The sequence below is a fragment of the Prosopis cineraria genome, unplaced genomic scaffold, assembly GCF_029017545.1.
Source record: "Prosopis cineraria cultivar Desert tree isolate PC_DT_omini unplaced genomic scaffold, ASM2901754v1 PC6, whole genome shotgun sequence".
NCBI lineage: Eukaryota > Viridiplantae > Streptophyta > Magnoliopsida > Fabales > Fabaceae > Prosopis > Prosopis cineraria.
Genome location: NW_026555337.1, coordinates 23,231,190 through 23,303,278, shown reverse-complemented (window position 1 = coordinate 23,303,278; position 72,089 = coordinate 23,231,190). Strand labels below are relative to the sequence as shown.

Below are 72,089 nucleotides of genomic sequence, written 5' to 3'. Positions count from 1 at the left end.
AAGACAAAAAAAAAATATTCTTATAATAATTGTTTCACAAAATAAAGAAAATATTTTGTATGAAAGAGAAAAATGGAAATAAAGAAATGAAAAAATAATAGTAGCAATTAGAAATAATTTATCAAATTGTTAATACATGCCTACAATTGAGATACCTTTCAAACTCCAAACGACGACCCAGGTGCAAGAAGGAAGAAAGAATAACCAAATTGCTAACATATTCCCTCACGTTATGAGAACCATAGTCAACTACCAAACTACAGTTTTGGCATCTGAAGGCATATTAGGGTTTGATTGCACTTTTAGAAACATTAATGAATGTAAATACCAATCTTTGAAGCACAACGTTGATATGTTGAAATTGATCCAATAGGGTCTTAATTTTATGTGTGTGTCTCTGTCTGTGCATACATACATACATACATACATACATAAGGGAGGGTCGAACATGAAAACGGGGTGCTAGATTGTCAAGCCTGATAAAAGCCTTTCTAAGAAAAAAGAAAAATTGATATTTAATAAAAAAATAATACCCAATTTTTATTTTACTTTCTGTTTCTTTCAAAAATATGTTTGATATGGGCTCCTAAGTTGTTTATTTTTATAAATATAACTTAATTTGTTGAGAAGGACTTTTGTTTAAATAAAAATTATGGAAGTCCAATTTGTTTTATGGTTTTGATGAACACCAATGTCCAATGCATAAAAGTGCAATCAAAATATATTTGATAAGATTGAATTTAGAGATTTTGCATAGTGGGTAGTACATACCTGTAAAGAAGTTGATTTCTAACTCTAACGTTTTGAGCTGCTTGCATTGTGTCCAACCAGATGGCATAGCTCCAAATAATTTGTTGGCTTGAAGAAGCAAAGCTTGTAAATTTGGAAGGCCATGACATATTTGAGGGAATGCCTCCCGACAAATTATTCCAACTTAAATCAATCTCTTGCAGCTTAGATATATTGAAGATAGTTGATGGTATTTGGCCAGAAAATTGACTGGAGGCTAAATATAGAATTTTCAGACTTTTAAGATTACCAATCTGTTCAGGAATACCTTCTACAATGTTATATATATAAAAGATCCATCAAATCCAGTGTCATCCATCAAAATATAACTCTTGAAGTTAGAAGCAAGAGGGAAGGAAATTGATAAGATGGCTTTTGATAACTTATTCTTCCTTAATTTCAGAATTAGGATGGTGTACAGGAAGTATAAAAGCCAATTCGCGACCTTTGTCTCTCTCATCAATGAGTTTGCCCCCAATATTGGCATTTGCTGATCATAATGAATTTAATATTTTAACTAAAAAAGCTGAAGTTGCAAAATAAAAAGAGAAAATGTTGTAATGCCTTTGGACCCCAATTATGAAGTTGGAAAATTTATATATTTTAAAAATTTTGGTTTGATGCAGTGCAGTATTGAGAAATGGCAATTAATGAGAGGTTTTAGGACCAAAAGAATTTTATTAGCACAATGATGATCAAAGTTTTAATATTCCAAGGAAAATGATTATATATCTAATAACTAATTTCATCGTCAATATATATGTGTGTGTGTGTGTGTGTGTGTCACTTGTATTTATAGATTTTGATTATTGGATTTTGGGATTTATAAATCCTACATTGTCAATGAAAACAGGCATTGAAATTCACATTTTTTTTTTGTGAAATCACATTTAATTTTAGATAAAAAGAATTTTTAAGATGGTATTATTTATTGAACAAACTAAAAACTACGAGGTTAACTAGTAAACATAAAGTCATTTTTATGTCTGGTGAATTTTTTGTTTTTATCTCAATTGAACAGCAATGATAATGATTAGACACTTATAGTAATTCAACATTAATATATATATATATATATATAAACATATTTCAAGTGTTACTCTAAATTTGAAATTCGAATGAGAGTCTAAATAATAATAATGTAAATGTAAAACAGAACTTTCAACAAATTCACCTATTTAAATTTACATGGCTACCAAAAATTGATTCAGAATCATAAATTTATCAAACAAGGTGAAGAATCAATTATGCCGCAGGCATAAACTCATTTCAATGAGCCCAAATTAAAATCGTAATGATGTTTGTGGAAAAGAAAAAGATTATATAAATCAAATAAAAAATTTCACTTCAGGCAAACCTTATAAAAAGATTACATATTCAATATCATTCCACAATTCTTATTTTTTAGATTTTTTTTTCAAAAATTGGATTTCCAAACAAGCAACAAAGAATGACTTCTGAGATTGAGGAAAGGGAAGTCAAAAGAAGATAAGATAACCAAAGCCATTAAGCAAAAATAGTTGAGATAGAGCAACAAAGACATAGGACAACCCATAATTTGATTCAATATCTCTTCAGGCATCTCTCTATGTAGAGAATTAAAAGGAAAATATTCATGGAACTAATGACTGAAAAATTTCCAAAAAGAAAAAAAAAAAGGCATGAATCGAGTTGGAAGGGAAAATCTTCATAAAATCATGAACAGTATTATATGATTACATCTGTTTTTTAGCCCAAAATATAGAGGTAAATAGAGTAAACAATTCTTGTGCATATGAGCCACAAATCTGAATGACTAAAGATATTTTCCCATCGTTTGGGACAAGTTAGAACCAATTATGACAATACTTGTATTTTATGTTTTTATACGGCAAGCTTTGCTTCAAATTTTTTCATGGTTAGCCTGTTTAAATGCCTGGACACCGAGTAGGACCATTTCATTTCAATTAATTATATATTGGATTTTGTATCATTTGCTTCATCTAAATGAGAGAGAAAACAGCTCTATTTTTCTTTCCTTTTTTTGAGAAGAAGTTTAAGACCTTTTGAAATAAATAGATCAGACAAAATATAAACAATATTGTTTAAGAAATTATGCTTTGCTTTTGGATGAGGAGATTAAATGGGAGGCAAGAAAATGACAGTGCAAAAATAGAAGAGAAATTATTTTCTCCAACTAGATTTATAACTCTAGGAAAAAACTACAAAAGAATAAAGAAAAGTGATTAATCTAATGATGCAGGTTCTATGCCTTTTTTCCTCTCATTTGGGACAATTTTTAATGTTTTCTCTCCAAAATCGCTCATTTTTTAGTGTTGATGATTTTTTAAATCTATCATATATATTTTTATAAAGATATAATCAGATTTTTATATATTTTCCCGAAAAAACTGTTTGGATTTAATTATTAGGAGCACCAGTAAATTTAAAGAGGGAAAACAAATATTTTGAAATAGAAATTCATTTTTAGCTGAAGTGCAATGATCAAAGATAGTGAACATATGAATATTAATAATGGCTTTCGTGTTGCTTTCAAGAGCATTAGAAGGGTTAAAGCAAGACGACAAAAATGATGGCTGGTGACATGAACGGGTTCATATTTTTAAATTTAAGCACAAATAAAAAGAACAACAAAGGAAAAACACATGTTTCAAACAATGGTGTTGATAAATTTATTTAAAAATTTAAAAATATTAATATTGGTATGGGAAAGTTCAATACATAAAACCCTTTAGCACCACATCCTTATTTACCAAGTAAATCATTCAAACAAAAATTCCAATATTGATTCCACTAAAAAAAATTCAAATGTATCATATTTAAATTGGACATTTTCATTATAGAGTTAAAACCTCTCAGATTAAGGGTCCATTTGTTTAAGATTAAAAAATAAGTGATTTTTAAATAGTTTAGAGATTTCACAAAAAGAAATTTATTTTGTAGAGATTTTATAAAAAGCAAGCATTATTTTTTGTTTGGTTATAATAATAAAAAAGTGATTATTAATTCATTATTTTTAAATTTTATGATATCTTACTAATTTTTATTTTACAGAAATAATTTATTATGCTATTTTTTAAAAATTTTATGATATTTTTGAGTATTTTGCCTCTTTAAAACACTCTTTTTCAACAACCATATTAAATTATTTTTCAGAAGTTACTCAAAGTAGTTTCTTAAAATAATTAAAAACTTACTTTTTTTAAAATTTGTTTAAACAAACATCATAAAAACACAGCAAATAAATTTTTTTATGAAATAAGCTAAAACAAACGGGCCCTAAAATCTAAACTTTTATACTGAGTTCTAAATTACTAATATAAAATTTATATAAAGCCCTATAATTCATAAAAGATTAAAATTACATGTCATCTTATACTTTATGTAGCATTCACGGTTCAACCTTTAATAATTAAAATTTATTTATATTTAATTTTTAAATTAATTATAAATAAAAATTATAATTTATAAATATTTTAAAAGTAATTTAAAAACTGATAAAAATAGTTTCAATCCTAAATGAATACAATGTATACTTAACTATTTAAATATGTTTTACTTTTAAACTATTTTTTAAAAATATTCTTTTTTATAATAAAAATTTTCTTTTTCAAAAATATTCTATGTGTACTTTAAAATATTAATTTTTTGAATTATATAGGAGTTATAAAGATAAATAGAAAATATGAGAAAAATGAAAGTTGAAAAGATGATTGAGTTTTGTGGATCAAGTGAAAACCATTAACTTTTCAGGCAAAAAAAAAAACAAAAAGAAAAAACAATCCCTGAATTCAAATATTTTAGGGAATTTATTGTTAGGTCTAGAGTACCTAATTTCTTTTAAATTTTAAATTATAAAATTTTCATTAAAATTCCAAGAATTTTGTATAAAATTAAAAATAAAACAAAAATTATTAAAATACTCATATTTCTTAATAAAATACCCTTCGTTTATTATAATTGGAGTTTAGTAAATTTAATCTAGCCTTAAATATTTTGCGACATATAATTGATTTCATTTTGATGGAAACATATTGGCATCTAAGCTCAAAATTTTCAAGTTGCAAAAGAAAAAAATAAGCATAAAAAGAAGAAACAAATGAAGATTGCAAATTATAATTTACGTAAAAAATTAATACCTTGTAAATTACAGGAACAAAGACTAATTTTAGTAGAATAATAGTTAGATTCAAAATACTGAATTAATACCAGTTAAGTCTCCAACAAATTTTTTTGAAAAATAAGTTGAAAATATCAATCCAAATTATTGCAAATCCAAAAGCTTCAATTACAAATAAGTATTTAAATATCAGATGTAACTTTTAGATTGTAATAAAAATTTTTGTTTGTAACTATTTGAATTGATATTTATAATTTATTTTGAAAAAAAATTATCGAGGACTTAACTGGTATTAATTTAGTATTTTAGGACTTAATTATCATTCTTTGTTAAATTTTGTAAGCAAGATAAGCTTCCAATGCTTCTTGTATAGTTCTTGGCATGTAGGCAAAGAGTTTATTGACACCCAAGCATATAATTTAAGATCCAAAAGATTGGCATTTTCATAGGGAATATCTCCTCAAATATCACAATAATAAAAAACACAACACGTATATGAGTGCTTGTTTTTAGAAAATCATAGAAATGTGTGCTAAAGTAAGATAATAACTGCTAGAACAAAGACTTATGGGAGCACCCATTTCAGAGTGCATGTATGTAAAAACACTCAAAAAAGAAAAGGTGGAATACACCAGAGTGCAAATGATTTAGAAAATAACTTTTGGAGATGATTGACGCCTTCTAGTGTATAGAAATTCATAGAAATATAAAAACCATTTCAAAAAAATATTTCTTGCATTATGGTTCCAAAGGCCCAAATGAAAAGGGCAAAAAATAATAAAAGAAAACAAAATAGTTGTTCCTGACAATGCAGAGAAAACCTAATCCGGTTACCTGGTATGATGTGTTGAAAGCAAAGTGACAAAGTTTCCAATATCGCAACAAAATTAAAATTCTCCTAAGACACTAAATTATTTGAAATGATTTGGAGAAAATATGAATTTTCTGGTTTCATGAAACACATACCTATTGAGGAATTGTATGACAAAGACATATGCTCAAGTTGGAATAAGCTAGAAATAGTTGGAGATATTTTTCTTGAAAGCTGAATAAAATAGTCAAGTATGAAGGAATAAATAAAATAAAAGTAGCCAATGAAAATGTGAAGAAATGGTTAAGTATGAAAGGAAATAAAGAATAGGCGTGAAAAGTGGGTAACATAAGAGTGGGCAAAAATAGAAAGAAGGGCTAAACATGGGCTAGCAAGTCCTCTTATGCGTTAGACAAAAACAAAATTTACATATTAGACACATGTCCTTACTGTCATCGCTTAAAAGAACAATAATTAATAGGTTACTTTTGGATAATCATTTAAACGTATAAGCAAAATTTCACACACATAATATGCATACTTTGAACCTGCAAGTAAAACATATGAGACAAAATGTCATGTTTAGGCTCTAAAATGGCGGCTTGTACAAGCCTTTGCAGCATATACTTAAGTTCCAAGTACATGGGAATTACCAAAGATGTCATGTATTCATTGAGGTTGATTAGATGTTCAAAAGTGTATGGCATTTTTAGTTTTTTAATGTATAATTAATGATTTTTCTTCAAAAATACCATTATAATAAGTAAACAACTCAACCTTTTACTTTTAAGTAAGACACTTTATTAAATAAGGACAAAAATAAAATGATGATAATATTAATTTGAAGACAAGTAACTAACTTATTAAGAAAGTACTTTGTAAAAAAAGAAAAAACTTACCAAGAAAGTGAGATATGGGGAGAATTATATTCAAGTCCCAAATAAAAACACAATTAATCAAAACCCTAACGGCACATGCATAATCAAGATATTAATTGCTTGAACAGTTTTACGTGGTTTTTTAACGTAATTATAAAATGAATTCTATGAAACATGTGACATGAAAATATTGTCCAGCTAGCTAAAAGAGGATTGCAAAGAACATTTGATTATTTTGTTTTGCTCAAATTAAAAAATTTATTACCACCAAAAATATCATTAAAAAATAACAATAAAAGAATCATCAAACATTAATTTTCTGAGGGGAAGTTAATTTGAATACTATAGCTTTGCAAAGTTGTTTTCGTCCAATGCATTAAATGTGCTGACTTTGATAAATCGAATCCCCCTATAGGAAGACATCGAGTTGAAAATGCAAATCTTCTTAGAATCAATAACAATATTGCATGCCCATCTCTGTTTTTAAGCCAAAAAAGTCTTAAAACATAGGTAACAAAATAATATTTCTAAACAATATCATGCAACTAATTGAGGGACGCACCAGTCATCACTTGACCAACAATAACACACAAAAATAACACAAAACTGATAAAAAGTTATGCAATATGATTGGTTGAAAGCATATATACCCTTCTAGCCCAAAAAGCAGGGGTAAACAAGGTAACACTTCTCCATTTGATGGACACCAAAGTGTTGCAAATGTCACAACACAATTCTTGTGCATGCAAACCACAAGTATGAATATGCAGTAGGGGGATCTAAAATATAATGATAAAAGATAATGAAGATATAAATGTAAATAATGGCTTCCATATTGCTTTCAAGAGCACTAAAACTCCAAAAGAAAGAAAGCAAGATATAAAGAAAACCATGGGCATTGAGATGAATGGGTTCATATTTTTAAATTTAGAAGATCATCCATTTCCTTAGATTCATTGCCTGGGATATGATTAAAAAAAACCCAATGTAAAAGGACAAAAAGGGAAAACAAATGTTTCTAATAAAGGTGCTGATAAATTTATTGAAACATATGGAAAATATTAACATCTAATTGCAAAATTTTCAGTTTTGTAATATTGCAAGTTGTTTGGGAATATCTCCTGCTACGTACATGACAACATAAAAAGCGTGTTATTAAGAGTGGTGACGCATAAAAAATCATATTGAAAAAGAAATTGAGAAACCATTTTTTGAAAGCATTTTATCTATAACTAGTCCTTAGATTTTTTGACACAACCGTGCATTGCATATCATACAGATACAGCTCACATGATAGGCATCTTACATGGAAAGAAAGTGAGGGATGTTTTGGTTGGAATGAATTGACTAAGGTTGTTGCATGCGATCCCTTTCTGTTTTATTCCATTATTCTGATTCCCTATGCACTATATCCATATTTCATATTAACGTTGCAATTTTCCCTTCAATTTATGTTTGTGGATTTGATTGGATCAAGATATAACTTTTAATGTCATGATGAAAGAAAAGCTCATATATGTATCTTTCAAGGCAATAAAATTGTAGATATGTTTGATGCAATAAAAATACTAGAAATGAATTTGAACTAAAAAAGGAGAGAAATTTTATTACCACAGTTTCATCCCACTAGTATTCTTATAATTTTTTTTTTCAAAAATAGGTTTCCAAACATGTAAAAACCTTCTTGAGACATGTTCTAAACATCATCAGTTAATTGAATGACAGTCAATGTATTATACTAGTGAGTTTAAAATTGCTATGATGAACCTTTTAATTAATATTGCAACTTAAAGGAGGAAAAAATCACTTTTTAATGAAGATTTGAGGTGTGAATGCATGATACCTCATTGCACAAGCGTGTTCTTCTTATGTTTTTCTCTTAGAAGGCTAGCTGTCTTCCTAAACAAGTTAAAAGCTACGTGTAATATAAAAAAAAAAATTGTGCAAGACTAAAACCTATATGTAATAGATTTTAGCATCATAATAAAACTATATAGTCAACTACCAACAGCAACTAATGATGACATAGCATACACAAGAAAAGCCATGGTTTTATAAATTGGACTAAACCATTAGATTCCACCAGTTGAATTAGGAATTGGCTCATAGTTTGGTCTGCTACAACCTTTGAAACTAGACACTAAGACAACCTTTTAAAACCGGAAAAGTGATGGTGGTGCAAATGAATTCTTACATGATAGATGGTGTGGTTAGCTATTATGCATTACTAAGAAAAAATCAATATCCCAAGTGTCTTTCTCTTTCTTGCACCTTTGCCCAACACCTCAAATACAAGCAAAATTTGGCAGTGTATTGCGGTCTATGCTTACCTGTATTTTTAGCCCACAAAACTTAGATAAATAGAGTAAATTAATAATTAATTATTTGCTTTGGGACTGATGACTCTGAAAATGTGGTAAAATTATAGGGATTAATGTTTTAATACTGATGTAAATATTTAACATTGTCACTCAAATGAATATTTTTCAACTCTAATATTACGAATAGCAAATGGTATTTTGACCAGAAAGCTATTAGCATTTAAGTTTATAGTTATCAAGTTTCAAAAGACAAAACAAGAACACAATGGAAATAAAAGATTGATGATACCAAATTACAATTTACTAATAGTATACCTTGTAAGTTATTGTAACCAAGATAAAATTTTTAAAGTGAAATCAAATTTCCAATGCATCTTGGTATATTGCCAAGCAATTAATAAAACCCAATTATATAAAGTCGTATTAAAAGTTAAAAAGAATCAAACTTATGATATACTAAACAAATGGTAGTAGAGCGAAACCTTTCTCGACATAAAGATAAAGATTTTTTAATTTTAAAGCTACAAGCAACATGTTAAGATGATACAATATATAACTCTATGAGATAGATTCCCCCACCCCCACATAGATTTAAGTTTGTGGAGTTAATTGAATTAAAATATAAGTTTTTAATGTCATAAGTTAAAAATATATTCATATATATATTTAAAGTCAACAAAGATTGTAATTATGTTTGAAGCAATAAAAAATTAGAAATGAATTTAACTAAAACAAGAGAAATTTTACCGACGTGGCTTTACCACACTATTATTCTTATAATTTTTTTTTCAAAAAATAGTTTTCCAAACATGTAAAAACTTTCTTGAGGCATGTTTTGATCAGAATCAGCAACAGTTAATCAAATGATATTCAAAGCATTATTCTTACACATAATTAATTTTTTCTTGGAAATATATGTAATGATTGCTAGGTAAAAAATGTTTTCTAGAAAGAAAATGAAAAATGTATCTATCTCATTCATGCAGATAATTTCTTGCAATAAGCATGGTACTTGAGGGAAAAGAAAAACTCATTTTAGTCTTGCTATTGCATGAAAAGATACCATAAAAAAAAAAAAAAAGAGTAGCACTTGTTAAAAAATGAAAGACGGGTAGTTATATCGACAATGCATAAAACCCAACAACAAATGTCTTTGGAAATGGAGACAGATAGCTACTTTTGAAAACCAAAAATAACTACTTTTAAAAAAACAAAAAAAAACTATGTTGTTTTGTATTTATATTATGATATTTTCTAAGCCTTTCGTTATAGCCAAAAAGCTTAATAAAGGTTAAAAAATTTAAAAGCAAATAGCACCTTGTGACACCACACATTTTTTTTTTTTTAGGAATGCATCTTGCTATATATCAACAAAACAAAATGTACTAACACAATTATATGATTGCTTATGCATAAATATCTTATCAAAGGAAAAGTGAAGAGCATTTATTATTTGTTCTTTTGGCCAAGAGCACTTATTATTTGTTGAAAGCATACCTTCCAAGTTTTTATAAGAAAGATCCAAAAATTCTAGCCTTGTCAAGTTTTCGACGCTCCTTAGAATATTTCCTGCAACATAGCAATTAAAAAAACATCCTGCAAGTGAGCTTCGAAGCATAAAAAATTATCAGGATTCTCTAACGTTATTTTGATGGTGTTGAATTATTTTTGTTTGTATTTCAAATGGGAAGTGATAAAAAAAGAAAATGAAGCCTTGAAATTTGGGTAATAAATTTTGCTTTATTTTCCAAATGCATAGAACATTTATGTAATTTATTCAAATGCACATAGTTTTTATAAATAAATAATTTACCTACTTAAACATATTCATTTTAAAAACTAATTTACCTAATTTTCTTAATATGTGTTAATTAGTCAACTAGTTCTTATATGTAAGAAAAGTATAGCATATTAGAGAGGTGAGCATTTCTAACAAATTTAATAGGCAACTCACTTACCCACATCTCAACTGAAATTAGAGTAATGATTTCTGGAAATGATATTGAACTTAGTAGTGAATAATAAATTTTAGACATTCCACGTTATTATACAGTATTCTCTATTTCATTTTTTTAAAACTAACTTTCTAGCGGAATATAGTACTTCTCTGTGTGTGAGTAGAGAAGGGAGGGGAGTAATCTTGACAAGTCTAAAGTACTCTTAACTTGTGTTGTGAACTAAAGCCAAATAATTATTCTTGCATAAAAACAAAAATTTAACACTCGCATTTATAATATCTTTTGTCGGCCAATATATAAATTTATTTTATAAGCCTTTAATATGGTCTTAACGTTAAATTCACTTTCATTAATAATAACGGGTGACACATCTAGAAAAGGTGATCCGTGGCCCAAAAAAAAAAAAACATAAGAATGATTCAAGGAGCAAGGGATTAAATTTTCTTTTTAAAGTGAACATGTTTAAGTGTCACTCGATTTTTCCATAAAATATTGTTACAAATAAGTCTGGAAGGACTATTATGAACATGGTGGGTAGAAAGTTGTCTCAAGCCATGCATTGAAATTCTTCGAACAATATTACAGTAACACGTCATGATATATTTGTTTGATAAGAGAAATATATCATAATATGCATTTATAATATCTTTGATGCTGAGTCTAGATAAATTAAAGATATATAAATTAAGTATATAATTTTCACGTTTGTAAGATGATTATTTTTTAGAGTTTCTCCTACAATGTTTCTACCTATATGGGAAGAAATTTGGCTTCTATAGGTTTGAGGTTGAGGGGACAATATTCCGGAGCAATCATCTATAATAATATTATAACTTTTAGCAAATCAATCAATATAATATATTTGTTTGACACAAAGTATTTAACTTTGACAAATTGATAGTCTTCAAGAATATTTATTGTGCATGGTTCATAAATTCCAGATGAAAGGAACAAAATCGTATAAAAGCAATGTAATTGTTTTCTGAAAAATGTGAAAGTAATGCATAAGGAGTTGTTAGAAGTATAGATAAATTTTCAATGTTAATTAAAATCAAAAATTTTTGACACTTCAACACAAAAATAGAAATCCTAAAAATTTGCCACATCGGCTTCCCAGATGAGAAGACGTGCTGTAGCTAGCAACACTATATATGTTTGAAAAAGACTAAAGACTTCTTTTTTCTTCATAAATAATTATTGAAACAAGAAATTTCAGGAATACAAAAAACTTATAATAAAAAAAGGTGAAAGTGAAAGTGAAAATTAAAAGTTGCTAGTTAAAGCATCATAATTTGAAGAAAAATGAACTTAGATGCTCCATGAGAGAAGACATCACATGCAACCACCAGTGTCATTAAATTTAACAATAACTAAAGACATGAATTCATAATGTAATAACTAGTAGATTTATCAAAATTGTTTGCGATGATATCCAATAAACCATGTGAAAAGGGGAAAAAATGTGGTTGTAACACTCTGCACTTTTTGCTGTTATATAGACAGAACGTGAACTAAATAATTAATCTCATACAAAATGATAATATAGAAACAAAGTTTTATGCACTACACTGATATATAATGATAGTGTTTATTGCTGTATTAAATTTTAAATTGGTAAAAGGAGTTATATATTTTCTATTTTTTTAATACTCATTTACCATAAATGGAACAAGTGAGATAACGGCAAATTTAATATTGTTACTCAATAAGTATATTTCAACTCTAATATATTAATTAATTGTATTTCGACTAAAAAGTCAATGTTATTCATGAGATTAGAAAACAAAATTTGATGGTAAATTGTACTTATTAGAAAAGGATGGCTCTTCATTAGCTTTTCTCTCTGCCCTTTTGAGGTGTGTTGGTATGCCTCGCCTGCCCATTCCTTCATATTCATGGCTTCTCTTTTTCATATATTATTGGTAAAATACCACTTTAAGTTTTTCTAACTTACAAGGCTGGACACTAATAGCTTGAGGTTACAAGCTAGATTGAATCTGCCACCTCCCACTAACAGAAAAGCTGACTTACCACTAGGCTACAAGGCCATTGGAACCGCTTTAAGTTTCTACTTTGTACAATCTTATTTTGTTTTTAGTTCCTCTAATTCATTCCTAAAATTTATATTTATTTTATTTAAAATTTATCTTTTATTTTTTTGGTTTCCCACAGGTACACTTCTATTGGAGGTTATCATGTTTGAGGCTCTATTGGGCACCTCTGTCACATTGGCGGTGACAGTTAGATGTAAAGTTTGTAGATACAATATAGATTTTGTAATTTTAAAGCTACAAGCAACATGTTAAGATGATACAATATATAACTATATGAGATAAGTTCCCCCACCCCTATCCCAATTTAAGTTTGTGGAGTTAATTGAATCAACATATAAGTTTTTAATGTCATGTAAGTTAAAAATATAATCATATATATATATATTTAAAGTTAACAAACATTGTCATTTTGTTTGAAGCAATAAAAAATTAGAAATGAATTTAACTAAAATATGAGAGAAAATTTTTTTGACATAGCTTTACCACACTATTATTCCTATAATTTTTTTTAAAAAAAGTGATTTTCCAAACATGTAAAAACTTTCTTGAGGCATGTTTTGATGGAGAATTATATCCAGCCCCCTTTCAACAGAATTAATCAAATATAAGGACCAACAACAAGTCCTATTCGAGGAAAAAAAAAGTCATCTTCCAAATTTAACAACAACCCATTCCGGATTGGTTTTTATCTGTGATTAATTTTCTTAGGAGGAGGCTGAATGTGATTTTCCTTGTTTGATTTGCATCAGCAACAGTTAATCGAATGATAGTCAAGGCATTATTCTTACACATATATTTTCTTCTTGGAAATAAATGTAATGATTTGGTAGGTAAAAAATATATTTCTAGAAAGAAATTGAAAAATGTATCTTTCTCATTCATGCAAATAATTTCTTGCAATGCGCATGGTACATGAAAAAAAAAACACTCATTTTAGTCCTGTTACTGCATGGTAAGATGTGATAAAAAAAAAAGAGTAGCACTTTAAAAAAAATGAAAAACAGGTAGTTATATTGACAATACATAAAAAAAAAAAACTAACAAAATTGTCTGTTGGAAATGGAGATAGACAATACTTTCAAAAAGTGAAAAAACTATGTTGTTTTGTATTGAAATTTATTAAAGATACTCCCTCCTTTTCAAATTATAAGACAACTTTGGAGGAATTTTGTGTTCCAAAATATAAAACAATTTGAGAAAAATAAAGTTTTATTAATGATACTTTTCTAATGTTACCTTATAAGTAGAGAGAGAATTAAAATGATATTGTAGCATAATGATTAAATGCATAGGGATATTTTCGAAAGTTTATAGTTTTGTTTTAAAAAGGTGTGTTTGTAAAGTGTTACTATTGTGTTTTATTCTTTCTCCGCTGTGTGAGTTATTCTCTCTCTGCTGTGGCAATTCCTCTCTCTCTATTTCATGAGGGCTTGGTGAGATCCTTAAAGTAATCTTCTAGCAGCGAGATTTTCTATGCATTGTTCAATTTCTTCAAGGGACCAGTGAATCCGTGTGGGTGTGTTATGTACTAGTGTGTTTATGTGTGTGTGTGTGTGGTGGTTTGGGTGAGGAGGCATGGAGGTTGGATAGAGTAGCAGGGGAAAGAGAAAAGGAAAAGAGGTGGTACTGGATTTGAAGCAAAAAAAGACAGAAACAAGGAAGGCTTTGGTTGGAAAAATTATTACTAAAAAACATTTGAATATGGGGATGATTGTCTCCATGATAAAAAAGGGATGGAATGTGGAGAAGAAGGTCAAAATTCATGATGTTGATAAGACTGCACATCGTTTCTATTCTGGTTTGATCGTATGGAGGACTATACCAAAATTCTTAAAGGTCACCCATAGTCGATTCAGGGACATCTGCTTAGTTTACAGTTATGTGAAGATTTCATGGTGTATAAAGAAGTTCATTTTTCATTGTGTCCTTTTTAGGCGCAATTCCATGGCTTACCATTAGAGGCTGTAAATCGAAAAAATGCCATTACCTTGGGCAATGCAGTGGGGGAGGTGGTCAATGGTCATAATAGAAAATTTGATGATGGGAAAAGGCCTTACAAGAACTTTTATCCATGTTAGAGTTCTTATTAATATTGCTCAACGATTAGTGCCTGGGTTTTGGACTCCTTGACCTGGATGAGACCCAATATGGATGACGGTAAAGTATGAGAGGCTGCAATCATTCTGTTACCAGTGTGGGCATTTTGGTCACAATGCAAAAGGATGTGGATTTGTAGAGGATACTGTCGAGGATGGGTCAGCTAAAGAAGAGTTTGAGCACCGGCTAAGTACAACTAATGTGAGGACTATGGATGATGCAGTGGAGGTATGCTGTGAAGGGTGGCCAGAAGTACTAGCAAAGGGGATGAAACACCACCAGAAACGAACCACCATTGTAGGAGTGTAGGGAAGAAGAGTGCTGGGTATGCAAAGAAAGGAAGTTATGGCGGAAATGGTAGATCTAAAGTGGAAAATGGGGGCGACGTTGTGAATGAGAAGAGAAATGAAAGGGCAAAAATTTTCTTGTAAATTATGAGCAAAATAGGTGAAATAGTGAGCGGATGCAAAGCAGTGGGGATATGAAGGAGAAGGGGGATTTTTTAGATAATGAATCATGTGAGGGGAAGGGTGGTGGATCTCATAGTAAGGCTCCTAGTGGACTTGTTGGGAATAAGGCCCCAATAATTGTTGAAGTTATGGAGGAAGTGACAGGTAAGGAAATGGGCCTACAAACGAATTCCCAAAAAACTATTTTGCTGAAATGCCATATGAAGAAAACGTGAATCTGACCTACGAAGGGGATATTTCTAATGAAGACAATGGGGCACAAAATGATATTATCCCATTTAATGGGCTTTCTCCAATTTCCGCGGTCACAATGGGCTTTCAACATATCAATCTAAAGCGACCAGCAGCGAAACAAACAAACTGCTCCCCACCAATTTCTCTAGCGCACTGTACCATGCCGAGTTGCTACCGCAGGAGAACAGCACTGTCTCCTGTGTTTCCTTTCCTTGGTTTTAATAGGACAACAGCTATGGCCAATAAGAACTTGCAAGTTTAATTGATGTGATTAAAATAATTTAAACAGAGACTATGTCCACTGCACCACCTTCTCTCTCCGTTTTCATTTTTAAGAGAAACTATTACTTTCATTTTATTTTTTTATACAAGTAAAATCACATTTTTCAATAGATATTTATTGCAAACTTCTTAAATTATCCCTTATAATTTTATCATTCATAGTCATAAAAACAATTAATAAATGCTTGATTAACACAATAATAAAGGGTATTACAGTCAAATTTTTTTATTTTCAGACACAATTAATATAGTTAACTGATTTTTTTTACATTGTGTGATACAATTTTTTCTCATACAAAAAGAAATGGAGGGAGTACATTACAGTAGCCATATTTTTATATAGTACATCTAAGCTCATATTTTTATAATTTCTGAACACCAAAATTTCATTATAAATATCTCCTTTTATATGATGAAGAAAAAAATTAAGAAATATTGTCACATCGGACAATGCAAAGAAAACCATTTAAAAAAATGATACAAACATATATATAGATTTTTAAGTTGTTGATTATTTTCATAGCTAACCAGAAATCATTAATGCCATAAAGATACCTAGAGACTTCAAAGAATTATGGCATTTTTAGAAACTTGATTGTCATTTTTACATTTTGATGGGATTTTATTGTCATTTTCCAAAGTTAATGTGTTGTTAATATGCTTATATATTTGTATTTATAATTTTTATATTTGCTTTCAAAAAGTTTAGGTGAGTTGGGTTTGGGGGCTCACTAAGGCTAGGACAAGCCTCCCTCAAAAATTACTTACAAATCACCCAACAACAAGGTATTTCTAAGTTTTATATTATTATACACCATCAGTTATCTGATAACATTTCTCTCCAATCATAAAATTATTAAATTTCTTTTAAAATATATACAATAAAACTTAAAAATGGAAATTCAAATATATACCACAGTTTATTTATATATCTATATATGTTTTTAAAAAATATCTCGTCCACCTTTGATTCTCATTTCAGCCCCAATTCAGAATAACGGAGATAGCTTAATAATTTGGTTATCTTTAGAAATTGTTTTTTTTTATGCCATCTATAAAATTCATGCAAGTGAAATGCTGTCAGTTGGATAAATTAATTACACATTTTAAGATCAGTCATCGTATGTTTGATTTTTTTCAGTGGCGGATCCATATATGATATAGCTTGAACTTGTTCTTTTGGTATTTTATACCAAAGATTAATTTTTGTTCAAATAAAGCCCAATATATGCCATGCTGCCACTCTAATTATTCTATAAAAGCCCAATCAGAAATTGATTTCTTACCCGCTTATTCCTCTTAATTAAAATTCTAATGATGTTTATAGCCAATAAAAGAAAAATTGACTGTGATTGATAAGTAACAAAATTGGATAAACCAACATTGAATTAGACGTTGGATCCACCCAGATTTTACTTTCTGTTTACATACTAACATTATGTATTCTTTGTATTTTTGGATCCATTTGTTAAAGATTAAAAAATAAGTCACTATTAGATAATTCAGGGATTTTATAAAAAGTATACATTATTTTATGTTTGGTTACAATAATAAAAAAGTAATTATTAGCTAGTTATTTTTAAATTTTATAATATTTTTCTTTATTTCTGTTTTATAAAAATAATTCATTATTTAATTATTTAAAATCTAAGTATATCTTCTTGCTCCTACATTTTTAAAACATTCTCTCTCAAAGTAGTTTCTTAAAATAATCAAAAAATTTCTTTTCTATTCTAATTATTTTCAAAATTTAAACAAACATCATTAAAATCAAAAATAATTTTTTCAAAAAAGTGATTTTTTTCATAAAATAAGCTGAAACAAACAGGCCCTTTATCTTTTAAAATTCTTATAATTAACTAAGTGAAAACAACAAAAAGAGTAAATAGTTTGGATATGTAAAAATGTGATATACTTTAAAATATTTAATATAAATATTCAACCAAAAATTTAATTATAAAATATGATATACTTTAAAAATTTAATCTAAATATATTATATAGTTGAGATTTATGGGGATTATAGTAGGTAGAACCCTTAAAAAAAAAAGAAAAGGTAAGACTACAATTGTGATGACAGAATTATCAATAAAATTTCAAAAGTTATAAATTAACTTTTTATATAATTATGTGTGTGCATCAATATAACAAAATAAAAAGTACAATACTACAAGTGTTGATATATATGTTTAAAAGTTACATCTATGAATGATAGATTTGGTGATGGGCTTATGCTTCTATTACCTAATGCACAGTCCCATTTTTGTTTGTATTTGAAGAGATATTAGGGTGGGAAAGTTGAAAAAGAGACACGGGCCAATATTTAGTTAAAATTATTTTTATTTAATTTTTAAATTAAATTTAAATTATAAAATTTGCATTTAAATCCCAATAAATTTTTATAAAATTTTAAATTAAAACTTACAAAACTAGTCATCTTTTTTAATAAAATACCATTCCTCTATTAAAATTGGATTTAATAAATTAAAAATCAAGTATACTGTTGCTGGTTCTAATAGGATGGGTGTCTTCACTATCACTTCCTTTGTCTCATCTACTAGTTAAAATTATTTGGCTGATCTCTCTTATGTTGTTGCTAATTCTGTTTTTGATTTGTTGCTTTCCTTGTTTTGTTGCTTTGATGTTGATGCTGTTTGCGGTTTCAGTTGTATTCTACTGGTTTATTTGCCTTAGGAATATATCAGCAGTTGGGAAAAAAAAGTCCTTTGAAATTTAATGAAAGCTTACTGACAGGAGACCTAACTAAAATTATCCTCTTTTATATTTGAAATCTTTGTAACAAGTTGAGTTCTCAATGACATTATAAAATATTACAAATTATGTATAAAAATATAATCCAATTTTGCTTTGTCAGAAAAAAAAGTTTATTCTAGACTTATCCATTTTGGGATATAAAATTAATAACATTTTGACGAAACCTATTAGTATCTAAGTTCGTAATTTCAAGTTGCAAGAGGCAAGAAGTAAGAAAAAAGAAATAATCTATGGTGAATTATAATTTACATAAAATTATGCCTTGTAAATTATTGGAACCAAGATATAACTCCTGAAGCGAAACCAAACTTCCCATTCCCCTCTCCAACAAAATGAATGTTGAATAAAATATTGTAAATAGCTTATTCTAAGACATTCTAACATATATTAAATTTTTGGAAATGATTTACAAAAAATTATATGGATATATCTGATATTATTAAAGACACGTCCATTCAAGTGAGGATAAGCTAGAAATAGCTGTAGGTATTTTTCTTGAAACATTGTTCCTTGCTAAACATAAAATCTTTAAACATTGAAGCCTTCCAATTTCAAGTGAAATAGATCCATGGATAGAATTAAAATTCCAATCCAAGGGCTCTAATTTTGACATATTTGATAACAATAGCAACTAATGATGACATAGCCACAAGAAAATCCTTGGTTCTCTAGACAGATTGGGCCATCCAATTTCACCTATTATACTAGGAGCTGGCTCTTGTTTCAGTCCTCTACAACCTTCAAAACAAACACTCAAAGACAAGGACATCTGAAGGAGTTTTGGGGCCTAAGGAGAAATTATTTTAGAGGTCTAATGTATTATTATTTTACCACTTCAAATTCTATTAAATTTAAAAAAATCACAAATAAAGGGTAAAAGGGAGCAAACAAACCTAATACATATGTCATCTATGATTGGATTTCTCTATTCTTTTAATAGAAGTGCAAAACTCCTATGAACAAATAAAAGGATTTGTATACTTCATAATGACAACTGGAAAATGAAGTTATCAATCAAACCGTGCCCATGGAAATGGCTAAGCAAGAAATGATATGGTTGAGAGAAAAGGAGAGATGAAGTGAGAAAGTAGTTGTGGCAGAGTATATGTGGCCATAAATTTTTAATGAAGATATATAATTAACATTAATGCTTAGTAAAAACTTAATTATTGGTTATCTATAACGAAAATCAAAGTCTCTTTCTCTTGCGCCTATGCCGAACACCTTAAATATAAATAAATAAAATTGGGCATTGTGTATAGCCGTTTATGTTTATCACTGTTTTTAGCTTTTAAAACAGAGATAAATAGAATCATAATTCATTAGTTGCTTTAGGGACTGATTCTTAGATAAAACTATAGGGATTAAAGTTTTATATTTTTTTTCAATTTTTCACTTCTTATTCACAATTTAGAGAAACAACTGAATTGGAGACTTTATATTTTAATATTGATGTACTCCATGTTAACATTATCACTCAAATGAATATGTTTCAACTCTAAATTACATAGAATTAATGGTATTTTGACTAGAAAGCTATTAACATTTAAGTTTATCATTATTAAGTGTCAAAAGACAAAATGTAACATCTCAAAAACTTTAAGACCTGAATTTAATTTCAAATATAATATTTATAATTAAATTAAAATTAAGAATAATTTCATAGAGGTTCAGAGTTTAAATTTTACTAAGCAAAAATTTGGTTTTATTTTATTTTTAATTATGAAAAATTACCAAAATTGCCCCGAGCTTTTGGGTTATAACAAAAGATTTGGGCCCTTTATTGTAATTTTTTCTAAATTGCTTAGTTCATTTTTGAAAAAAAACAGAGAGACTGAACGTTGAAACAGAAATGAAACATAGAAGGAAAAGAACAAAGAGAGAGAGAGAGAGAGAGAGAGAGAGAGAATAGACGAGGGAGTGAGAGAGGAATGAAGAGAGGGAAGGTAGAGTTCAAATTCGAGAAACTTTATGGCTGTTGCGAGCTCAATTACATGATACATAAGCTCCCTACTTCCATCATCTTCCTTCCCTCTTGGTTTTCTGAGTTTTTGGAAGAGATAAATTTTGGATTTTGATTCTAAAGGCTTTGTTCTTGTAAGCTTTAGTTTTCTTATGTCTCAGGGAGGTTATTTTAAGTTTTATATCGTGCTCTAATATTTTAAGTGAGCATTTGGATGAAAAAGGGAATTTTAAGCAAAAATTAAATCCTAAAGGATTGAGTTTTGCTCTTTAATGGTTTAAGCTTATTGATTTAGTTATAATTGTGCTAAATCCAATAAGATTTAAATTAAACTTTCATTTTTTTTACAAAGGCTAATTGTAAAAGTTGGTAACACTAAGTGAAGGTTTTTAGTTGATTAAAATTTTTTATGGTTTGGAAATTGGTTTAATGGTGGCTAATAAATAGTTTTGGTAGTTATGTGGTATTATGAGAATGTTGGTTTAATATATGGACCATTGGGATGGATTATGGCTCATTGACCCAAGTTGTGTGGTATGAGTTATAGTCTTTTTTTATGTTATTTGCCATAAAAAGTGATGTGGATCACTTATATGTTATAGAGATTGTTGGTGAAATTTGTTTGGAAGTTAAGGAACAAGCCAAGTCTTATTTTTACACAAGGGGAAACCCTTTTAGTACAAAAAGTTGAGATAACAAGGGAATAAATTTCTTATTGCTTTGTTTAGCTATTTTTGAGTAGATAATATTATCTAGCATGTATTACATGTTTTAAACAATTGAATGCAAATAAAATGTGTTTTAGAAGTGTTTCTAGGGTATTACTTTAATAATAATGCATCTATGTTTACTATCTATTTAATAATATTGTTATTTATGGAAATAAGATTATCAGCATGCATTACAGTCATAAAAATGAGGAGTTACACTTAGGAAGTGCAACTAGGTTTGGTACCTTAGATAGGCTAAGGAACTGCTTAAGGATGGATTATGAGTATTATACTACCTTAGAGTGTTGAAATGGTTAATACTCGGGAAAGGTAAAAAAGTATAGGAGGCTTGATCTTAGTGGGTGTTCACCAATGGAGAGATGTGGTCTTGTGATATTCTATGGCTCACTATCAATATTTGTGTTGTCTTTCGTATTGTGGGTTCAGTACACTGAAGTGATTGGTGGATTGAGTATTCTACACCTCTCAATGGGAGAGGCAATCTAGCATATGAAGTGTGAGATTAAGTGCTTGGGCTAAGGTAGCCCTCACATGGAGAGTAAGTCGAGCTAGATTTGGGAGGGAGTTAATTTCAACTACTCAGCATTCACATTGAAGGGGCATAGGCAGTTTGGTGGAACAGATCATGCCTTGGTTTATACTTTGTGCCTGTGGAGGTACAGTGGGTATAAGGTTTATTTACAAGCTAAACAGTGTCAGGGGACATTTTGTTGGTCAAGAAAGATCATATCAGCCTATCTCATGCATTCAATCATTTTAATTAGTTAATTATATGTTATTTTGAATCTATTATTTATTTACTTGAGTATGGCTTTCCTTGTAATAAGGAATATTGATTTCTCTATTACAGAGAATATAGTTGTCTCACCCCTTTCTTTACAATATTTGCAGGTTCAACCAAACGATCCAGTGGTGGCGGGGAAAAGAGCCAAGCTAAGGGTTTTCTTGTGATTTGTAAATAACTATAACTCCTTTCTTTTGAGTAAGTACATTGTAATGTATTTAGGTTAGAGTGCTAGTAGGATGAGTATACATATATGTAAATATGTGTGGATTGTGTGCCTGTTTATGAATTTTTGTTTGCTTGTAGACTTGTAGCTAGGAAACTTGGTTATATGTGTGGTTTTGATGGATTTATTTGATAGACCAAGTTTTCACTATAAGAAAAAAATATATTTTTTGGTATATATGTGATTCTATAAGCAAATGCAAAGTGGTTGCATTACAAAATATGTGCTATGGGCAAACATCCACCTTTGATAGAGTGGGCATGTGGGCCCTACGGGGATCTCTAAGTTAAGTAAAAATGTTTAGCATGTGCATTTATGTGAGTATATAATGTTTGGATTGGTTTTTGGCCATTCTTGTGTGATTTGTGAATTTTGGGAACTAAAGGTCCATTTTGGAAAATGGCATTTGGGTGGATAAATTTTGAATATAAGGGATTTTTCTATCATTTGAATATTCTATTAGGTATTTCTAGTCCTATTTGAAGTGTCCAAAGTATTCCATAAGTTTGTAACCCTTATGATGAGATTTGGATAAATTTAAAAATGGTTTTTACTAAAAAGTTACACTTTTATCCGAGTGTCTAAATTTCAATTCAATCATTGGAGTTTCTTGAAATTTGGATCACAACCAAAAACTTTAATAATCTTTGTGTGCACTTTGGAATCACCTCAATTGGACATTGGATGGAGAAACGGTGCAATTCAGATGTTAGTCCGGAGGTGGTATCATGACCACTATTTAATGCTACCATGACAACAATAGTTTCTGAAGTTGTGATGTGTACGAATTTCAATCCATTCATTGGATCTTTTCAAAATTTGGTATACTAGTAGTACTCTTAGAATGTGATGTATGAGCTCTGGAATCGCTTTGGTTGAGGTCAGATAATAAAATGGCACTCCGAAATTGGTCCAAAGGTGCTATCATGACAGTGAAAATGCCAAACTTGTTATTGTTCAAATTTTAATATGACTATTGGATATTTTTAAAATTTGGAACACTATAGAGACATATGGGCTTTAAAATTACTTTGATTGGAAACCAGACGGTGAATCGGCGCCTCTCGAAAGTTTTCCCAAGAGAGCTATTATGATAGTAAAATTAATGCTGTCATAACAATAATTAATTGCCCCTATTTGCTCAATTTTCTTTCGTGCACTCTATATTAATTCTTTAGACTTTTTAAGAGGTTTTATATGTGTTGTGCTATTGTGTAAATTGTCTAGTGATTTAAAGAGTTTGTTTTTGAAGTTACTATTAGAATCAATTCCTTAACCATACTTAGTTTATTGGTTTTGGTGTGCTTTTGGTAACACTTGGAGCAAGTGTCACACAAAACAACACAAAAGGAAACAAAAAATTGATGATACTAAATTACAATTTACTAATAGTATACCTCGTAAATTATTGTGACCAAGATCAAATTTTTAAAGCAAAATCAAATTTCCAATGCATCTTAGTATATATCCTTGAAAAGTAACAGTAGTCTATGGATTATCTAACAGTAACTTTCTCAAGGGAAGTTAATTTAAATAAATTGTGGTAACTTTGATAATTCGAATAGCCATATAGGTGAACATGGAATTGAAAATGCAAATCTTCACAAAATCAATAACAATATTATATGCTTATCTCTATTTTTAACCCAAAAAAAAAAGAGGTAAACAGAGTAATTTTTCTAAACAATATTAGAGAAATAGAGTTGATGGATGGACCACAAGACCAATAATAACACACAAAAATAACACAAAATTGATGAAAAGCTATACATTATGATTGGTTGAAAGCTTACCTTCTAAGTTATTGTCATTGAGATATAATTACTGAAGCATAGTCAAGTTTCCAATACTTGGTATTTGGCCAGACAACTTGTTAATCTCTAGCTATATAACTTTCATGTTTGTGAGAGCACCAATTATTTTGGGAATATCTCCTACAATATGATAATGAAAAAACCACATTGTTATGAGTTCTCATGTACAAAATGATTATGATAAAAAGAAAAATAAGTAACAATAATAATTTTATGAATGCATTCTTTTAAGGTTATTTTGATCAAAATATTATCACTCTGACTTTGTATTTAAAAAAATGGGAAAATGATTAAGCTCTTAAACTAAACAAATTCTTTTACGTCTGGCCGCTAATTTGAGCTTTTTTAATTAATTTTCAATCAAATATTATTGGACCAAAGATTTCATTAGCATAAATAGATAAATGTTGGAACTGTAATTTTTTTTTGGATGCTGGAAGTGTACTTATTTATTATGGTGCATGAATGATTGGATAAAATAAACAAAGTGCATCATTATGTCATGTGTTGCATGCATTGTTTTGTGCAGAGGCAGGGGAGAGTGATATGGTTAGGAATGGAATTAATGGTTTGGGTGAAGGGTATACTAGTAAGTTTAAAGTGCCATGATTCACCTTTGAGAATCTTTGATAAATTACTTTCAATAGAGCTAAAAAAAAAATGAAACTAAAGTGCATATTTTGAAAAGTATGGGTTGGCCTTGGCTTCATTAATATCAAGAAAATTAAAGATAAATGAATATATTTTATTCTTCTCTTTGATGCCAGTACGAACGTCCAACTTTTTGGTTAGATATACAGAATACAGTGCACTAACCAAAAAGCCAAAGCCGTGTAGCTGAATGTATTTTACTCTAACAATAAATCATAAATAATATGAAAAGTTTTTAACAATATATATCAAAACTCACAAAACATATATGAAAAAATTAGAATTGCTAACAATAACTATAGTATAAAAAAAGGGTGAAAATAGTGTACTATATATAAATGTAATATTATAGAAAAATATGAATAAAATATTAACTTTGTTGAATTTGTATCTTTACCATTACTAAATCATTAAAATGTTAATTTTTTTATATGCTTCACATAGTTTTTTTATTACTCATGGATATTATCTTCCTATTGAAGGCAATCATGTTTGATATATGGCCAAGCTCTTTAAATAGTTTTTTTATATTGAAGTACTTTTGTAAAGTTAATATATTATATTTTTGTATATTGCATTTTCAGTTTTATATTATTATACATCATCAGTTATGTAATAACATTTCTCTCAAATCATAAAATAACTTTTTTTAAAACTGATAATAAAAATTAAAAATGAAAATTCAAATACCATAGTCAATGTATATAAATCTATATATTAAAAAAAAAAATCTCCCACCCATCTTTGATTCTAACTTCTGTGTTAGTTCAAATGAAGATAGCCTGAAAATGTAGTGACCTTTGAAAATGTTTTTTTTTTTTTAACCCTATCCATAAAATTCTTGTGTGCGAAGAGTTGTCAACTGTTATATGTCTAACATAGAATCTACTGTTTTAGATCACAAAATAATCTCCATTGTTGTGTCTTTTTTCCCCCCAAAAGATATGAGAACGTACAAGAGCTGATTTGACCAAAAAAAAAATATGTGAACACTAATTAAAAAGATGGACTATTACTATTAATGGCTTCTTGGCTTCAGTAAAAGGTTGAGAAGAGCTAAGACTTTCATTATTGTGCCGTTTTCTCTACCTGCGTGATCTTTATGTTCAGAATTCAATGACTGAAATATACATAAATTATTTTTATTAGTCTACTATTATTGTGTCATTTTCTCTAGGCATATGAATTGACTCCAACTTTGAAATTATGCATGAGCATAGAAAAATAAGACAACCATTATGACATTGTTTAGAATTTTACTCCTCCACTATATTTGTAAGACATTTGGAGAAGGAGTTTTTTAGTCTCTTTTATAAAAATATACATAAATTATTTTATCATCGTCATTGTCGTCATCAAAATAAATGCATATTTCGATTACTAGTAAGAGACTGCAATTGTAGAAAAGAATTGAAGAATGACATGTTGGCTCTCGTCATTTATATCTTGAACAAATTATTTTTAAATATAGATCATTTAACCTCTAACAGAATCTTAGACAATTTTAATTTCTGTGATTGATTGGAAATTTATCAACTTAAGAAATTTTTCATTTATTATTTTATTGCTCATCACTCTGTTGAAATAATTGTTAATTATTATATTATAATATTAAAAATGTTAATTATGGAAACATCTCAATAAATTTGTTTTCTTCATTATTATATTTTATAGCAGTTATAAATTATTACTCCCTCCGTCCCAAATAATATGACATTTTTGAAGGAGTTTCTTCATCCCAAAATATTAGACACTTTGGATAGATTAAAGTTTCATTAAATGCATCAATTTTAATATTACCTTTTTTCTTTCTATAATTAATTTATGTCCCTTCTTTTTTCAATATATTAAATGACGGGTATTTTTGAAAGTTTATATTTTTATTTTGGAAAGATAAGGTTGTTAAGTGTATTTAATGAGATTTATTGGTATATAAAATTTTGTCTAAAAGTGTCTTAAAATTTAAAATGGAGGGAGTATTACATTTATTTCAATACGAGTGATGGCATTTGACTGATTTTCACAATGCGTGTGACTTATTTTTCTCTTAGGCTTCAATAATGACATAGTCCATATTAACATACTCTCAAATATTTTAATTATTATAAATCAAATGGTTATGTAGAGGTCAAAAAATTAAGGTGATCTAGCTAATAAAGAGTTAGTCCATTTTCTATGAGAATATAAATTCAAATACCAGTAGCATTCGTAAGTATCAAAATTCGTACGTAAGCTGTAAAAAATTGGAACTATAATTTGTAAATATTCTCTGTAAACTTGATGAACTCTTATAATCTAATTTACTTAATTTTTTAAATAAGATATTATAGATGCTTCAACAATGATTTTCATTTATTTTTTATTAATTTATATGTGGAATAATATTTTTTTCTTCTAATAAAATACAATCATAAATGAAAATATAATATAATTTACTTAATTTTTTTCAAAAAGATATTATAGATTCTTCAATAATAATTTTAATTTATTTTTTTAATTTATATGTGGAATAATATTTATTTTTTCTAATAAAATACAATCAAAATGAAAATACTTAAAAATATAAGATGGACATAGCGAAGACTCTATTATTAATTATCATGCTGTATTCTCTTCACGTCATGGATATAATAAGTTGACTTTGACTTGGAAATAAAAGAGTATGAATAAAATGATATGAAATTCTTTTTTTCTTTTGATCCCATCAATAATTCATGAGTGTTGTTCGTAGGAAAAAAAAAAAAAAGACAAGGCAATTTTTTCTTTTCCGAAAAAGGGATATACTTCACTGTGTCTTTTCTTTTTGTAGCATAAATATTTGAGCCTACACTTGATTAATAATACAAACATGGTCAAAAGTTAAAAGATGATATGTGACCATCCATGACTTATTTTTCTCTCCGTGAAACCATGACTACATAATGAGAAGACAAGACGACATCATATAAGTTTTTTTTTAAAAAAATCATATAAGGCATTTTTTAAGAGATATCATATTGAAGAATATAAGATATTTTGGTATTTTGTAAAAGTAATTAACAATATTTTTTAAAAAATGTTCCTAATGAATATTTGAATTAATGAGACTTTTATATTTATTAGTTATCAAATTATCCTATTAAATAGAAATAGACATAAAAAGAATATATAATTTTTGATAATATTAATTTTTTTTATAAAATTTGGTTAAAATGTCTTATAAAGTTGAAAGAAAGATATACACCTTTATAGCCTCATTTACAAGTCTGGGAGAATAATATTTTTAGTCATAATAAGGCATGCAATTGATTTCTTAACATATGTTTTTTTCCAATTAAATATTAGTGAGAGAGTATGTTGTTAAAGTATGTATGCCAACAATAAATTTTTTTTTCAATTTTCATTCAATTTCATAAGAAATTCTAGCATCTAAACAAACAATATTTTTCCAGTTTTAAAACCAATCACATATTTTTGATGGCTGGAAAACACATGTTTTTTTTTAAGACTGTTTTTTCTATTTCTTGTATAATTATTTAATATTTAGTATTAATACATCAAATTTTAACATTGTTGGAAATTGGATGTAATAGAATGCAATTCTTTTAAAGACATTTTTTGCAGTCTTGAATCTAATATCCCATGTTTAAAAAACCATAACACTAATAAAATTTTATACTTAATTATTTTAACATTAAATTAGGAAGAATTACAATTAAAATTCTTGTAAAAGATCAATGTAAAATAAAGGTATTCAAACTACGAATGTAGAAATTGAAGTTATAAATTTCCATGAAGTTGCACACAAACTCTTCTTTTACACGTTAATTTTCTTTTGACACGGTCAAGAAAGGAAGTTTCGTTTCACTTCAACCAAGAATTTCATGTCATGTACTGCGTTTGAAAGGTTAAGTAGGCCATATAAGTATAAAGCGCGTTGCTGCATTTACAGGCCTCATTGTTTTCCTATTAGACTGGCACCACATAAATGCATTGTTGAAATTACCTAATTGCCCTGGGCTTTTTTTTACAAAAGAAAAAAATTGGGAGAAATATAGTTTCATTAACAAAGATAAATCATTTTTTTCTTAACTTTGAAAATTACAGAGATGAAAAAAATTATAAGAAGGCCCATTCATTAATCCTTTGTCTCTTAATTATAAGGTGTCAAATAAAAAGATGAAATAATCTTCCAGTTTTACTCCTTAAAGTAATAAAGCATTTGCATAAATAATAAGATGACTCATTATCTTCCTCTAATTAATATGGACTTAATTGAAATGTTGAGTTATCTTTTTTAATAAAAAAAATTAAGTAAAATAAATTCAACAATAACTTTCCTATTTAACTTTAGATAACATTTGCATAAACAATAAGATGACTCATTATATTTTTACATAGGGTTAAAGGGAATTTTTGCCTATAAACTATTTTATTAGGAACATATAGTATCTTAAATTTATGTGGTAGTTGGTAAAAAAATTGTGGTAAATTTTTTCTCTTCAACATTTGAAAATGATGCATTAGGCACCCTATTAATAAAAAAGAAGAAAAAATATTTATTTTGTTGTAAGTAATCGTGAAATTTTCACAACCCTATTACTTTTTTCTCTTTCGTCATTTTCAATCATAGTGATGCCCACTTGAGCACGTCTTCTTTTTTGGGAATCCAATCTTGAGAATTTTTAGGATTTCTATTTTTTATTGTTGGAAGTGTCAATAAAATTTTGAACCATACACAATAAATATTCTTGAAGACTGTCAATTTATGAAAGCTAAATACTTTGTGTCAAACAAACATATTATATTGATTGATTTGCTAAAATTTATGAGATTATTAGAGATGATTGCTCTGGAATATTGTCCCCTCAACCTCAAAGCTACTTGAGCCACATTTATTGCCATATAGGTAGAAATATTGTGGGAGAAACTCCAAAAAATAATCATCTTACAAATGTGAAAATTATATACTTAATTACATGTCTTTAATTTATCGTGCCTCAGCAACGAAGATATTATAAATGCACATTATGATATATTTATCTATGAAACAAACATATCATAACGTGTTATTGTCATATTGTTCAAACAATTTCAATGCATCGCTTGAGACAAATTAAGTGGCACTTAAACATGTTCATTGTCTAAACAAAATTTAATCCATTGCTCCTTGAGTCATTCTTAAGTTAATTTTCTGTTTTTTATGCAAGAATAATTATTTAGCTTTAATTCACAAAACCAGTTTAGAGTACTTTAGACTTGTCAAGAGTACTCTCTCTTCCCCCCTCTCCACTCACAAACAGAGAAGTGCTATTTTGCTCTAGAAAGTTAGCTTTTAAAAGTGAAGTAAATAATACTGTATAATAACGTGGAATGTCTAAAATTTATTATTTATTACTAAGTTCAATATCAATTCCAGGCACCATTATTCTAATTTCAGTTGAATGTGGGTAAACGAGTTGTCCACTTAGAAATGCTTACCTCTCTAATAAGCTATACTTTCTCTTGTGTCTTACATGTAAGAAAATTAGGTAAATTAGTTCTTTTTTTTTTATTTCTTATAGATATTGTCCTATTGGTGGCAATCATATTTTGAGGCACATTTGGGCACTAAATTTAAGAACCTCACTTGTGGGGATTTGAACTTTCGTTTGCCTGTGAGGTACTAGCCATTTCTGCTAGACCTCGCCCTCATTAGTAGGTAAATTAATTACTTATAAAAACTATATGCCTTTGAAGGAATTACATAGGAAGTAGCGGTGAAATGTTCCACGCATTTGAAATAAATAAAGCAAAACTTACCATGCAAATTTCAAGGCTTCATTCTCTCTTTTTATCACTTCCCACTTAAAATACAGAAAAAAATATAATTCAGCACCACCAAAATAATATTAGCGATACATTTTTTATGCTTCAAAGCTCATGTGCAATATGTTTTCTTGATTGTTATGTTGCAGGAAATATTCCAAGAAGTGTTGAAAACTTGACAATGCTAGAAATGTTGGATCTTTCTGATAATAACTTGGAAGGTATGCTTTCAAGAAATAATAAGTGCTGTTGGCCAAAAGAACAAATGATAAGTGCACTTCATTTTTCCTTAGAAAAGATATTTTATGCATAAACAATCATATAATTGTGTTAGTACATTTTGTTTTGTTGCTATATTGCAAGATGCATTCCTTAAAAAAAAAAAAGGTAATGTCACGAGGCGCTGTTTGTTTTTAAATTTTTAAACTTTTATCAAGCAGTTTGAAAAAATTAATATAACGAGATACTAGATTAAAAATCCATAAAATATTGTACTTTCAGTATTTAAATCCTATAAAAAAGATGTGACTTATCCAACATTTATATATATATATATATATATATTTAAATTTTATATGTTTTGAATGGATTTTTATATAATCTGAAAATGTATAAAAGATATTTCTCCACAAGCCTTTATAAACTTTTTTATTTTTAAAATATTTTTATATATTTTATTCAGCTTCCTACACATTTCCTTAATCCTCCAATAGTTTCTTGTATCTTTTGTCAATGTTCAACGCAAAACAAGCACAACTTTTTCTTTTTTCTGAAGAAGAGTTATCTATCTCCGTTCTCTCTCTCTCTGTTGTTCTTTCGTTTTTTCTTTTTTTTGGTGGCCAACATCTATCTCCATTCTCCAACAGACATTTTTTGTTCGTTTTTATTTATGTCAATATAAATACGACGTATCTTTCCAATGTGACATACATAATGTGAAGCAAAATAAAATATTTGTGAAGAACCTGTGTGGATCATCACCATTCAGTCTTAAATATCTTTAAATCTAAGTGAAGCTCAAGAAAATCTATACTGAAAGATTGAAGACTATATATATAGATAACTAAAAACCATTCTTTTAAGTATTGGAATAAATAAGTATAATATTAAAAAATTAGTTTAGTATTCAACTTGTATGTTATAGAGAAAAAATATCTATTTTTTATGATCTTTTCAGTTGTATCAATTTTTTTTTTTTCTAGCTGCATGTAGTTTATGATATTATATTAAGGGCCTGTAACATTGAATTCATATAGAACAAAAAAAAAAACAATGAAAGAAAAGAAAGAGAAAAAGAAATAAATTGCGTGCAATTGGCACAGTAGGAGGGGATCCACTTTTACGTGTCATGGGTTATATTTTTATTTCAAAAATTTGGACAGTAATCAACAAATTATGTGACTAATTTTTTTTTTTTTTGCTTTTCAAAATTTTTGTGAATAATTACAAACATGCATCATATTTTTGCAAGCACATTCCATGAAAAATACCATTAATTTTTTGTAATATTATAGTCGAAACATATTCACTTGAGTGACAATGTTAATATGGAGTACATGTGTATTAAAACATAAAGTCTCTGCCTCACTTGTTTCTCTTAAATTGTAAATGAGAAGTAACAAATTGAACAATATGAAACTTTAATCCCCATAGTTTTGGCAAATGTTTAGAATCAGTTCCTCAAGCAAAAATGAATTATTACTCAATTTATCTAGGTTTTAAAAGATAAAAACTAGAGGTAAACATATATACGAAAGTACACAGCGCCAAGTTTTTATTCAAATTGTTTTGTGAGTTTTGATATATACTGTTAAAAAAATTTCATATTATTTATGGTTCACAATCAAAATAACTTTAAAAACTGCATTCACAAAATTTGGTTTATTATTTATTTTTCGTTTGTTGTAATATTCTTATACATGAGAACTCATAATAATGTGGTTTTTTTATTATCATATTGCAGGAAATATTCCTCAAACAATTGGTTATCTCACAAACCTGAAAATTATATATCTAGGTGCTAACAAGTTGTCTGGTGAAATACCAAGGAATATTGGAAAGTTGACAAAACTTCATGAGCTAGACCTCAGTGCAAACAATATAGAAGGTATACTTTCAACTAATCATAATGTTAAACTTTTCAGCAACTTCATGTTATTTTTTTTAAAGTTCATTCAAGAGCTATACCATATATATATATGGGCACGTCGCTGCAAGTAAGGGTCTACAAGTTGTCCTTTAACAGGTTTATAGAATAAGGATGATCCTAAAACACTTCTTCTAAAATTAAAAATTAGATTTATTAAAGATGAGTTGTCATATATGGACACTTGTAGCTAGCATTATAAGCGATTTTTCTTATATCTATATCACATATTACTACTACATTTTTCTCACTCGTTTTCTAAGTAATATTAACAAAACTGCATTTTCTCAGGATCCCGGAAACTTGATTTTGGTTTAAAAATTTGATCTTGTTTACAATAACTTACAGGCATACTAATAACAAAATTGAAATTTGGTATCATCAATCTTTTATTTCCTTTGCGTTCCTGTTTTGTCTTTTGAAACTCAATAATTATAAAATTAAATGCTAAAAGCTTTCCAGTCAAAACACCATTAATTATTTGTAATATTAGACTTGAACATACTCATTTGAGTGGCCATGTTAATACGGAGTACATTAGTATTAAAATATAAAGCCTCCCCCTCGTTTCTCTGAAATTGTAAATGAGAAGTAACAATTTGAAAAATATAAAACTTTAATCCCTATAGTTTTGCCAAATTTTTAGATCAGTTCCTCAAGCAAAAATGAATTATTGCTCTATTTATCTCGGTTTTAAGATATAAAAAAATAGAGGTTAACATAAATACATCAATACACAGTGCCAAATTTTGTTTGTGTTTGAGGAGGTGTTGGGCAAAGAGAATGAGATTTTGGAATTTAGTTATTGATTTTGTTTTTTAACTTAGTAATGTATAATAGTTAACGACGTCATCTATCATGTAAGAATTTGTTTGCTCCAAGATTTACGTCTTTTCAAAAATAATTTACAAGGTAATTTTTCTTCTATTAATGATCTAGCTATATGTTACTCCTTTTTAGAATGTTTTCTTATTATTACTATGAAAAACAATGTATATATTTTATCTTCCTATTTCCCCCTTTGTTTATAAGTTTTTGTATGTGTGAAATTTTCTTTTCGAACTATACATTCTTTATGCATAGTATTTAGTTATTTTTAATTTTAGGGACGCAAGTTAGGATATCTTGTGGAGCATTTTGTTTGTTGGGAACAAAGAAAACTTCACTTGGAGTTGAAATGATTTTATATTCTTCTTCCTATGAATTGTGAGTTTTCGTTTCAAGGATTTTGTTTCTTAATATGGACAAAATTTTAATTGTACAATTTTATAATTTTTTCATGTCATATTTTGTCATGCTCCCTCTTCATATTTTTTGAATTAATGGTGAGAGAGACGCCCAACAATGTCTGGAACATGGTAGCCTCCAATCGAAGTATACCTGTGGCTAACCCAAAAAAAAAAATCAAGGAATTAATTTTTAAACAAAATAAATATAAATTTTAGGAATAAATTAGAGGAACTCAAAACAAAATAAGATTGCACAAAGTAAAAACTTAAAGTAGTGCCAATGGCCTTGTAGCCTAGCGGCAAGTCAGTTTTTCTGTAAGTCAGAGTTGGCAGATTCAATCTAGCTTGTGACCTCAAGCTATTTGTGTCTACCCTTTTTAGTTAAAAAAACTTAAAGTGGTATTTTACCAATAATATATGAAAAGGAGAAGCCATGAACATGAAGGAATGGGTAGGGGAGGTATATCAACACCCCCCCGGCAAAGGGCAAAGAGAAAAAAGCTAATGATGGGCTGTCCTTTTCTTACAAATGCAATTACAAATTTGCCACCAAATTTTGTTTTCTAATCTCATGAATAACATTGATATTTTGGTCAAAATACAATTAATTAATATATTAGAGTTGAAGCATACTTACTGAGTGACAATATTAATATCAACATCAATATTAAAATACAGCCTCTATCTCACTTGTTCTATTTATGGTAAACGAGTATTTAAAAATAGAAAATATAGAACTCGATTTTGCCAATTTAAATTTTAATACAGCAATAAACGCTATCATTATATATCAGTGTAGTGCATAAAACTTTGTTTCTATATAATCATTTCGTTTGGGATTAATTCTTCAGTTCGTGTTCATTCTATATAACTTTATTGAAGAGGTTCAGCAAAAAAGTGCAGTGTTACAACTGCATTTTTTCCCCCTTTTCTCATGCTTTATTGGATATCATCGCAAACAAATTTTGATAACTCTACTAGTCATTACATTACGATCCCATGACTTTAGTTATTGTTAATTTTAATGACACTGGTGGTTGTGATGTCTTCTCTTTTGGAGCATCTAAGTTCGTTTTTCTTCAAATTATCATGTCCTAATGAGCAACTTTTAATTTTGATTTTTCACATTTACCTTTTCTATTATCAGTTTTTGTATTCATGAAATTTCTTGTTTCCATAATTAATTATGCATAAAAATAAGTCTTTCATCATTTTCAATCATAGAAATGCCAGCTGGGACATGTCTTCTCATTTGGGAATCCAATTTTGGGAACTTTTAGGATTTCGATTTTTTGTTGTTGTAAGTGTCAATAAAATTTTGAACCATACACAATAAATATTCTTGAAGACTGTCAATTTATCAGAGCTAAATACTCTGTGTCAAACAAATATGTTATATTGATTGATTTGCTTAAAGTTATGATATTATTATAGATGATTGCTCCAGAAATTTTTTCCCCTCAACCTCAAATTTACGTGAGCCAAATTTGTTGGCGCATAGGTAGAAATATTGTAGGAGAAACTCTAAAAAATAATCATCTTATAAATGTGAAAATTATATACTTAATTACATGTCTTAATTTATCTTGCCTCAGCATAAAAGATATTATAAATGCATATTATGATATATTTGTCTTATCAAACAAATATATCATAACAAGTTATTGTAATATTGTTCAAAGAATTTCAATGCATCGCTTGAGAGAACTTCTCTGCGCAACAAGTTTATAATAGTCCTTCCAGACTTATTGGTAACAATATTTTATGGAAAAATTAAGTGACAATTAAACATGTTCACTTTAAAAAGAAAATTTAATCCCTTGCTCCTTGAATCGTTCTTAAGTTTTTTTTGTGGGCCCCGAATCACCTTTTTAAAACTAACTTTCTAGAGGAAAATTTCACTTTTTAAATTTCTTTTATGCTTCGAATCTCATTTGCAATGTTTTTTTTTTTTTTACTGTTATGTTGCAGGAAATATTCCAAGGAGCTTCGAAAACTTGACAATGCTAGAAGAGTTGGACTTTTTCCAAAATAACATGGAAGGTATGCTTTCAACAAATAACAAGTGCTCTTGGCCGAAAGAACAAATAATAAGTGCTCTTCATTTTCCGTTTGATAAAATATTTTATGCATAAGCAAGCCTATATTTTTTTTTTGTTAGTACATTTTTTTTTGTTGCTATATTGCAAGATGCATTATATTCTTAAAAAAAAAAAAAGAGAGAAACCGGCAATATAACAAGGAACTGTTTGTTTTGAAATTTCTTAATCTTATTAAGCTTTTCGGCTATATCAAAAAGCTTAGAAAATATCATAGTTTAAATGCAGTTTAACACCATAATTGATTTTAACCCCCCACTGCACCATTTTTCTCTTTTCGCGCGCAATATTAAAAATATCATAGTGCAAATGCAGTTTGAAAATATTAATATAACAAGATACTAGCTTACAAATCTATAAAATATTCTACTTTCGTTATTTAAATCCCACAAAATAGGTGTGACTCATCCAAGTTTTGTATAACTTTAATATATTTTTAAACTCTTATATATTTTACTTGGAGTTTTATATAATTCAAAAATATTATTCCGCAAGCCTTTATACACTCTTTTATTCTTCAATATTACTCTATCTATTTCACTGAGCTTCCTAGAAATTTTTTAAGTCCTTCAATAATTTCTTGAATCTTTTAGTAATGTTCGATACAAAACAACCACAACTTTTTCATTTTTTGGAAAACAGTTATCTATCTGCATTCTCAAACAAACATTTTCCGTTGGTTTTTATGCATTGTCAATATAACTACGACTTATCTTTCCAATATGATATACATCATGTGAAGTAAAGTAAAATATTTGTGAAGAACCTGTGTGGACCATCACTGTTCAGTCTTAAATATTTTTGCATCTATGTGCTCAATAAAATATATATTGAAAGATTAAAGACTATATACATAACCCAAAAAGCCATTTTTTTTCTTATTGTTCGATCATTAAGTGTTGAAATAAATAAGTATAATATTAAAAAAATTAGTTTAGCTTTCAACTTGTATGTTATAGAGGAAAAGTATCTATTTTCTATGATCCGTTTTGTTTTATTATTTTTTTCTTGGTGCATGTAGTTTGTGGCATCGTATTAAGAGTGTGTAACATTGAATGCGTATAGAACCAAATAAGAAAAAAAGAAAAAAGGAAAAATTGCTTGCAAATTGCTCTGCAGAGGGGATCCACTTCCATGTGTCATGGGTTATATTTTTATTTCGAAAATTTTAACAATAATCAACAAATTATAAGTATATTACTAATTTTTTTTCTTTTCACATTTTTGAGAATAATTACAAACATCATATTTTTGTAAGAACATTCTATGAAATATTTAATAAGAAGTGGAGGATTTTTTAAATTAAATAAAAAATTATCAACTTGAAAGATGATGTCTAGCTGAGCAATGGCCTTTATAACTATATTTAAAACTACATTTTCATTAACTATATATTCAAAACCGTATGTCTTTAATTGTTAATTCTTTTGTCATATACCAAGAGGCATTGGAAACTTAATTATGCGCTTATGTTGATACGAATAAATTCCAATTTCTTCAAATTATGATGTGCAAACTATTATTTCTGCACATGCATTGCTTTTCGTATGCTTTTCTATGCAATACTAGTATGAGCAACATTGCATTTAAAACCAACAGAAGATGAAGGCCTGTCATTACAATTTTTTTAAAACTATATTTTTTTGGTGAACTTGAAAAAATAAAAAAATATTTTTATTTTAAAAACTATATTTTAACCGCACTTTATATATGTTTTGGGATTGAAAAGCAAATATAAAAAAACCCTGACATGTTAATCTATGAAGCAAACCTAAAATTCAGTTGGATCATATTCTTGACCCAACATTAAGGTGAGTATCATTTATTTGTCTGATTAATACATATTTATATTTTCTTTTTCTTAATTTTAGTATTAACTTAAACTAACTTTACCTAAACCTAAAACAATACTTTTGCTTTCAGGTACAATACCTGCAGAAATAGGCAACCTTTATAGGCTTGAGCGGCTTGCGTTGGGCAATAACAAATTGAGGGGATCTATTCCGTTGGAAATTCTTAAAATATCAACTTTGCGAGTGTTGGCACTTCAAAATAATTCTTTATCAGGTAACCTTATATTAGATTTTGGATGTGGCCTTTCTAACCTAGAAAAGCTATATTTATGGAGAAACAAACTTCCCATCATATCTATGTTTTTCTTTTAAAAAAAACATATATATTATGTTGACATCCAATGAAATTTTTTAGTGATTTGTACTTTTCTTTAATTCCAATCGTCAATGTAATTTTGATTTTAACTAACACTGAAAATTTAATCATACTTCCAACACCTCATAATGCCTTACTTTCACATTTTTCATAAACAACTACACTGTTTTCTTAGATTTTGTGCCTTTTATCTGGAGTTTATGAACCATAACACAATAAATTTCTTAGAAAGCTCCACTAGGAGTTGAAAGTATTTGATATTCTTCTTCCTATGAAATGTGAGTTTTTGTTTTTTAATATGGACAAATTTTAATTAAACAATTTTATTATTTTTCCACGGTCCCTCTTAATATATATATATATATATTTAAATTAATGGTGGGAGAGGTGCCCAACAGTGCCTCAAATATGATAGCCTCCAATAGAAGCATCCATGTGAGTAGCCAAAAAAAAAAAAAAGAAATTAATTTTTAAATAAAATAAGTGAAAGAAATATAAATTTTTAGGAATGAGTTAGAGGAACTAAAAACAAAATAAGATTTTGCAAAGTAAAATCTTAAAGTGGTGCCAATGGCCTTATAGTCTAGGGGCAAGTCAGCTTTCCTATAAGTCGAATGTGGTAGATTCAATCTAGCTTGCAAGCTGAGGCTATTAGTTTCTAGCCTTTTAAGTTAAAAACTTATAATGTGGCATTTTACCAATAATGTATGAAAAAGAGAAGCCATGAATATGAAGGAATGGGCATGCGAGGCATACCAACACACACACCCCACAAAGGGTAGAGAGGAAAGCGAATGCAGAGCTGTCCTTTTCTGACAAAGACAATTATAAATTTGCCACCAAATTTTGTTTACTAATCTCACGAATAACATTGACTTTCCGGTAAAAATGCAATTACTTAATATATTAGAGTTGACATGTACTTATTGAGTGACAATATTAATATCAACATCACTAATAAAATATAAAGACTTTATCTCACTTGTTCCATTTAAATGGTAAACAAGTATTTAAGAAATAGAAAATATAGAACTCCATTTTACCAATTTAAATTTTGATACATCAATAAACACTATCATTATATATCAGTGTAGTGCAAAAAACTTTGTTTCTATATAATCATTTTATATGAGATTAATTCTTTAGTTCATGTTCATTCTATATAAATGTATTGAAGAGGTTCAGAAAAAAAGTGCGGAGTGGTGCAACCACACATTTTTCCCCTTTTCACATGGTTTATTGGATATCATCGCAAACAATTTTGATAACCCTACTGGTTATTACATTGCAAATTCATGACTTTAGTTATTGTTAATTTTAATGACACTGGTGGTTGTGATGTCTTCTCTTTTGGAGCATCTAAGTTCATTTTTCTTCAAATTGTGATGTGCTAACGAGCAACTTTTAATTTTCATTTTCACTTTCACCTTTTTATTATAAGTTTTTGTATTCATGAAAATTCTTGTTCCAATATTTATTTATGTATCAAAATAAGTCTTTCGTCATTTTCAATCATAGTGATGCCCACTTGAGCACGTCTTCTTTTTTGGGAATCCAATCTTGAGAATTTTTAGGATTTCTATTTTTTATTGTTGTAAGTGTCAATAAAATTTTGAACCATACACAATAAATATTCTTGAAGACTGTCAATTTATGAAAGCTAAATACTTTGTGTCAAACAAATATATTATATTGATTGGTTTGCTAAAATTTATGATATTATTATACATGATTGCTCTGGAATATTGTCCCCTCAACCTCAAAGCTACTTGAGCCACATTTATTGCCATATAGGTAGAAATATTGCGGGAGAAACTCTAAAACATAATCATCTTACAAATGTGAAAATTATATACTTAATTACAAGTCTTTAATTTATCGTGCCTCAGCAGCAAAGATATTATAAATGCATATTATGATATATTTATCTCATGAAACAAACATATCACAACGCGTTATTGTCATATTGTTCAAACAATTTCAATGCGTCGCTTGAGACAAATTAAGTGGCACTTAAACATGTTCATAGTCTAAAGAAAATTTAATCTGTTGCTCCTTGAGTCATTCTTAAGTTAATTTTCTCTTTTTACGCAAGAATAATTATCTAGCTTTTGTTCACAAAACCTGTTTAGAGTACTTTAGACTTGTCAAGAGTACTCTCTCTTCCCCCCTCTCCACTCACAAACAGAGAAGTGTTATTTTCCTCTAGAAAGTTAGCTTTTAAAAGTGAAGTAAATAATACTGTATAATAACGTGGAATGTCTAAAATTTATTATTTATTACTAAGTTCAATATCATTTCCAGGCACCATTATTCTAATTTCAGTTGAATGTGGGTAAACGAGTTGTCCACTTAGAAATGCTTACCACTCTAATAAGCTATACCTTCTCTTGTGTCTTACATGTAAGAAAATTAGGTAAATTAGTTCTTTTTTTTTTTCCTTATAGATATTGTCCTATTGGTGGCAATCATATTTTGAGGCACATTTGGGCAGTAAATGTAAGAATCTCACTAGTGGGGATTTGAACTTTAGTTTGCTGCACTGTGAGGTACTAGCCATTTCTGCTAGACCTAGGAATTACGTAGGAAGTAGCGGTGAAATGTTCCACGCATTTGAAAAAAATAAAGCAAAACTTACCACGCAAATTTCAAGGCTTCATTCTCTCTTTTTTATCACTTCCCACTTGAAATACGGAAAAAAATATAATAATTCAACACCACCAAAATAATATTAGAGAAGCCTGATACATTTTTTATGCTTCAAAGCTCATGTGCAATATGTTTTCTTGATTGTTATGTTGCAGGAAATATTCCAAGAAATGTTGAAAACTTGACAATGCTAGAAATGTTGGATCATTATGATAATAACTTGGAAGGTATGCTTTCAACAAATAATAAGTGTTGTTGGCCAAAAGAACAAACAATAAGTGCACTTCATTTTTCCTTATATGAGATATTTTATGCATAAACAATCATATAATTGTGTTAGTACTTTTTTGTTTTGTTGCTATATTGCAAGATGAATTCCTAAATAAAAATAGGTAATGTCACAAGACGCTGTTTCTTTTTAAATTTTTAAACTTTTATCAAGCAGTTTGAAAAAATTAATGTAACGAGATACAAGATTACAAGTCCATAAAATATTGTACTTTCAGTATTTAAATCCTATAAAAAAGATGTGACTTATCCAATATTTATATATATATATATATATAATTTTATATGTTTTGAATGGATTTTATATAATCTGAAAATGTATAGAAGATATTTCTCCACAAGCCTTTATACACTTTTTTATTTTTAATATATTTTTATATATTTCATTCAGCTTCCTACACATTTTTTTAATCCTTCAACAGTTTATTGTATCTTTTGTCAATGTTCGACGGAAAACAAGCACAACTTTTTCTTTTTTTTGGAAGAAGAGTTACATATCTCCGTTTTCTCTCTCTCTGTTGTTCTTTCATTTATTTTATTTTTTTGGCCAACATCTATCTCCATTCTCCAACAGACATTTTTTGTTTGTTTTTATTTATTGTCAATCTAAATACGACGTATCTTTCCATTGTGACACACATAATGTGAAGCAAAATAAAATATTTGTGAAGAACCTGTGTGGACCATCACCATTCAATCTTAAATATTTTTAAATCTAAGTGAAGCTCAAGAAAATATATACTGAAAGATTGAAGACTATATATATAACTAAAAGCCATTCTTTTAAGTATTGGAATAAATAAGTATAATATTAAAAAAATAGTTTAGTATTCAACTTGTATGTTATAGAGAAAAAAAATCTATTTTTTATGAACTTTTCAGTTTTATCAATTTTCTTTTTTCTAGCTGCCTGTAGTTTATGATATTATATTAAGGGCCTGTAACATTGAATACATATAGAACAAAAAAAAACAATGAAAGAAAAGAAAGAGAATAAGAAATAAATTGCGTGCAATTGGCACAGTAGGAGGGGATCCACTTTTACGTGTCATGGGTTATATTTTATTTCAAAAATTTGGACAGTAATCAACAAATTATGTGACTATTTTTTTTTTCTTTTTTTCTTTTCAAAATTTTTGTGAATAATTACAAACATGAATCATATTTTTGCAAGCACATTCCATGAAAAATACCATTAATTTTTTGTAATATTATAGTCGAAACATATTCACTTGAGTGACAATGTTAATATGGAGTACATTGTATTAAAACATAAAGTCTCCGCCTCACTTGTTTCTCTTAAATTGTAAATGAGTAGTAACAAATTGAAAAATATGAAACTTTAATCCCCATAGTTTTGCCAAATGTTTAGAATAAGTTCCTCAAGCAAAAATGAATTATTACTCAATTTATCTAGGTTTTAAAAGATAAAAACTAGAGGTAAACATATATACGACAGTACACAGCGCCAAGTTTTTATTCAAATTGTTTTGTGAGTTTTGATATATACTGTTAAAAAAATTTAATATTATTTACGGTTCACAATCAAAATAACTTTAAAAACTGCATTCACAAAATTTGGTTTATTATTTATTTTTCGTTTGTGTGTAATCTTCTTATACATGAGAACTCATAATAATGTGGTTTTTTTATTATCATATTGCAGGAAATATTCCTCAAACAATTGGTTATCTCACAAACCTGAAAATTATATATCTAGGTGCTAACAAGTTGTCTGGTAAAATACCAAGGAATATTGGAAAGTTGACAAAACTTCAAGAGCTAGACCTCAGTGCAAACAATATAGAAGGTATACTTTCAACTAATCATAATGTTAAACTTTTCAGCAAGTTCATGTTATTTTTTAAAGTTCATTCAAGAGCTATACCATATATATATATATATATGGGCACTTCGCTGCAAGTAAGGGTCTACACGTTGTCCTTTAACAAGTTTATAGAATAAGGATGATCCTAAAACATTTCTTCTAAAATTAAAAATTAGATTTATTAGAGATGAGTTGTCATATATGGACACTTGTAGCTAGCATTATAAGCGATTTTTCTTATATCTATATCACATATTACTACTACATTTTTCTCACTCGTTTTCTAAGTAATATTAACAAAACTGCATTTTCTCAGGATCCCGGAAACTTGATTTTGGTTTAAAAATTTGATCTTGTTTACAATAACTTACAGGCATACTATTAACAAAATTGAAATTTGGTATCATCAATCTTTTATTTCCTTTATGTTCCTTTTTTGTCTTTTGAAACTCAATAATTGTAAAATTAAATGCTAATAGCTTTCCAGTCAAAACACCATTAATTATTTGTAATATTAGACTTGAACATATTCATTTGAGCGGCCATGTTAATATGGAGTACATTAGTATTAAAATATAAAGTCTCCCCCTCACTTGTTTCTCTGAAATTGTAAATGAGAAGTAACAAATTGAAAAATATAAAACTTCAATCCCTATAGTTTTGCCAAATTTTAGATCAGTTCTTCAAGCAAAAATGAATTATTAGTCTATTTATCTCGGTTTTAAGATATAAAAAAATGGAGGTTAACATAAATACAGCAATACACAGTGCCAAATTTTGTTTGTGTTTGAGGAGGTGTTGGGCAAAGGGAATGAGATTTTGGAATTTAGTTATTGATTTTGTTTTTTACTTAGTAATGTATAATAGTTAACGACGTCATCTATCATGTAAGAATTTGTTTGCAACATTATCCATTTTCTGGTCTTTGATCGGTTCTCTAACTGTTTGGTTTTGAAGGTTGTAGCGGTCTGATTCAGAAGCCAGTTTCCATATTAATTGCTCTAACTATTGTGAATCTTGTACTTTCTTATCGTTAATTTTCTCTCAGGTCATATACCAGAAGGCATTGGACAATTGGCTATGCTCCAAGATTTACGTCTTTTTAAAAATAATTTACAAGGTAATTTTTCTTCTATTAACGATCTAGCTATATGTTACTCCTTTTTAGAATGTTTTCTTATTATTACTATGAAAAGCAATGTATATATTTTATCTTCCTATTTCCCCCTTTGTTTATAAATTTTTGTATGTGTGAAATTTTCTTTTCCAACTATATATTCTTTATGCATAGTATTTAGTTGTTTTTAATTTTAGGGACGCAAGTTAGGATATCTTGTGGAGCATTTTGTTTGTTGGGAACAAAGAAAACTCCACTTGGAGTTGAAATTATTTTATATTCTTCTTCCTATGAATTGTGAGTTTTCGTTTCAAGGATTTTGTTTCTTAATATGGACAAATTTTTAATTACACAATTTTATAATTTTTTCATGTCATATTTTGTCATGGTCCCTCTTAATTTTTTTTTTTAATTAATGGTGAGAGAGACGCCCAACAATGTCTGGAACATGGTAGCCTCCAATCGAAGTATACCTGTGGGTAACCCAAAAACAAAAATAAAGGAATTAATTTTTACATAAAATAAATATAAATTTTAGGAATAAATTAGAGGAACTAAAATCAAAATAAGATTGCACAAAGTAAAAACTTAAAGTAGTGCCAATGGCCTTGTAGCCTAGCGGCAAGTCAGTTTTTCTGTAAGTCAGAAGTGGCAGATTCAATGTAGCTTGTGACTTCAAGCTATTAGTGTCTACCCTTTTAAGTTAAAAAAACTTAAAGTGGTATTTTACCAATAATATATGAAAAGGAGAAGCCATGAACATGAAGGAATGGGTAGGGGAGGCATGCCAACACCCCCCCCCCCCCGGCAAAGGGCAAAGAGAAAAAGGCTAATGAAGGGCTGTCCTTTTCTGACAAATGCAATTATAAATTTGCCACCAAATTTTGTTTTCTAATCTCATGAATAACATTGACTTTTTGGTCAAAATACAATTAATTAATATATTAGAGTTGAAGTGTACTTATTGAGTGACAATATTAATATCAACATCAATATTAAAATATAATGCCTTTATCTCACTTGTTCTATTTATGGTAAACGAGTATTTAAAAATAGAAAACATAGAACTCGATTTTGCCAATTTAAATTTTAATACAGCAATAAACGCTGTCATTATACATCAATGTAGTGCATAAAACTTTGTTTCTATATAATCATTTCGTTTGAGATTAATTCTTCAGTTCATGTTCATTCTATATAACTTTATTGAAGAGGTTCAACAAAAAAGTGCAGTGTGTTACAACTACATTTTCCCCCTCTTTTCTCATGCTTTATTGGATATCATCGCAAACAAATTTTGATAACTCTACTAGTCATTACATTACGATCTCATGACTTTAGTTGTTGTTAATTTTAATGACACTGGTGGTTGTGATGTCTTCTCTTTTGGAGCATCTAAGTTCATTGTTCTTCAAATTATGATGTCCTAATGAGCAACTTTTAATTTTGATTCTTCACATTCACCTTTTCTATTATCAGTTTTTGTATTCATGAAATTTCTTGTTTCCATAATTATTTATGCATAAATAAAAGTCTTTCATCATTTTCAATCACAGAAATGCCAGCTCGGGCACGTCTTCTCGTTTGGGAATCCAATTTTGGGAACTTTTAGGATTTCGATTTTTTGTTGTTGTAAGTGTCAATAAAATTTTGAACCATACACAATAAATATTCTTGAAGACTGTCAATTTATCAGAGCTAAATACTTTCTGTCAAACAAATATATTATATTGATTGATTTGCTTAAAGTTATGATATTATTATAGATGATTGCTCCAGAAATTTTTGTCCCCTCAACCTCAAATTTACGTGAGCCAAATTTGTTGCCGCATAGGTAGAAATATTGTAGGAGAAACTCTAAAAAATAATCATCTTATAAATGTGAAAATTATATACTTAATTACATGTCTTTGATTTATCTTGCCTCAGAATGAAAGATATTATAAATGCATATTATGATACATTTGTCTTTCAAACATATATATCATAACAAGTTATTGTAATATTGTTCAAAGAATTTCAATCCATCGCTTGAGACAAATTAAGTGGTACTTAAACATGTTCATTTTAAAAAGAAAATTTAATCCCTTGCTCCTTGAGTCATTCTTAAGTTTTTTTTTTTTTTGGGGCTATGGATCACCTTTTCTAGATGTGTCACCTGTTATTATTAATGAAAGTGGATTCAACAATAAGACCATATTAAAGGCTTATAAAATAAATTTATATATTGGCGAACAAAAGATAATACAAATGCGTGTTAGTATTCTGTTTTTATGCAAGAATAATTATTTAGCTTTAGTTCACAAAACGAGTTTAGAGTACTTTAGACTTGTCAAGAGTACTCTCTCTTCCCCCCTCTCCACTCACAAAGAGAGAAGTAATATTTTCCTCTAAAAGGTTAGTTTTAAAAAGTGAAATAAATAATACTGTATAATAACGTGGAATGTCTAAAATTTATTATTTATTATTAAGTTCTATATCATTTCCAGACACCATTATTCTAATTTCAGTTGAATGTGGGTAAACGAGTTGTCCACTTAGAAATGCTTACCTCTCTAATAAGCTATACTTTCTCTTGTGTCTTACATGTAAGAAAATTAGGTAAATTAGATCTTTTTTTTTTAATTTCTTATAGATATTGTCCTATTGGAGGCAATCATATTTTGAGGCACATTTGGGAAGTAAATGTAAGAACCTCACTAGTGGGGGTTTGAACTTTCGTTTGCTGCACTGTGAGGTACTAGCCATTTTTGCTAGACCTCGCCCTCATTAGTAGGTAAATTAATTACTTATAAAAACTATATGCCTTTGAAGGAATTACATATAGAAGTAGCGGTGAACTGTTCCACGCATTTGAAAAAATAAAGCAAAAGTTACCACGCAAATTTCAAGGCTTCGTTCTCTCTTTTTATCACTTCCCACTTGAAATACGGCAAAATATATATATATATATAATAATTCAACACCACCAAAATAATATTAGAGAATCCTGATACATTTTTTATGCTTCAAAGCTCATGTGCAATATGTTTTACTAATTGTTATGTTGCACGAAATATTCCAAGAAGTGTTGAAAACATGACAATGCTAGAAACGTTGGATCTTTCTCACAATAACTTGGAAGGTATGCTTTCAACATATAACAAGTGCTGTTGGCTAAAAGAACAAATAATAAGTGCTCTTCATATTTCCTTTCATAAGATATTTTATGCATAAACAATCATATAATTGTGTTAGTACATTTTGCTTTGTTGCTATATTGCAAGATGAATTCCTTACATTAAAAAAAAAAAAAAGGTAATGTCACAAGGCGCTGTTTGTTTTTAAATTTTTAAACTTTTATCAAGCAGTTTGAAAAAATTAATATAACGGGATAGTAGATTACAAATCCATAAAATATTGTACTTTCAGTATTTAAATCCTATTAAAAGATGTGACTTATCCAAGTTCTATATATTTTTATATATATATTTTTTAATTTTTATATGTTTTAAATGGATTTTTATAATGTATAGAAGATATTTCTCCATAAGCCTTTATACACTTTTTATTTTTAATATTTTTTTATATAATTTATTCAGCTTCCTAGACATTTTTTTTAATCCTTCAATAGTGTCTTGTATCTTTTGTTAATGTTCGACGCAAAACAGTTGATGCATTATATAGCAAGATGCATTATATTCCTTAAAAAAAAAAAAAACAGGCGATTTCACAAGGAACTGTTTGTTTTGAAATTTCTTAATCTTATTAAGCTTTTTGGCTATATCAAAAGGCTTAGAAAATATCATAGTTTAAATGCAGTTTAACACCATAGTTCATTTTAACCCCCCACTGCACCATTTTTCTCTTTTCGTAAACAATATTAAAAATATTATAGTGCAAATGCAATTTGAAAAAATTAATATAACTAGATACTAGATTACAAATCTATAAAATATTCTACTTTCGTTATTTAAATACGTTAAAACAGGTGTGACTCATCCAAGTTTTGTATAATTTTTATATATTTTTTAAACTCTTATATATTTTACTTGGAGTTTTATATAATTCAAAAATATTATTCCGCAAGCCTTTATGCACTCCTTTATTTTTCAATATTATTCTATCTATTTCACTGAGCTTCCTAGACATTTTTTAAGTCCTTCAATATTTTCTTGTATCTTTTAGTAATGTTCAACACAAAACAACCACAGCTTTTTCATTTTTTGAAAAATAGCCATCTATCTGCATTCTCCAACAAACATTTTTGGTTGGTTTTTATGTATTGTCAATATAACTACGACTTATGTTTCTAATATGGTATACATGATGTGAAGTAAAATAAAATATCTGTGAAGAACCTGTGTGGACCATCACCGTTCAGTCTTGAATATTTTTGCATCATGTGTGGAATTAGCTCTTGATTCCAATAATTTACAAGGTATAACTTTATGCAAATTATAATTCACTGTAGATTATTTCCTTTTTCTTACTTATTATCTCTTGCAACTTGAAATTATGAACCTAGTCGCTAATTGGTTTCGTCAAATTGCTATTAATTATATATCGCAAAATGTATAGGTCTAAAATAAACTTTTCTTTTCTCACAAAACAATAATTGGATTATATTTTTACGCATAATGTTTAATATTTTATAATGTCATTGAGAACTCAACTTGTTACAAAGATTTCAAATATAGAAGAGGATAATTTCAGTTAGGTCTCTTGTAAGTAAACTTACATTAAATTTCAAAGGACTTTTTTGTCCAACTGCTGATATATTCCTAAGAAAAATAAACCATTACAGTACAACTGAAACCGCAAACAACAACAGAGTAACAAAACAAGGAGAACAACAGAGCAAGAACAGAATTAGCAACAACATAAGAGAGATCAGCTAAATAATTTTAACTACTAGATGAGACAAAAGAAGTGATGGTGACGACAACTATCCTATTAGAACCAGCAATGACACGCTTGATTCTTAATTTCAAAGGATTTTAATTAACTTAAAAAACAAGCATATTTACTAAATCCAATTTTAATAAGGAAGGGTGTTTTATTAAAAATGAGTATTTTTGTAAGTTTTAATTTTTAATTTTATAAAAATTTCTTGGGATTTAAATGCAAATTTTCTAATTTAAATTTAATTTAAAAATTAAGTACAAATAATTTTAACTAAATATTGGCCCGTGTCTCTTGTTTAACTTTCCCACCCTAATATCTCTTCAAATACAAACAAAAATGACACTGTACATTAGGTAATAGAAGCATAAGCGCATCACCAAATCTATCATTCATAGCTGCAACTTTTAAACATTTATATCAACACTTCCAGTATTGTACTTTTTATTTTGTTATATTGACACACACACATAATTATATAAAAAGTTACTCCTTCTGTTCAAAAATGTAAGGCATTTTTTGAGAAGATGGATGTTAAAAAATATAAGACATATTTAGTCTTTTGAGGTGCAATCATTGCCTTTTGTCCAAAAGTGCCCCTATTGATAATAACTTTATATTTATTGTAAGGTATTTAATAGGGATAAATATGAAAAGATAGGGTTAATTTAAAAGTAGGTAACTACTTTATTGAGGGATGAAATTCACTTAAAAATGCCTTATATTTTTGAACAGAAGGAATAGTTTATAACCTTTGAAACTTTGTTGATAATTCTATAGCCGCCATTGTAGTCTTACCCTTTTTTAAAAGGTTCTACTTACTGTAACCCCCATAAATTTCAATGACATAATATATATTAGATTAAATATTTTAAAGTATATCATATATTATAATTAAACTTTTGGTTAAATATTTATATTAAATATTTTAAAGTATATCACATTTTAACATATCCAAACTATTTACTCTTTTTGGTTGTTTTCACTTAGTTAGTTATAAGAATTTTAAGAGATAAAGGGCTCATTTGTTTTAGCTTATTTTATGAAAAAATTACTTGTTTTAAAAAATTATTTTGTGATTTTAAAAATGTTTGTTTAATTTTTTGAAAATAATTAGAATAGAAAAGTAAAATTTTTATTATTTTAAGTAACAACTTTGAGAAAGAATGTTTTAAAAATGTGGGACGCAAGAAGATATACTAAGATTTTAAAATAATTAAATAGTAATTTATTTTTATAAAACAGAAATAAAGAAAGATATTATAAAATTTAAAAATAACTAGCAAATAATTACTTTTTTATTATTGCAACCAAACATAAAAATAATGTATGCTTTTTATAAAATTTCTACAAAATAATTCTTTTATAAAATCTGTAAATTACCTAATAATGACTTATTTTTTTAATCTTTAATAAATGAACCGAAAAGATACAAAGAATGCATAATGTTAATACATAAACAGAAAGTAAAATCTGGATGGATCCAACGTCTAATTCAACGCTGGTTTATCCAATTTTGTTACTTATCAATCACAGTCAATTTTACTTTTATTGGCCATAAACATCATCAGAATTTTAATTAAGAGGAATAAGAGGGTGTGAAATCAAATTCTGATTGGGCTTTATAGAATGATTAGGTGGCAGCATGGCATATATTGGGCTTTATTTGAACAAAAATTAATCTTCGGCATAAAATACCAAAAGAACAGGTTCAAGCTATATCATATATGGATTCGCCAAACACATGATGACTGATCTTAAAATGTGTAATCAATTTATCTAACTGACAGCTTTTCTCAAGAATTTTATAGATGGCATGAAAAAAAAAAACAATATCTAAAGATAACCAAATTATTAAGCTATCTACATTATTTTGACTTGGGTCTGAGATGAGAATCAGAAGTGTGTGAGAAATTTTTTTTAAAACATATAGATATATACATAAACTGTGATATATAAATTTCAATTTTAATTTTTATGTTTTATTGTAGATGTTTTTAAAAGTAATTTACTAATTTTATGATTTGAGAGAAATGTTATTAGATAATTGATGGTGTATAATAATATAAAACTTATAAATACTTTATTGGTGGGCAATTTATAAGTACATCTGTAAGTAATTTTTGAACCTAGAGGCTTGTCCTACCCTTGGTGAGCCCCCAGACCTAACTTGCCTAAACTTTCTAAAAGCAAATATAAAACTTAAAATACAAATATATTAACATATTAACTTGGGAAAATGGCAATAAAATCCCATCTAAGTATCAAAATAACAATTAGGTCCCTCAAAATATCATAATTCTTTTGAAGTCTCTAGGTACCTTTCTAATATCAATGATTTCTGTTTAACTATGAAAAATTTATAAACTTGATATGACATAAAATTTGGCGGTGATGAAATCTATTTATCTATTTAAAAATAAAAGAAAAAATAATTTACTCTTTTTATGGATAAGTTTATTGCGTATATGCAAAACACATTTTTTCGTGTTATTGATTTTTTTTTTTTCAAGATTTACCTTTCCAACTTTGTGCCCTCCTATACGGCTATTCAAGTTATGAAAGTCAGCTCATTTTGTGCATTGATGGAAACAACTTGGCAAAAGTTTGCTTCTTTGTTCAAATTAATTTCCCCTGGGAAAATTAACGTTCCGTAATTCTGTAACTGTTATTTTTCAATGACATATTGATGATAATAATTTCTTTAATTTGGTTAAGATAAAATAATCCAATGTTCTTTGTCATCCTCTTTTCGCCAGCTAGACAATTTGTCACTTTAGTTGATTTATAGAATTTCTTTTGTAGTTACGTTAAAACCATGTAAAATTTTTAAACATTTACAGTGCAATATGTTGCTTATAATTTGCATGTGTTGTTAGACTTGGTAAAAAAGATTCACCATACATGGACACCCGTAGGATTAATATGCCATCTTTTTTGTCTCTTTATCACATATGTGGGAAATATTTTCAATAGATATACCGGTGACCAATTCGAATTCAATATCTGTAAGCGTTAATTTATTTTTAATTTTTTTGGTAGGTGATATACCAGAAGGCATTGGAAAATTGGATATGCTTCAAGAGCTATATCTTGATTATAATAATTTACAAGGTAATTTTTTTTCATCAAATTATGATATTCTGGCTACTATAATTTTTCCCTCTCTTTAGTTGTTTTCTCAGTGTTACTATGAACAACCATGCTTTTTCTTTTCCTACTTTATATTTTTTTAATAAATTTGTGTATGGGTGAAATTTTCTTTTCTAACAATTCTTTAAACATAAAAATAAGTCTTTAGTTCCGGTTGGCCAAAAATTTTTCGAATAAATTTAGAAATGCTGGTCAGGATATCATATGGAGTATTTTGTTTGTTCGGAAAAAAACAAAGCGCCACTTGGAGCGAGGAAAAAGGATTTGCAATAAAAGTTTGTTATCTAATCTAATTAAAAAAAAACAATGCATTTCTGGTCAAAATACAGTTAATTAATATACTAGAGTTGATTTACATTTATTGAGTGATAATATTAATATAAACATCAGTTTAAAAATATGACATCTCCATCTCACTTGTTCCTTTAAATTGTAAACTAGAAATAAAAAAATGGAAACACAGAACTGCAGTTCCCATAGTTTTACCAATTTTAATTTTAATATGACATTAAATGCTATCATTGTATATTGTCATTGTATATTCTCAATTTTGATCTTTATGCTTTGTCATCTTCTACTATAACGAGAAGGAGTCAATACCATGAAGGATTTTAAAATAATTATTTTCGGTTCTACCACTTTTATTATTTTTTGGTTCCTTTTATTCGAAATATATTAAAATAATTATTTTGATACATTTTATTTTAATATTTATAAAAGGGAGAATATTGTAATTGATGATAATAATTAATTATATCATGCAAATTAGTTAACGTCAATGATTTTTATCCTAACTTCTGTTGCTCAATTTATTCTAACTTCAATTTTGCAATTTCTAATCCGAACACACCTTAGAATCAATCTTATCAAACATGTAATTGGCCATAACAATCCCCACATAAATCACTTCCAAGCTCCGTGATCATTAGTTATCCAGATTGCCTCCAAGAGAATAAATGTCTTCCTCAAGTGTTTCTAGGTCTTTCTATACAATTTTGGATCCCAATTGAAACTTGGGGCTTCTATGCATTTTGGGCCTTTGTTTGCAAATTGTTGTTCCCTTGGCATTCTTATCAGCACGTGGCAAAAGAGTGAAGAAAATACCATATGCCACTTTTTTTCGCGCATGGTCGTGGTTATGTTGAGCCTATTTGTGCGCGGCAGAATCATCATGAGCCAAAATCACCTTTTCATCTGCTAGCGTCCTTCTACTTCATCTGCAAGCAATTGACTTCCCTCATGGTTCATCCGTTGCCAGACGTAACCAATGGGAGAACCAAATATGAAACTTTGTTCATTCGCAACTTGCGGTGACTTTCAAAGGTTCACCTGTGCATGAATGAGTGATCTTGAGCCTAATCTTGGATCTTGATCTGAATTCTCTTTTTTAATTCGTTTTTAGTATTAGAATAAAAAAGAAGTCCCCCATCTAAAAATTAGAAGATGGATCATGGATATATAAGCTTAAGAAGTATCTAACCAAATAGCTTAAACTATTTTGGTAGAGTATACAATTCTTAAGTATACTTAATATAAGAAATCTAAAATTTAGGTCCTTTTTCTTCATTTCATGCATTTTGGCATACTATAACTAAGTGAGGCTACATCAACTATTTTATTCTGATTTATTGCAATTACTTAGCATATTTAAATCTAAAAGTCCCCAAAAATCACGTAGATGTGGGTTCATCAATCACTTTTCTGGTGTTTCATCAGTTCTATCAATATGGCCGTGTGTAACACTAGGCCACCAAGGCCGTCGTCGTAGGTGTGAAAAAATGTTCACTTATATCCTACATAATATGTCATTATTTTTCCTGTTAAGCGTTAATGTTAACTATATATTTTCATTAAGGATTTATTACTTACTTATATCTTATATAACAAGCAATTAATTTTTTAAGCATTAATGTTGATTATATCTCTTCATTAAAAATTTATGGTCCCATATTTCGGTGCGCGTATGCCCTGCCACAACCACTTTGTCATTTCATCTCTTCTTCTCTCTCAATCAAATCGTTTCCTTGACTGCCATCATTTTCTTATTAATAAAATATAGCTCTTGTTTAGCCATTTCCATGGGCACTGTAGCCTGATTAGTAACTTGATTTGCCATTTGTCATTGTGAAGTTGACGAATCCTTTTATTTGTTTATGGGACTTTTGCATTTCTGTTAAGAGAATAAAGAAAACCAATCATATAGGGCCATATATATATATATATATATATCAGGTGTGTTTGTTCCTCTTTTACCCTTTATTTTACTTTTTACTTGAAATTGTGATTGTTAGGAAAGTGTGACTAAGACACTAGTACATACAAGAGGGACAAGGCGAGTCAGCGAGATGGCATTCTGTTGTGGCTTTAATTTTTTATAGGATTTAAAGTGGTAAAATAATAATGCATTAGGCTTCTAAAATAATTTTTTGTTAGGCCACAAAACCCCTTCACACGTCCTTGTATCTAAGTATTCAGTTTTGAAAATTGTAGAGGACTAAACCAAGAGCTAGTTCCTAATACAACCGGTGGAATTGGATGACCCAATCTATTTAGAAAACCATGACTTTTCTTGTGTTTATATTAAATTTAGGAATTAAATCACGTAATTAAATAATATATTTTGGTGTTTTTATATTAGGAAATTTTGAACCTCGACAAGTATTCCACCCTACCTCCATAAAATAATACTTAACCCTTTGTATAGATTTTACGGTCATCAACAATATCTAAGTAATTAAAAACAAATTAATCACCAAATTAATTCAATCTTCCAACACCCCCTCCAGTTTGACTCTCTTGATGCTCAACTTGCTAACGGAAACTATGAGGGAGGTGAAGTGAATTAAGCCGATGACTAATGACAAGTAATGATATTCATCCTCCGAATTACTATATACTTATTTTGAATTAACATGGTGTCTACTTCCAAACTCGAACGAGTAACTTGCGTCTACTATGTTAAGACAAGTGATCGATGAGAATAAACTTGATATTCAACTTCATGAAAAACAGGTTCCAGCTTTTATGACAGGTGGATTTTAGCCAGTGACCCTCAAGTGCAACACCAATTCTCCTTTCTCGGTGCTCTTGACATATAATTGTACAGAAGCTTCCCGAGATGAATGATTGGAACAATGCTGATAACTCTACTAGCTAGTTATTATGTTGTGAATTCATGATTTTAGTTTGCCTTAAGAGCATTATTATTTTTCCATTTTCTTTTAAGTAAAAATCCAAGAGTTATTATATCTTGATCGCAATAACTTTAAAACAATCCATTAATAATTAAATTATTTTTGTTACTTATTTTTCTTTTTTATCATAATCATTTATATGTGAGCACTCATAATAATGTGGTTTTCTCATTACCATATTGCAGGAGAAATTCCCAAACCAATTGGCACACTCATAAACCTAAAATTCTAAGCTAGGTCTTAACAAATTATCTGGCCAAATACCAAAAAGTTAATACATAAACAGAAAGTAAAATCTGGATGGATCCAACGTCTAATTCAACGCTGGTTTATCCAATTTTGTTACTTATCAATCACAGTCAATTTTACTTTTATTGGCCATAAACATCATCAGAATTTTAATTAAGAGGAATAAGAGGGTGTGAAATCAAATTCTGATTGGGCTTTATAGAATGATTAGGTGGCAGCATGGCATATATTGGGCTTTATTTGAACAAAAATTAATTTCGGCATAAAATACCAAAAGAACAGGTTCAAGCTATATCATATATGGATTCGCCAAACACATGATGACTGATCTTAAAATGTGTAATCAATTTATCTAACTGACAGCTTTTCTCAAGAATTTTATAGATGGCATGAAAAAAAAAAAACAATATCTAAAGATAACCAAATTATTAAGCTATCTACATTATTTTGACTTGGGTCTGAGATGAGAATCAGAAGTGTGTGAGAAATTTTTTTAAAACATATAGATATATACATAAACTGTGATATATAAATTTCAATTTTAATTTTTATGTTTTATTGTAGATGTTTTTAAAAGTAATTTACTAATTTTATGATTTGAGAGAAATGTTATTAGATAATTGATGGTGTATAATAATATAAAACTTATAAATACTTTATTGGTGGGCAATTTATAAGTACATCTGTAAGTAATTTTGAACCTAGAGGCTTGTCCTACCCTTGGTGAGCCCCCAGACCTAACTTGCCTAAACTTTCTAAAAGCAAATATAAAACTTAAAATACAAATATATTAACATATTAACTTGGGAAAATGGCAATAAAATCCCATCTAAGTATCAAAATAACAATTAGGTCCCTCAAAATATCATAATTCTTTGAAGTCTCTAGGTACCTTTCTAATATCAATGATTTCTGTTTAACTATGAAAAATTTATAAACTTGATATGACATAAAATTTGGCGGTGATGAAATCTATTTATCTATTTAAAAATAAAAGAAAAAATAATTTACTCTTTTTATGGATAAGTTTATTGCGTATATGCAAAAAACACATTTTTTCGTGTTATTGATTTTTTTTTTTTTCAAGATTTACCTTTCCAACTTTGTGCCCTCCTATACGGCTATTCAAGTTATGAAAGTCAGCTCATTTTGTGCATTGATGGAAACAACTTGGCAAAAAGTTTGCTTCTTTGTTCAAATTAATTTCCCCTGGGAAAATTAACGTTCCGTATTCTGTAACTGTTATTTTTCAATGACATATTGATGATAATAATTTCTTTAATTTGGTTAAGATAAAATAATCCAATGTTCTTTGTCATCCTCTTTTCGCCAGCTAGACAATTGTCACTTTAGTTGATTTATAGAATTTCTTTGTAGTTACGTTAAAACCATGTAAAATTTTTAAACATTTACAGTGCAATATGTTGCTTATAATTTGCATGTGTTGTTAGACTTGGTAAAAAAGATTCACCATACATGGACACCCGTAGATTAATATGCCATCTTTTTTTGTCTCTTTATCACATATGTGGGAAATATTTTCAATAGATATACCGGTGACCCAATTCGAATTCAATATCTGTAAGCGTTAATTTATTTTTAATTTTTTTGGTAGGTGATATACCAGAAGGCATTGGAAAATTGGATATGCTTCAAGAGCTATATCTTGATTATAATAATTTACAAGGTAATTTTTTTTCATCAAATTATGATATTCTGGCTACTATAATTTTTTCCTCTCTTAGTTGTTTTCTCAGTGTTACTATGAACAACCATGCTTTTTCTTTTCCTACTTATATTTTTTTAATAAAATTTGTGTATGGGTGAAATTTTCTTTTCTAACAATCTTTAAACATAAAAATAAGTCTTTAGTTCCGGTTGGCCAAAAATTTTCGAATAAATTTAGAAATGCTGGTCAGGATATCATATGGAGTATTTTGTTTGTTCGGAAAAAAACAAAGCGCCACTTGGAGCGAGGAAAAAGGATTTGCAATAAAAGTTTGTTATCTAATCTAATTAAAAAAAAACAATGCATTTCTGGTCAAAAACAGTTAATTAATATACTAGAGTTGATTTACATTTATTGAGTGATAATATTAATATAAACATCAGTTTAAAAAATATGACATCTCCATCTCACTTGTTCCTTTAAATTGTAAACTAGAAATAAAAAAATGGAAACACAGAAACTGCAGTTCCCATAGTTTTACCAATTTTAATTTTAATATGACATTAAATGCTATCATTGTATATTGTCATTGTATATTCTCAATTTTGATCTTTATGCTTTGTCATCTTCTACTATAACGAGAAGGAGTCAATACCATGAAAGGATTTTAAAATAATTATTTTCGGTTTCTACCACTTTTATTATTTTTTGGTTCCTTTTATTCGAAATATATTAAAATAATTATTTTGATACATTTTATTTAATATTTATAAAAGGGAGAATATTGTAATTGATGATAATAATTAATTATATCATGCAAATTAGTTAACGTCAATGATTTTTATCCTAACTTCTGTTGCTCAATTTATTCTAACTTCAATTTTGCAATTTCTAATCCGAACACACCTTAGAATCAATCTTATCAAACATGTAATTGGCCATAACAATCCCCACATAAATCACTTCCAAGCTCCGTGATCATTAGTTATCCAGATTGCCTCCAAGAGAATAAATGTCTTCCTCAAGTGTTTCTAGGTCTTTCTTATACAATTTTGGATCCCAATTGAAACTTGGGGCTTCTATGCATTTGGGCCTTTGTTTGCAAATTGTTTTCCCTTGGCATTCTTATCAGCACGTGGCAAAAGAGTGAAGAAAATACCATATGCCACTTTTTTTCGCGCATGGGTCGTGGTTATGTTGAGCCTATTGTGCGCGGCAGAATCATCATGAGCCAAAATCACCTTTTCATCTGCTAGCGTCCTTCTACTTCATCTGCAAGCAATTGACTTCCCTCATGGTTCATCCGTTGCCAGACGTAACCAATGGGAGAACCAAATATGAAACTTTGTTCATTCGCAACTTGCGGTGACTTTCAAAGGTTCACCTGTGCATGAATGAGTGATCTGAGCCTAATCTTGGATCTTGATCTGAATTCTCTTTTTTAATTCGTTTTAGTATTAGAATAAAAAAAGAAGTCCCCCATCTAAAAATTAGAAGATGGATCATGGATATATAAGCTTAAGAAGTATCTAACCAAATAGCTTAAAACTATTTTGGTAGAGTATACAATTCTTAAGTATACTTAATATAAGAAATCTAAAATTTAGGTCCTTTTTCTTCATTTCATGCATTTTGGCATACTATAACTAAGTGAGGCTACATCAACTATTTTATTCTGATTTATTGCAATTACTTAGCATATTTAAATCTAAAAGTCCCCAAAAATCACGTAGATGTGGGTTCATCAATCACTTTTCTGGTGTTTCATCAGTTCTATCAATATGGCCGTGTGTAACACTAGGCCACCAAGGCCGTCGTCGTAGGTGTGAAAAAAATGTTCACTTATATCCTACATAATATGTCATTATTTTTCCTGTTAAGCGTTAATGTTCAACTATATATTTTCATTAAGGATTTATTACTTACTTATATCTTATATAACAAGCAATTAATTTTTTAAGCATTAATGTTGATTATATCTCTTCATTAAAAATTTATGGTCCCATATTTCGGTGCGCGTATGCCCTGCCACAACCACTTTGTCATTTCATCTCTTCTTCTCTCTCAATCAAATCGTTTCCTTGACTGCCATCATTTTCTTATTAATAAAATATAGCTCTTGTTTAGCCATTTCCATGGGCACTGTAGCCTGATTAGTAACTTGATTTGCCATTTGTCATTGTGAAGTTGACGAATCCTTTTATTTGTTTATGGGACTTTTGCATTTCTGTTAAGAGAATAAAGAAAACCAATCATATAGGGCCATATATTATATATATTATATATCAGGTGTGTTTGTTCCTCTTTTACCCTTTATTTTACTTTTTACTTGAAATTGTGATTGTTAGGAAAGTGTGACTAAGACACTAGTACATACAAGAGGGACAAGGCGAGTCAGCGAGATGGCATTCTGTTGTGGCTTTAATTTTTATAGGATTTAAAGTGGTAAAATAATAATGCATTAGGCTTCTAAAATAATTTTTTGTTAGGCCACAAAACCCCTTCACACGTCCTTGTATCTAAGTATTCAGTTTTGAAAATTGTAGAGGACTAAACCAAGAGCTAGTTCCTAATACAACCGGTGGAATTGGATGACCCAATCTATTTAGAAAACCATGACTTTTCTTGTGTTTATATTAAATTTAGGAATTAAATCACGTAATTAAATAATATATTTTGGTGTTTTTATATTAGGAAATTTTGAACCTCGACAAGTATTCCACCCTACCTCCATAAAATAATACTTAACCCTTTGTATAGATTTTACGGTCATCAACAATATCTAAGTATTTAAAAACAAATTAATCACCAAATTAATTCAATCTTCCAACACCCCCTCCAGTTTGACTCTCTTGATGCTCAACTTGCTAACGGAAACTATGAGGGAGGTGAAGTGAATTAAGCCGATGACTAATGACAAGTAATGATATTCATCCTCCGAATTACTATATACTTATTTTGAATTAACATGGTGTCTACTTCCAAACTCGAACGAGTAACCTTGCGTCTACTATGTTAAGACAAGTGATCGATGAGAATAAACTTGATATTCAACTTCATGAAAAACAGGTTCCAGCTTTTATGACAGGTGGATTTTAGCCAGTGACCCTCAAGTGCAACACCAATTCTCCTTTCTCGGTGCTCTTGACATATAATTGTACAGAAGCTTCCCGAGATGAATGATTGGAACAATGCTGATAACTCTACTAGCTAGTTATTATGTTGTGAATTCATGATTTTAGTTTGCCTTAAGAGCATTATTATTTTTCCATTTTCTTTTAAGTAAAAATCCAAGAGTTATTATATCTTGATCGCAATAACTTTAAAACAATCCATTAATAATTAAATTATTTTTGTTACTTATTTTTCTTTTTTATCATAATCATTTTATATGTGAGCACTCATAATAATGTGGTTTTCTCATTACCATATTGCAGGAGAAATTCCCAAACCAATTGGCACACTCATAAACCTAAAAATTCTAAGCTAGGTTTAACAAATTATCTGGCCAAATACCAAAAAGTATTGGAAACTTGACTATGCTTTGGGAATTATATCTCGATGACAATAACTTAGAAGGTATACTTTCAACTAATCATAATACATAATTTTCCATTAATATTTTGTGTTTATTATGGGTCATGTTGTGCCTCATTTGCATCTGCATGATATATTGTTTATAAAATATTACCATGTTTACCTTCTTTTTTTTTTTTTTTTTCCGGGGCTTAAAAACAAAGGTGAGCGTACAATATTGTTATTGATTATGTGAAGATTTGCATTTCTAACTCCATCTCTTCCTATATGGCACGTGTAATCGAATTATCATAGTTAGCACGTTTTATGCATTGCATGAAAACAAACTTTCCAAAAGTATACTTTCTTATTCAAATTAGCTTCCCCTGAGAAAATTAATGTTTGATAATTCTTTGACTACTGTCATTTTTCAATGATATATTGGTGACAATATATGTTTGAATTTGAGTAAGACAAAATAATCGAATGTTCTTTGCAATTCTGTTTTAGTTAGATAGAAAATGTTTTCACGTCACATGTTTCATAGGATTCCCTCTATAGTTACATTAAAACTACGTAAAACTATTCAAACAGTTGCTATCTTGATATTTTACTCAATTTGTTTGTCATTAGGGTTTTGATTATTAATTGTGTTCTTATTTGGGACTTGATTGGAACTCTCCAAATATCTTACTGTATTAATACCTCCTCCCATTTGATATTTTTAACCAAGTTACAGTCTCAATAAGCCAGTTACTTATCTTTAAGCTAATGTTATCTTTTCATATTTGTTCTTATTTAGTTAGGGAATCTCACTTAAATGTTTCAGTTGAGTGGTTTATTAAGGGTATTTTTGAAAAAACTCATTAATTACACATTGAAAAACTAAAAATACCTTAGCAAAAAATGCCTTATATTTTTTAATGGTGCGAATATATGACATTTTTAGCAATTGTCATATACGTGGCACCTATCTATGCTGCTTGTATAAGCCGGCATTTTAGAGACTAAACATGTACTTGGCACTTGTATGCTGCTAATACTTAGGATCCAAGTATGCATAATATGTGGGTGACATTTTTCTTTTACGTTTAAATGATTATCTAAAGCTAACCCATTAATTATTGTTGTTTTAAGTCATGATGACGTAAGGACGCGTCTTATGTTAACCACTTTTCACGCGTATTCTTTATTTCCTTTAATACTTAACTTTTGTCTTCACCTTTTCATTGGCTACTCTTATTTTTTTCACTTTCACACTTAATTATTTTCTTCACCTTTCAAGGAAAATACCTTCAACTATTTTTGGCTTATCTTCGCTTGAGCATTTTTCATTATCATGCAACTCTTTTATAGGTATATCTTTGATTGTATCGGATAAATTCATACTTTATCCTAATCATTGCAAACAATTTTATAGGTGTTAGTGTGCCTTCAGATAAGTTATTCACAATATATTATTCAACATTGATTTTGTTGGAAAATAATTGTGTCCCTTGTAACTTGTCCAACGTGGCACTTACAGTAATTAAAAATATTAAAAATTGTTTAGGATATGGATTGATAAAATTGAATTCAAGTATAGAGATTGAGTTACAAACTCTATGTATCTATAGGAACTAAATAATTAATTTCCCCTTATTTATATATGTAAGATTTAATTCCAATTGTTTTGTGAGTTTGATATATATGTTAGAAATTTTCATATATTTATGAATCATTTTTAGAGAAAAATATATTTATTAACCTTTAATTTCATTAATTTTCCTGAAACCATCCCAATTTTTTACAAAATATAGACTTTAATTTAATTTTAATTCTGATGAAAATAAAGATTCTAAAACTTTTTTTATTAATTAAAAGGTGCATCATAGCAATTTCAAACTTACGAGTATAATGCTGTCACTATAAATGATTCGATTAACTGATGTTGTTCAGAACATGACTCAGGAAGGTTTTTACATGTTTGGAAAAACTTTTTTTTTTGGGAAAAAAAAATATAAGAATACTAGTGCAGTGCAGCTGTGTCAATAAAATTTCTCAGTTTTTAGTATTGCTTCAGGCAAAATTATGATTTCAGTGACTTGAAAGGTACATATGAGCATATATATTTTTATTATGCATTAAAATATTATATTTTGATTCAGTCAAATCCACAAATTTAAATTGAGGGGAAATTTGCAATGGTAATATAAAATATGGATAAAGCGCATCGGAAATTGGAATAATATAGTAAAACAGAAAGTGACCATGTGAAACAACCTTAATCAATTCATTCCCACCCAAAACATCTCTCACTTTCCATGTAGGATGCAAATTGCGTGAATTGCATGCATCTGCATGCTTTACAACGCATCACCACTCTTAACGATGTGTTTTTTATATTGTCATGTACACCACGAGATATTGTTGAAACAATTTGCAATCTTACAAGTATGGAAATAATGGTCTTAGATGTTAATATCTTCTAGCTTTTTAAATAAATTTATCAGCACCTTTATTAGAGACATTTGTCCTTTTTGTCCTTTTACGCTTGGGTCTTTTAATCATATCCAGAGGTTTAATTCTAAGGAAATGGGTGACCTTCTAAATTAAAAAAAAAAAATGAACCCATTCACATTGGTGCCCATGGTTTTCTTTGCCTTGCTTTCTATATTTTAAAATTACTCATTAAACTCAACATAAACTCAACATAATGAATGCATCTGTGTATAAATCCCATGCATGAATCACAATAGTTAATCATCCCTTACATGTAAATCAAACATTATCAAATATAGCAATGCTTTTCAAATGTTCATGTGAAAAATTATAGTTCCAACTCTTTCTATAAAATCTATTATAATGAAGACATTTATAATTACCACATTCAATAATAAAAAATGAAAATCATAAACTATTAATGAAGAATAAATAAAAATACTCTATCATTTGTCTCGAGGAATTTCTAAAAAAATTTGTGAATAGAGAAGGTGGCTTGTGAATAAGCGTAATCAACATTTTAAGAAAATAAATTTGCTAGCAAACATTAGGATGCTATTCACATACTGGTAGGACCTTTAAGGCTCAAAACTCACTTTTTACAACTCCAATCAATTTTCGTTCTTTCAAACACCCTATAATATATAATAGTATCTTAATGGACTTTATTTTTTAACCAACAAGATCCCTTTTCAAGAGAACCCATCAACCAAAATTAATAATAATAACTTGAAGTTTTAGGAACACAATTCACACATAAAGGTTTCTCCATAACATTCAGCCATAATTAGCTAGTCAATTAAATGTAATCTCTCCTTAGGCTTTTTGTTAGACACCAAATGTACAACATTCCAGATTGTTCAATAAAAATTTATAACTTTTAATTCTCTTGACCAACAAATTATAAGTATCCAAATATAACTTCTACAATGATAATATATCTTATGAATCATAAGCCATATAAAACTCAATAATCCAAAACTTAGATAAGATCTCATTAAATCCTTAGATAAATTCCTTCAAAAAAACACTCAATTTAGATTAACAAATTAATAATGTCTAAGCCCAATCATGCTTCTTGTGAGATTAACAAGATTACACATAAAAAATCAATGAAAACTCTCCTTATAAGCATTTTATCAAACATCTTATAAGCATTCAATCTAAACTAAAATTCCAAGTTCTTTCTCCTCAATTCCATTCCCCCAATATTTCCACAATTGAAACTTAAATTTTTCAAGCTTCTCAAAATCTCCTTTCTTCAACACAAGCCACATTCCCATTAAGATACAAGTAAGCTTAAAGAAAAATTCAACGCACCATCTTACATCTTGTTCTAATATAGACTAGAAAATCTTGGATTGATTCAAAGGTCCCCTTTTTTAATCACAGACGCACATCACTAACTAAAAAAAATTTGTAGCAACATCTTCTCAACCACATACATAAAATTAATAGGAAAAAGACTCAAATGTCCTCACCTTAAATCAAAATGCTAGGAGTAAGGAGAAGAGACTACAAATTGTGTGAACATAGAGGAGGAAGAAAAGGAAGGTCTGTCACAGCCTTACGTCATGGCAAGAATAGATGACGAAGGAGTTGGGTATTCGATGGGACTCCTACAGTAGTAAACCACACAACACAATGCAGGGGAGGAGGATATTTCGGTGCACACTTATAGTTGCTTGAATAAAGGAGGAAGGAAGGACTTGCAATCTGCACCTTAATGTAGTGGTTCTCAGCAAACGTCACAGTAGTAATGAAAAGATGAAGAGAATCAAGACTTCCTATGGTTAAACCTGAATGGAGGCAAGAAAACTGATACCAAACTGTAAAGTCTTGTCTCATAATCAGGCTTTATCATTCCACACCAGACAATCAACAAATCAAAATCACAATAATATCAGAGTAATAGCCCTTTATTTGTTTTCAAATCATGGGATCTTGACTTCTTAAAAACATATATTCAAATAAGAGGGTTAGCAGAAGCGTAAACATAAACAAATGACTTAAAAAGCCATAACTTCTCAACCTTGAAAAAAGGGCCATGCACCGTATCATGTAACATGTGAGCCGTGGCATGTGGCATAGAATCATATGCTCTATTTCTAACTACGTTATGCGCCACGGTGGGCACATCATGCGTCGAGGCTGCCTATCCAAATTTTTGCTATCATTTTGACAACAAAAATAATGAACTTTTGGCGTGTGCCATTTTCACATCCAACATCCGATTGGAGTAATTAAATGCCTACACAAAGCTTATAACGTATACTAGCTAATGGAATAAATTTAGACTCGATTTGATCATCCTATCTAAAATTGAACATCCAGGTGCAAAAAGTCACTTTTTTTCAAAAACTTATACACAAAGCGCTCAATTCTCATTCCTTATCCTATCAGAGCACTTCGAGCCTTGAACTAAGTCTAAAAAGATCTTATACACCTAATTGACACCACAATGCACATATATCACATCAATAGCCCATTCTAGCCTCTCAAAGCCACATTACACAATGGTGGTCTTATATGAGGAAAACATAAATATAACATATAATCACATATATAATTAGATATTCTGCTTTCAACCTTTCAACTCTCACATATAGGGCTCTACCTTACCATATGGTCAAGAATCACAAATGTACTCAACTCTTCCAAATAGGGCTCCATCTCACCATTTGTGTTAAGTTCTATTCATGTTAAGTTCTTAAATCATAACACAAAACACATTCAATTCCTATTCAAATCACAGTCAACACTTACTCATCACATATATACACTAGTGAAACGAGTTATAATACAATATATACTTGCTTAATTTGCATTTAAGCCTACCTACATACCCTCCACGGGGGCAACCTCGGCATAATGCAATATCATATATATATACAAGCAAGTTTTACATCATAAACCACTTTCTCATATTCACATACAATTCTGAATCCTAGTTGATAACTCAAACTTTAACAACATATTATACATCATACAACTCATGTATATCTTAGGCACTTTGACCCCATGTATGACGTGAAATTTTACCACATCATCTCATAGTCACTGTAGTACTATTATAGCTCTACGTGCCTTTCTCCCCTCCTAAGGAGTAAAGTCATATGTTAAAGGCCGAAAAAAGTAATAAATGTATAATAGTTTCCAACTAAGGTGGATATAATGCACAAATAAACCACCAAAGAAAACTGATACCAAACTATAAAGTTCCTTACTTAACCCAGACTTTACCATCTTATACACACATCAAACATACCGTAACAATACAATATTAAAGTAGTATCCCTTAATTTGTTTTCAAAATGCGGGATCCCGACTTCACTAAAAGCATGTTCAAATAATAGGACTAACAGAAGTGTAAATACAAGTCTAACAATAAAATAAACAACTAGTTATTTTTCTCCAAAAAGGGGCCATGCGGTGTGGCTCACACACAACATATGGTATAGAGCCCCGAGCTCTTCCCTTTGTGCCATGCACTGCGGCACATTTGACAACAATTTTGCCATCAAATGACAGTTTGTAGGGCAAACTTCCACTGAATGCCAATTTCACATCTGACATTCAATTAGAATAATTCAAGCACCTATATGAAGCTTATAATATTTTATATCTAATGAGACAAGTTTGGACACAATCTAATAATCCAATCTAAAATTAGACATCAAGGTGTAAAAAGTCACTTTTCTTTCAAATTCGACACTTTTAGTTCTCATTCCTTGTCTTATCAGATCACTTTAGGCCTTAAACAAAGTCCAAATGGACCACATATACTTGATTAATGCATTATAGAATATAACAACATCAAATACTCATTTTGACCTCTTAATACCATATTACACACTTGTGGACTTATATGAGGTGTAACATATAATCACATAAACTTGTTCGACTTTCAATTATCCAACTCTAACATATGAGGCTAAATCTCGCCATATGGTTGGGAATCACAAATTTATTTGACTTATACCAATAGGGCTAAGCCTTATCATTGGGTCAAGTTTCCCCCACACACACACACATAATTTCCACAATCAATTCACATTCAACTCAAGTAGAATAAGTTATACAATGACACATACATGCTTGATTGGCATCTAGGCCTACCCACTTACCCACCACTGTGGTAACCTCGGCGAGATGCAGTATCATATCCACAAGTAAGTTTTCAACCACAAATCAAATACACATTTACATATTCATATTCACATACACTTATGCATCCTAGTTGGCAACTCAAAACTCTAACCAAAACTTTATACATTCATTACATATAAGTGGTCATACTACTATCAATCGAGGCTACTCTTTCCTTACTTCCTTTCCTCACCTTCTTGTGCTCTCTTCACCTGTAAACAAAGGTAACGGAGCGAGAGATACGTCCCAGTAACTTAGATAAACCGCAAATACCAGTTAATAAGTATAATCATAAACAAGAGATAAAGTAGCATTATTTCAATAAAGCAGTATAGATATAAATGCACACAATCCCATTCACAACTATGCTTATGCACTATTGATTCCCCTAACGGAGCAAGCTCTATGCTCAAACTATGACTTCAAACCTTACTCGAAATAAGGCCCACAACTACTATCTCAATCTAGGAATCATCAGTATGGGCGGTCTCCTGAGTCCCCTTAGTGGAGCATTCTCAATGTTTGGACTATCAAGACTTCTTAGCCTTATATAAAGTAGGACCATAACTCTTTACCTTAGTCTAAGGTACACTCGTAGATCACTCTCCTAGGTACATTGTGGTGGAATCAAGCTCTACACTTAAGAACTTCAGGACTTCCTAGCCTTACACAAAGTAGGGCCGTGACCCCCTATCTTAGTCTATAGTACACTCACAGATGCAAATGCATATGCACATGTCACTTCGCATATGTTTCAAACATCACTCATATACTCACATGCATATTCTTTTTCCAACACTGCTACTCTATCAGTTCATAAAACACAATGCATTCAATTATATATAAAATACTTGTAACAATTTTACAAATCAATAAATATAAAGGTTACTCCAGTTACCTTTTTACCCTTCTTACCAAGGATACAAATCCTATCAAGCTCTCAAGGGTATAGATTCTCACAAGGAATGTCATAAATGCTCAATCTACATAATGCAATTTCCATCAGTCAATTTCCAACATTTAGCATGGGCACTGATTTAGCTAAGTCAAATTTCTCAATGCACAAAATAACTAAATTAAGATTCTTTGACTTCATATAATCCTTACACTATAGTCATTGGCCTTATGTGATATTCAAATGACCATAACACCCTCTTAACTCATCCATTCACCAATTTCTCCCCTTTTAACCTAATTCTTTAGGCTAATTTGAGCCTAAATCCTTAAGGTTCAACCATTAAACTTCAAGCTAGTCACAAAACCTTAGTTTCACACTCAAGAGCCCTTTTTAAACCTTTCCCTTTAATTTTAACTCCTTAAAACTCCCTGATTCAATTTTGATACCGACCAAACTTAAAGTAAGTAGGGTAGAAATGTAGCACAGGGCGATACAAAACTTACTTGACAAATCACTGGCTAAAGCAAACTCTTGAACTCTGAATATTGGATGTGTTAGTAGAGCTAAGCATTCTCTTCACCTCCTATATGATTTCTCTCCCTTTTTCCAACTAATCCACATCCTTACTTGTCCAAATCATGTGCCATGCATTGCAGTGCATGCATAACATGTCGTAATGCATGTCACAGTGAGACTAATCTCACTAGTACTCGTGCATTATATCCCAAATTGTCATTCCACCATCCGACCCCATCAACATAGCAACCAAACAACACAAATTTTCAACCCAACATCTAAACCATAATCAATCTATTAATCACTAATTTCCCCTTATTAGTAACTAATTTCTTGGATTAAATCTCTAGATGTTACACAATGCATTAATGGCAACCTAAAAAGATTAGTAAAGGGAAACATTGTTTATAATATAAATATTATTATCTTATGAAAATATAATAATAAATATGTATTAAATTGAAATAAAATAAAACTTAAGGTTAAAGGGTATTTTTTTTGTCAACTATTTGTTCAGGAGAGTCTATTATCCTAAACTTGTACGTGGTGAATTGTGTACATTAAAAAAAGTTAACTTTTGACTATTAGTTGACTTGAAAATTGTAGAAAAGGAAGTAGTAAATTGCACATAAGTTCATTATAAGAAAATTAATATCAATTAAGTCCCCTAAGTTACATATAAATACCAAGATACAAATGTTATTTCTCAACCATGTAAAAGACTAACATAAAATTTTAACCAACCATTTATCCATCTATTAAGTAATTAATAGATCATATTTGCCGGCAGCAACACCAATAAATAATTAAAAATATTATATTTGTTTTATAAATCTTCACACACAATTTATAAATTAACTTTTGAAATTTACACATTCTTTAGAAATTTACAACTTAACAAGTCTATATGTTATTTACACAAGAACATGCTTTTTACACTTGCTATAAATTTTGGCAGGATGTGTAAATTTGGAGGAAGACTTATAAATTATCACTCTAATTTAGGGAGTTAATCGTTATTAATTATAATGACTAAAGAAACAATATATTTTTTGTATAATCAATATGATAGAAAATTATATTTTCAAGTATATATGTTTCCATTTAAAAAAATTGGGGTTAAATAAATCTTTTGGTGGGAACAACTGAAATTTGTAGAGGAGAAGAGTAAAATTTTTCAAGGGACTACTTGTTATTTTTTACTCAACTAACTCTATCTTTGGACCTTTCTTGTAGGAGGAGTTCATTTGCATCTCTTGTCTTGGAAAAACATGCGTTTCATTGACTTGAGTTTCAACTTGCTTCAAGGAGAGATCACTTCTTCAGTTTGCAATGCTAGCTCACTTGAAAGTCTCAACTTTTCCCATAACAACTTTAGTGGCACCATTCCTCAATGCATTGGAAGCTCTAGCCTTGCTTCTCTTTATGTGTTGGATTTGCAAAACAATAGCTTTCATGGCACCATACTAGAAACATTTGAGGAGGGAAACAAGCTAAAGACCCTAAATCTTAATGATAATGTTCTTTATGGCTTGTTGCCTCAATTTTTGGTCCGTTGCACAAACATAGAAGTTTTAGATCTTGGTAGAAAATGGTATTCAAGATAAATTTCCCCGTTGGGTTCATGACCTTAAGGACATGTAGGTGCTTGTCCTTAGAGAGAATAAATTATATGGCTCTATCCCTAATGCAAAAAACAAAGACAACTATACCTTTACAAAGTTGAGAGTTTTTGATATATCTAACAACAATTTACGTGGTTCTTTACCAGTAGCATACTTTAAATCTTTTGATGCTATGAAAAATTTAGAGGCCAATATTGGTTTAGAATATATGGGTCATGACTCTACTGTTTTTGGAACATATCAAGACTCCATTGAGTTAACTTTGAAAGGGTTGGACTTCCAAATAGAAAAGATCTTGACTATTTTCACATGCATTGATCTGTCTAATAACATGTTTGAGGGAGATATTCCAATATCTATTGGGGATTTTACTGCATTGAAGGGACTCAACTTTTCACACAACAGGCTCACTGGTCTAATTCCAAACTCAATGGGAAATTTGAAAAATTTAGAATGGTTGGACTTGTCATCAAACAAGCTTATTGGAAAAATTCCCATAGAGTTGACCAATCTCAACTTCTATCTATCTTAAACCTTTCACAAACCAACTTGAAGGTTGCATTCCTAGGGGCCAATAGTTTGAGACTTTCACAAGTGATTCCTTCAAAGGAAACAAGGAACTGCATGGTTCTCAACTAAATATTCCCTACATCCCTAATGGGGAAAGACAACCACCTCCACAAAATTCAAGTTTTGAAGCTAGATTTGAATTTGTATGGAGACCTGTCTTGCTAGGATATGTATGTGGAACCTTATTTGGATCAACAATGTTTTGGATTGTGATATTTACTAGTAAACCACGATGGCTTTCAAGTTGGGTGGATTGTCGACAAAAGAAAAGGAGTAGAAGGGTTAGAAATCATCATTCATAGAAGCTATATCTACCATGTATATTTTGAATTAAATTTTCTCTTTTATCTAAAATTTTCTTTTATCTCTTTATCTCTTTTTCCTTCTTGTTAAATGTTCAAGTTCCTGTGTTCAATATCTGTTAGCAAAGTTGTAAGGAGATTAAAGTCCTTTTCTCTTTGCTATAATAATTGCAATTCAAAGTCTCACTCTTTTCTATTATAATTTCTGTTTTAGTTTTTTTAAAGGGAATGATGAATTCTAACATGGTCTCCATACTTGTGCTTAAAGCCCATAGATATAGGCCCACCTGGCTAGCCCAGTAGCTTTCTGTCATACTTATACCCAATGTAAGTGTTCAACAAATGGGCATGATAAAGTAGATCTTTTTTGTTAGAATTTGAATGTGCCGTATATTATCTAACAATTATTGTTGTTGTTGTTGGCCAAAAAAAAAAAGAATATTGTTACAAATTTTACTTTATTGTTAGATAAAAATAAGGTTGTGTTACTTAAAAAAATAGCCAAAGTTAAATTAAGAATCATCAATGATTTATTTTTAGACACCAGGAAATATCAATAGAAAATGACTTGTTTATTTTTACTCATAATTTCACCCTTGATGCTATTTCTGCTC

General features: G+C 29.1%; 1 protein-coding gene across 1 annotated transcript; it reads left to right on the top strand.

Annotated features, from left to right (window-relative positions):
* Positions 1-15,491: 15,491 nt before the first annotated feature.
* Positions 15,492-70,585, top strand: LOC129314010 (LRR receptor-like serine/threonine-protein kinase GSO2). The gene is made up of 11 exons (XM_054957390.1): positions 15,492-15,642; positions 15,705-15,947; positions 30,894-30,965; positions 32,708-32,851; positions 36,091-36,162; positions 38,142-38,285; positions 41,192-41,263; positions 42,991-43,134; positions 52,196-52,267; positions 57,365-57,436; positions 70,215-70,585. Exons 1-11 carry the CDS (start codon positions 15,492-15,494, stop codon positions 70,583-70,585), a joined length of 1,557 nt encoding a protein of 518 aa, XP_054813365.1.
* Positions 70,586-72,089: the final 1,504 nt, after the last annotated feature.

What these genes read in the sequence shown, in the direction of transcription:
- LOC129314010 (XM_054957390.1), top strand. Translation starts at nt 15,492, where the DNA reads ATGCAAAGCAGTGGGGATATGAAGGAGAAGGGGGATTTTTTAGATAAT. An exon ending in AGTTATGGAGGAAGTGACAG is followed by an intron (nt 15,643 to 15,704) that starts GTAAGGAAATGG and finishes TGCCATATGAAG; the next exon opens with AAAACGTGAATCTGACCTAC. An exon ending in TGATTATAATAATTTACAAG is followed by an intron (nt 52,268 to 57,364) that starts GTAATTTTTTTT and finishes TTTTTTTGGTAG; the next exon opens with GTGATATACCAGAAGGCATT.